The sequence below is a fragment of the Antennarius striatus genome, chromosome 8, assembly GCF_040054535.1.
Source record: "Antennarius striatus isolate MH-2024 chromosome 8, ASM4005453v1, whole genome shotgun sequence".
NCBI classification, from domain to species: domain Eukaryota; kingdom Metazoa; phylum Chordata; class Actinopteri; order Lophiiformes; family Antennariidae; genus Antennarius; species Antennarius striatus.
In genome coordinates this window covers 10,388,705-10,460,464 of record NC_090783.1, presented here as the reverse complement: position 1 = coordinate 10,460,464, position 71,760 = coordinate 10,388,705, and the positions used below count along the sequence as shown (strand labels likewise).

At 44.3% G+C, this 71,760-nt stretch overlaps 3 protein-coding genes across 11 annotated transcripts in view; all 3 read right to left on the bottom strand.

Annotated features, from left to right (window-relative positions):
- Positions 1-11,275: 11,275 nt before the first annotated feature.
- cp110 (centriolar coiled-coil protein 110) lies at positions 11,276-24,869 on the bottom strand. Of its 3 annotated transcripts, XM_068322625.1 has the most exons (10): positions 24,409-24,869; positions 24,017-24,142; positions 21,537-23,886; positions 21,308-21,435; positions 17,898-17,999; positions 17,350-17,466; positions 16,178-16,279; positions 15,895-16,011; positions 12,996-13,078; positions 11,276-12,325 (listed from the first exon to the last, which is right to left on the bottom strand). In XM_068322625.1, the coding sequence occupies exons 1-10, from the start codon at positions 24,535-24,537 to the stop codon at positions 12,166-12,168; spliced, it is 3,414 nt and encodes a 1,137-aa protein (XP_068178726.1). In that variant the 5' UTR covers positions 24,538-24,869; the 3' UTR covers positions 11,276-12,165. The 3 variants fall into 3 exon arrangements, 2 of the variants coding, with proteins under 2 accessions (XP_068178726.1, XP_068178727.1); XM_068322626.1 differs by lacking the exon at positions 12,996-13,078 and having other exon boundaries at positions 12,174-12,325; XR_011036987.1 differs by lacking the exons at positions 11,276-12,325; positions 12,996-13,078; positions 15,895-16,011 and having other exon boundaries at positions 16,248-16,279; positions 17,350-17,501.
- An 8,703-nt stretch (positions 24,870-33,572) lies between these two features.
- LOC137600444 (uncharacterized) lies at positions 33,573-39,112 on the bottom strand. Of its 5 annotated transcripts, none has more exons than XM_068322079.1 (5): positions 36,517-37,595; positions 35,996-36,417; positions 35,272-35,787; positions 34,721-34,864; positions 33,573-33,710 (listed from the first exon to the last, which is right to left on the bottom strand). In XM_068322079.1, the coding sequence occupies exons 1-3, from the start codon at positions 37,580-37,582 to the stop codon at positions 35,473-35,475; spliced, it is 1,803 nt and encodes a 600-aa protein (XP_068178180.1). In that variant the 5' UTR covers positions 37,583-37,595; the 3' UTR covers positions 33,573-33,710; positions 34,721-34,864; positions 35,272-35,472. The 5 variants fall into 5 exon arrangements, 4 of the variants coding, with proteins under 4 accessions (XP_068178180.1, XP_068178179.1, XP_068178181.1 ...); XR_011036937.1 differs by lacking the exons at positions 33,573-33,710; positions 34,721-34,864 and adding exons at positions 38,378-38,452; positions 38,553-38,800 and having other exon boundaries at positions 34,922-35,787; positions 36,517-36,735; XM_068322080.1 differs by lacking the exons at positions 33,573-33,710; positions 34,721-34,864 and adding exons at positions 38,378-38,452; positions 38,882-39,112 and having other exon boundaries at positions 34,922-35,787; positions 36,517-36,735.
- Positions 39,113-68,572: 29,460 nt separating this feature from the next.
- The window catches only part of mafgb (v-maf avian musculoaponeurotic fibrosarcoma oncogene homolog Gb), a 15,629-nt gene continuing 12,441 nt past the window's right edge, over positions 68,573-71,760 (bottom strand). For all 3 annotated transcript variants that reach the window (XM_068321504.1, XM_068321506.1, XM_068321505.1), the window contains exon 3: positions 68,573-71,760. This exon is cut by the window's right edge and continues 1,815 nt beyond it. The gene's annotated coding sequence lies outside the window, so the exon portion shown is untranslated.

The following is a 71,760-nucleotide window of genomic DNA, read 5'->3' as shown; positions in this document are numbered from 1 at the left end:
AGCAACAGCAGAATCATATGTATCACCTGTATCCGGCAGTGAGTGAAAGATCCTCTGTCCTTCTGTTCCAATGCAATGAAGTAGTACAGCTCTCTTTCTGGCAGCAGGCCATGCATTACCTGTTGCATTTATGACCAGCAGGTCAAACACCCGCAACCATGTCTTGAACGGCATCGTAGGCGCACCAGGGCACGGCAAAAACGGAGCAGGACAAGGCACATTAACAGCCATCTTCGCAAAAAATAGTCCTCAGTAGTGTAACAGCAGCAAGTGGGTTACCTCGTCGCCAATTTGTAAAGGTGGACGGTTAGAAAGAAGACACTGTAAACATGAATTCTATTCCAATTGACAATTCTTTGTTAGCATCGCTTCACATCATCACATGCCGTAACTCTCACTTTCTCTTTCTCTTCTTCACGTCATCCCATAGAACCCCTACAGGCAGACTTCCCACAGTGCATGCATTCATATGCTGTGTAGCCTAAACAGTATAACAGGACACAACACAATACACCAGGGGTCTGCCCAGAGAACTGGTTAGAAGCTGCCTGCATATGCCGCTTGAATCGGGCTATGCTAAAGCTAAGGCGTTGCTTCAAGAACACTTTGGTAGTTCGTTAAAAATCGCGACAGCTTATCTGGAGAAAGTTCTCTCATGGCCGGTATTAAAACCTGAGGATGCGAAAGCCTGCAGGCATACAGCTTCTTGTTGCAAGGGTGTTGCAATGAGATTTAAACCTAGTCATGATTTGGACGTCCCTGCAAACATGCAAACAGTCATTAACATGTACGTGTTCTTTGCAGAAGGAAATAATTTCCCTTTAGGATTATTTAAGTATTTTTCATTCATTCACGTCTTAAAACAGCTTTTGAGAAAAGACTGAAGAAAAAAAAATTCTGGCCCTCTCCTGGAGAGGAGGGCCAGCTTTAGTCAGGTTCTAATATTCACATTCACAATGTTGCTAATGCTAATACATGATCACAATGCTGCAGGGACTGTTTTGCTGGTAACTCTGTGCTCATTGCTCATGTAAGGGCTGTGGAGGTAAAAGGGTTGGTAATATTGTTTTAGCAACCACAGACCCCGATAATTAAGCTTTGCTGAGACCCTCGAGCTCATAGGGAAGGTTAGCTTCCTTTTTTTTTTCCAGCTGAAAACACATGGCTATAGACATTTCCACATTGTTACACACACTGTCCACTGTTTGTGAGGCGGGGTGTACGCTAAATCCCTTGGGGGGGGGCATTCTCAGCAGTTGGAGTGAACATATAGGATACATATAGGCTCACACACTGAGGTGAGTTGTTGGGAATCTCCATTTAACAATGGAAATGAACACAAAACGTATCTGCTTAGACAAACATTGATAACACAACACTTAGTTCTTGTCTATCACATAATTTTCTGAACACAAAAGTGGCACAATCCACGGAGAGAAGGGCCGTACACTGGGATGAGGACAACCCCAAGTCGAGGGAAGCACCCCGTGGTATCATCTGAGCCACTTGCACCAAAGCTCAGCCAGAGACAAAGGGCCATATAAAACTGAGAAACAATGACGAAAGTGATGTGGTTGTTGACAAGAGTAATGTGCAGCCTGATGTGGCAATCAACAGGCAATCTGGGGACACAGGTTCCAAGGAGCCTGACTCAGATTCTGAAGCTAAAGAGCGAGAGACATCTGCTGGAGTCACAGCTGCTCCAGGAAGCACCGCGCAGCCATGTTTAAGATAAGTATGATGCAAACACAAAATTCCCAATTCACACAGTGTTGAAACCCATGCTAGCAGTCTCATCTCATGTTCATGATGACACACAACCAGTAAATCAGGAGCAAGGGGACATGAGAAGTAAGAAAGATCTTCACACAATGTGGAAGTGGACAGGAAGTGATTATTTCCGAAGAGATTAGAGAAGGGGAAAAAATGTGAAATAACTGTTGAATTAAATAAATAAAAAAATAAATAAATGAACAACTTTTCATGCCACAAAGCTAGCTACAGTCAGCACAACAGCTTCTCCAACCACCATTAAAGTTATTGGAAAGGCCACAACACCTAGTTCAAACATTATTGATAATGTGAAAACGCTAAATCCAGATAGTACAATTAGTCCAACTAGTACTACTACTGTCAAAATAACGTCAGCCCGGTTTAATACAGAAATCACAACAATAGAGACCAGTGATTATGACAATTGGGATAGTGTGGAGGATCTAAAGGCTCACACTGGAGAGACAGGTCAGGAAGTGATGTTTAAGCCTCAACAGAGAAGTGGGGAGCCATTTTTGCTAAATCTGGGATAAGTATACTGATAATACTGATACTATTCTCTTTATTGACATGTTCCATCCTGCCCGTCCTGAGGAAATGGTGTGTGAGAGCAATGGACAAGAGGACTAAACGTCATTAAGGACACACAGGATAGATAGATAGATAGATAGATAGATAGATAGATAGATAGATAGATAGATAGATAGATAGATAGATAGATAGATAGATAGATAGATAGATAGATAGATAGATAGATAGATAGATAGATAGATAGATAGATAGATAGATAGATAGATAGATAGATAGATAGATAGATACTTTATTAAGCCCGGAGGAAATCATACATATCCACCGCGCAGGCATTACATACCGAATAAATACTGGATAAACGAAGACTATCACGAAGACAAACACCAAGAATTAAAATATAAACAGTATAAAATTTAAATCCATTCAACCACGTGCTGACCTCGCCACCTCCCCCCTGCTCCTCCTGAGAGAGTCATTGTACCCCCTGATGGCACGGGGCACGAAGGAGGACCTCAGCCTCTCTGTGGAGGCACTGTGTGACAGCAGTCTGCCACTGAAGGATGCTCCTCTGCTGGGAGAAGGTGGTGTGCAGGGGGTAGCTGGTATTGCACGGACTGATAGAACATGAGAAGGAGCTTAGGACAGATGTTGAAGGAGGCCAGCTTCCTCAGGAAGTACATCCTGCTCTGCCCCTTCTTGTACACACAGTTCGAGTTGAGTGACCAGTCCAGTCTGCTGTCTAGCTGCAGTCCCAGATACTTATAGTTTTCTACCACCTCCACCTCACTGCCCTCTATGATCACTGGTTGTGGAGTGGGAGGTGCCTGCCGGAAATCCAGCACCATCTCCTTAGTCTTGGAGACATTGAGCTGGAGCTGGTTCTGTTGGCACCATTCCACAAAGTCAGCCACCAATGCCCTGTACGCCCCCTCATCACCCTCCCGGATACATGCCACTATCGCAGTGTCATCAGAGTACTTCTGTATGTGGCATGTATCCAAGTTGTGCTTGAAGTCCGATGTGTAGAGGGTGAAGAGAATGGGGGAGAGAATGGTCACCTGTGGCGCCCCCGTGCTGCTGGTCACCATAGAAGACAAACAGTCCCCCATACGGATGTACTGGGGTCTGTCTGTTAGGTAGTCCGTGATCCAGCTCACAAGGTAGGGGTCCACAGCCATGGATGTCAGTTTGTCCTTCAGGAGCCGGGGCTGGATGGTGTTGAAAGCGCTTGAAAAGTCAAAGAGCACCCGGACGGCACAGCCCCCGGCATCCAGGTAGGAGAGCATGAGGTGGAGGAGGTTCAAGACAGCGTCCTCAACCCCAACCTTGGCCTGATAGGCGAACTGGACAGGGTCCATAGCACCCTGGTCGCATGAGCTCCAGGACCAGTCGGTCTAGGGTCTTCATTACTTGGGAGGTAAGAAAGACCGGTCGGAGGTCGTTGAGCTCAGCAGGGCATCCCTTCTTGGGTGCAGGGACGATGCAGGAGGTTTTGCAGGAGTGTTGAGGGATCTGAACCGATTGCAAATGTGCAAATGATAAGTATGTTAACGGCTGACGAACTGGTGCACAGAATTCTTCTGACGCAGAGGAGGGAGAATATGCCAAATGTGTTCACAATTTCCAACTATGAGGAAGAACTGATGAGCAATGGCTGATATCGATATACACTACAACCACATACGGATATATCACCAGGATATCACTATGACATTATTCTTACTCTTCTGTGTAACCATTGTTTAATCATCAATTTTATCATCAGCTAAATTGTTCTATTTTAATAATTTTATATTCACTTTTATGTCTTAACAATATTTAAAAAAACATATATGCATATTCTATATTTAATGTTGGGTTCTATGAAGGAAAGGGTAATCTCATTCATACTATTCAGAATTAGAGTGATGTCTGTGTTTCCAGTATATGATAGTATATGATATATGTTTCCAGTATATTTTCCAGTATATTCAGTGTGTGATGCATCTGGTCAATCTGTTAAGATTCATTGAGTAAGGCCACCCAACGGGAAGGGGGTTGATGGGGGACTTTTCCTGGTTAAAAATAGCCGCCAGGTTTTTCACCCCCATCAGTGGAATGGTAACCGATGACCAGTTATGTTAGTATATTCATGTTAAGTCCATATATCAGTATATGGAATGTGTTTTTTTTTCACTTATCACTGTCTAGAGTTCACACAACCATAGATTTAACCTTATAGCTACAGCGCCACCAATCCTAGTCACACTCATACAGACATATGTGCTGATTCCCATACATTATTTTGACGAGTAGTTTATAATATTCTCGTAAAGAGGAGGGATAATGTGGAAGCAAAATAATGCATGTTTGGGTCACACTTTCAAATCAGAGGAAACACATTTTCAAGTTTGGCAGTGAATTACCAATTGTACAAAAACAGGAAAGAGAGGATGCGGGTCATGATGACACAGGGTGGTTACTTAGATTTGGATGTTCGCCTGGAAATCTAATGTTTCCTGTTTTCCCAGGAAAAGACATGTAACCTCGTCACATACACAACAATAGGGACCAGCAGGTATAAAAGGATTATGAAACATGTATCCAGTTGCTGTATCCCGATTGATCTGTACTGATGATCTGAGAATCAATAAAAGAATTCCCTTTTTGGCTGTAAACCATCCTCTTTGTACTTTGGTTTTATTTTGGTATTTTGCTGGATAAAACACTGTTACCACATAACGACATTGATATGATAAATCAACCATCAACATCTGGAATGTCAAAAGATTAAGCAAAAGATATTTGTGCTTCAATCATTGCAAAGTTACAGGAGGGCAGTGGTGTATTATCTGTTATCCAAAAGCTGTTGAGTCGATCCCCTGGACGTTAAGAAGTTCTTGAAGACGTTTTGTCTCTCATCCAAGAGACTTCTTCAGTTCAGAGAGTGGCTGATAATGTCCCAGCTTATAAACCCTGTGGGGTGTGGTCAGTGCTTTTCACATTCCAACTTCTTTTCCTTTCGGCTTTTCCCTTCAGGGGTCGCCACAGCGAATCAATTTCCTCCATCTAGCTCTGTCCTTTGAATCCTCTTCTCTCACACCAACTACCTTCATGTCTTCCCTCATTACATCCATAAACCTCCTCTTTGGTCTTCCTCTAGGCCTCCTGCCTGGCAGTTCAAAACTCAGCATCCTTCTACCAATATATTCACTATCTCTCCTCTGGACATGTCCAAACCATCTCAGTCTGGCCTCTCTGACTTTATCTCCAAAACCTCTAACATGTGCTGTCCCTCTGATGTACTCATTCCTGATCCTATCCTTCCTGGTCACTCCCAGAGAGAACCTCAGCATCTTCATCTCTGCTACCTCCAGCTCTGTCTCCTGTCTTTTCTTCAGTGACGCTGTCTCTAGACCAAACAACATCGCTGGTCTCACCACAGTTTTGTACACCTTTCCCTTCATTTTAGCTGAAACTCTTCTATCACACATCACACCTGACACTTTCCTCCACCCGTTCCATCCTGCCTGGACACGCTTCTTCACCTCTTTTCCACACTCTCCATTGCTCTGGACTGTTGAGCCTAAGTACTTAAAATCCTCCACCTTCTTGATCTCTTCTCCCTCTAACCTCACTATTCCACTTGGGTCCCTCTCATTCACACACATGTACTCTGTCTTACTGCGGCTAACCTTCATTCCTCTCCTTTCCAGGACAAACCTCCACCTCTCTAGCTTCTCCTCCACCTGTTCCCTGCTCTGAGATTCCTGTCTAACCTCGTCTGTCAGCCTGTCCATCACCATGGCAAACAAGAAGGGGCTCAGAGCTGATCCCTGATGCAGTCCCACCTCCACCTTGAACTCCTCTGTCACACCTACAGCACACCTCACCACTGTCTTACAGTCTTACCATACTGCTGCTTACAAATGTTCACTTCTGCCCTTAGTCTAGCTTCCACTACTCTCTCCCATAACTTCATTGTATGGCTCATCAGCTTTATTCCTCTGTAGTTGCCACAACTCTGCACATCTCCCTTGTTCTTAAAAATGGGCACCAGCACACTTCTCCTCCATTCCTCAGGCATCTTCTCACTATCTAAGATCCTGTTCCCAGTCAGAAACTCTAACGCCACCTCTCCTAGACACTTCCATACCTCTACAGGTATATCATCAGGACAGACTGCCTTTCCACTCTTCATCCTCTTCAATGCCCTCCTCACTTCATCCTGACTAATCTTTGCTACATCCTGGTCCACAACAGTCACCTCTTCTAGTCTTTGTTCCCTCTCATTTTCCACGTTCATCAACTCTTCAAAGTACCCTTTCCATCTTCCCATCACACTACTGGCACCTGTCAACAGACTTCCATCCCTATCCTTAATCACCCTAACCTGCTGCACGTCCTTCCCATCTCTATCTCTCTGTCTTGCCAACCGGTATAGATCAGTCTCTCCCTCCTTACTGTCCAACCTAGCATACAAGTCATCATAAGCTTCTTGTTTGGCCTTTGCTACCTCTACCTTCACCTTACGCTGCATCTCCCTGTACTCCTGTCTACTCTCCTCAGTCCTCTCAGTGTCCCACTTCCTCTTGGCTAACCTCTTTCTCTGTATACACTCCTGTACCTCCTCATTCCACCACCAAGTCTCCTTATCTACTTTCCTTCCAGATGACACACCAAGTACTCTCCTACCTGTCTCCCTGATCACATTAGCTGTAGTTGTCCAGTCATCTGGAAGCACCTCCTGACCACCCAGAGCCTGTCTTAACTCCTTCCTAAAAGTCATGCAACACTCTTCCTTTTTCAGCTTCCACCATTTCGTCTTCTGCTCTGCCTTTGCCCTCTTCATCTTCCTCACCACCAGAGTCATCCTACACACCACCATCCTATGCTGTTTGGCTACACTCTCACCTACCACTACTTTGCAGTCACTGATCTCTTTCAGGTTACACCGTCTACATAAGATGTAGTCTACCTGTGTGCTCCTACCGCCACTCTTATAGGTCACTCTATGTTCCTGCCTCTTCTGGAAGAAAGTATTCACTACAGCCATTTCCATCCTTTTTGCAAAGTCAACTACCATCTGTCCTTCTGCGTTCCTGTCCTGGATACCAAACCTGCCCATCACCTCCTCATCACCTCTGTTTCCTGCACCAACATGTCCATTGAAGTCTGCTCCAATGACAACTCTCTCACTTCTAGGCATGCTCTGCATCACTTCATCAAGGTCCGACCAGAATTTCTCCTTCTCCTCCAGCTCACATCCTACCTGTGGAGCATACCCGCTAACAACATTGAACATCACACCTTCGATTTCTAGCTTCAGACTCATCACTCTATCTGCCACTCTTTTAACCTCCAGGATAATCCTAACAAACTCCTCCTTCAAGATAACTCCTACTTCATTTCTCTTCCTGTCTACACCATGATAGAACAACTTGAACCCTGCTCCTAAACTTCTAGCATAAATACCTTTCCACCTGGTCTCCTGGACACACAGTATGTCTACCTTCCTCCTCTGCATCATGTCAACCAACTCTCTACCTTTTCCTGTCATAGTTCCAACATTCAACGTCCCTACTCTCAGTCCTATACTCTTGGTGTTCCTCTTCTCTTTCTTCGTGCGAACGCACTTTCCTCCTCTCCTTCTTCGACCAACAGTAATCCAATTTCCACCGGCGCCCTGTAGGTCAACAGCGCCGATGGCGGTCGTTGTTAACCCGGGCCTCGACCGATCCGGTATGGAAGTCATAGGTTTGATTCGCATCTTTGATTTGGCAAAAGTTTTACGCCGGATGCCCTTCCTGACGCAACCCTCTGTATTTATCCGGGCTTGGGACCGGCACAATAAGACACTGGCTTGTGTCCTCTTGCGGCTACATTGGTGGATGACGCCGTCATTTTCCTGCTACACCGAGCACTGTCCCACCTGGAGAGGCCTGGGAGCAATGTGAGGATCATGTTTTTTGATTTCTCCAGTGCTTTCAATATGATACAACCGACACTGTAGAGGGAAAAACTGGAGATCACTGGGTTGGACCACCACCTCACGGACTGGATATTGGACTATTTGACCAATCGCCTGCAGTTCGTGAGGACCCGGGACTGTGTGTCGAACACAGTTGTCTGCAGCACAGGGGCACCACAGGGAACGGTTCTGGCTCCGTTCCTGTTCTCTCTCTACACTGCAGACTTCGCCTACAACTTCACGTGCAGAAGTTCTCTGATGACTCTACAATCGTTGGCCTCATCACTGATGGGGACGACAGAGAGTACAGAGAACTGACCCAGGACTTTGTGGACTGGTGCCAGCGGAACCGCCTCCAGATCAACGCGGGTAAAACCAAGGAGCTGGTGGTGGATTTCCGCAGGCGATCACACACGCTGAAACGTCAAGACTGGGCCAAGAAATATTCAAGACTGATTTTTCTAAGGTTTTATGGACTGATGAAATGAGAGTAAGTCTTGATGGGCCAGATGGATGAGCCCATGGCTGGATCGGTAAAGGGCAGAGAGCTCCAGTCCGACTCAGACGCCAGCAAGATGGAGGTGGGGCACTGGTAGGGGCTGATATCATCAAAGATGAGCTTATGGGACCTACTGCCAGTTTCTGGGAGACATCTTCTTCAAGCAGTGGTACAGGAAGAACTCCGCATCCTTCAAGAAAAACATGATTTTCATGCAGGACAATGCTCCATCACACGCAACCAAGTACTCCACAGCATGGCTGGCAAGAAAGGGTCTAAAAAAAGAAAAACTAATGACATGGTCTATTTGTTCACCTGATCTGAACCCCATAGAGAACCTGTGGTTCCTCATCAAATGTGAGATTTACAAGAAGGGAAAACAGTACACCTCTCTGAACAGTGTCTGGGAGGCTGTGGCCGCTGCTGTACGCAATGTTGATTGTGAGCAGATCACAGATTCCACCTGCACACACCGGTATCCTAAAATAGCTAAAACTAAAAAAGTCCCTCTCCAACTTCCAAAAATATTCAGCTTTGATATCAATGAGTCTTTTAGGTTCATCAAGAAAATGGTTGTTGTTCAAAAATAAAATTAATCCTCAAAAATACAACTTGCCTAATAATTCTGCACTCCCTGTATTATATAAGAACTAAAATCAAGAGCTGACATCTAGCTCTTTTGCATGGTTTCCTTGATACAGTAATAGCCAAAACTGCTTTTGTTCTTACATCAATAGCTGTGGTATTGTACTGCTTATAATTGCTTTAAGGTGTTCCCACTTTTATTTTCTGTCTGTTTTAGTCACAAGATACACACTAATTCATAAAAAGAAAAGGAAATTAACAAGGAATTAAAGAAAACAAATCTGATCTAATATTTTATGTTACTGGTAGTTCTCTTCCGATTGCTTAACAGTCTGGTGGAAAACAGTGATATTTAGCCTCCACTAAAGTATTAACACATTCTCATCCTTTTAACAGAGCACAGCTGAACAGTAGCAGAAGGGTCCCTGAACATCGACCACAGTGAGATAGATGCTCAGTAAACACCAACGGTTCAGTCAGTCATCTGCAGATTACCACCGCTGTATCCGCCACAGCGGGTCACGGGGAGCCGGAGCCTATCCCGGCGGCATAGGGCGTGAGGCGGAGGACACTCCAGGCACAGCACCAGTGCACCGCGGAGCCCCACACAAAGACGTACAACCATGCTGTAATGGAATTTTGTATTGTGTGTGTCCTGATTTGACTCTTATCATGTCATTACTGAGAACTTGCTTCAGAACCTCTCCATGCAACTGCTGGGCTAAGTCACATCTTAGTTTGTTTGGACAAAGAGGTCACAGCAGGTCACAGCCCATTAAACCAGATGCAGCAGACCCAGTACCTGTCTCAAAGGAGAACCGATGGAGAGGAGATGGAGACCTGTTTTCAGTCAAGGTGTAAGATGTTTTTATGGGTGCATGAAAGCCTCTAAATTGCATTCCAAGGTGTAATAAAGATTTCTTAGGTTTCTTAGTTTTGGTGTGATAGGTTTGGTGCATTCCAAAGGTGTAAGGTCTCCTGATAAAGATGGTTTACGAGTGCGTGAAAGCCTCCTACACTGCATTCTCGAGGGTGGTGATGTTTATTCCTCAGCGAGGGGTACCACCAAAGGGAGGGCTGCCTGAGAGCTGGAACTGGCCATTCCTGCTCGCATGCAGGCCTTTCTTCTTAAAAAGTATAAAAGGTGAGGAGTTTCATACTCCAAAAAGAGTCAGCTGCGGGTTACCTACGGACGTCCAGCCGATTGAAGCTACTCTGCCTGGGTTGTGGGCTCTCCTTCCCTGTGTCAAGTTAAGAGGCGAAGCATATTTGGAATGCCACCATATATTGTCTTAGCTCAACCAAATATTTGTTTGTTTATTGCTATGCTCTGTGGGGAATGAAACTACCAGTTTATTCTAGCATCATAGAATTGTTTGTTTGCATTGCTATGAGCTGCGGGGACTAAACAACACATTTAGTCTAGCATCATAGAGGTCTTTTGACTTATTGTTTTGTTTGTTTGTTTGTTTGTTTGTACTGTAGATTTTAAGTTCTGAGGAACTTATTTTCAGGCTCTGTTGCTCCCAGAGTAGAAAATAATAAACCACACACATTATTTTAATTTGCAGGTGAAGTGTTTGCTTTGTTCCCAGTACCTGACGTACAGTAACAACACGTCATCAATGATGAGGCGTTACCGATCCACACGTGAGAATGAAGCCGGTGGTGCTGCTGTGATGTGTCGGAATCACGACTTTTATCTCACAACATAGACCTTGTTTTTTTGCAGTGACACTAATCATCCAATGTAACTCACGCACACAAACACATATGTATATATTTATGTTAAATATACATGCGTGAACATGTTATCTATATATTACTTATTGCTTTATTGAACCCTGCAAGGACCAATGATCATAAAACAATTTCCTATAATATATGGCTACAATATAGCCAGCACGGATTAACACATTGAATTAGATTATATTTGGTTTTATTCAGAAAATATATGCAATACAAGAAACGTCAAAGCGCTGTTTTCTGGGCTCATCGACCGTTGTGTGGTTGTACCACAGACACCTTGCCAAAGAGGACGTCCACATTCTCAATGAATGGGGCGCTGAGTAATGAAAGTTTTCGGCACAATTGTCGCAACGGTTCGAAACCCTATGGGGCGCGATTCAGATATCACTAGATGTAGCCGACTAGCATCTATTTATTCAATACACAGCCCAAACCACCGATCGACTGGCAGGAAGTCGCGTGAAGCTGAGCGTGTAACAGCGCCCCCTGCTTCTGGGGGTAGGTAGTGGTGGTTTAACACAAATACTGTTAACTTATAAAAAACATTTATTAGTAATAACAGAGAAATATCTAACATACCTAAAGTCCCTTACAAGAAAAATAGTAAATAGTATTACATAGCTTTGGAGGGTGTCTGATCACAACAGAAAAAAACATACAAGGCAGCAATTAAGTACAGTACTGTACTACCTTATCTATGTAGTATCAGTAACACCAACATATGACAAATTTTTGTATACAAGTGAGATATACACAGTTCTACAATACTACCAAAAATTCAAAATTCTCAAATATAATTGTGGATTGTCTGTTTTTGAATGCAACGTTTATGTACATATGTAAGTACATATGTGAAAGAAGATAACTACAAGTTGAACCACACTACAAAACAAGTTAGAAATAAAAACTCTAGAAATAAATACACACAAAAAATATTGATTATATTTACTTGCACAAGTTGTAAACAGCTGGCAAAAGAATAAATTAGTTTTTTAATCTCTAAAAACATTTTTTTCAACAATATTCAGATAATCACTCGAGGCCTTATTAAGAGTTCCCACTGGGGCAAATAGGACAGTCATCGTGTTCTGGAGGAGCCAGTGCTCTTAGGGACCCTCTGAGGCTTTCCTTTGAACTGTCCACGTTTGGTTTCTGGAGACGGCTTGGCAGAGGGTACAGCATAGCATCCAGCCTTTGTTAGGACTCCTGTGACAGTTTCAGCTGCACGTTTCTGGATCCTGGAGAAGAGAACACAGCTTATAGTCAATGGTAGAGGAACTCTTATGTTCTTAGCCTGTGGTGCACTTCTCTTTGTCTTTCTATGCTTCTAGAATTTATTACTAATGTTAAATCACACTCTTTGTCTGCATGACACTACCACTTTCTTTATGCTTCTGTTTCACAGGTGGGGAACTCGGATGGAAGACAGGATATCCAAAAGCCTGGAAATCCCACCCCCAATTCAGCGACAGCTCATTATGGACATTAAACTCAAACTGGCGTTATCTGCCACTCTCTCTCTCTGTCTCTTTTACTTGACCTATTTCTGTACCCAGTGTAATTCTTTTTCCCAACCAACAGGTCAAGGTGGATGACCGCCCTCCAGAGCCTGGGTCCTGCCCAGAGAAAAACTCCCTCAATGAGGAAAAACTCAATGAGGCAGTTTTTCCCCGCCACCGTTGCTTATGCTTGCTCTGGAGGGCATTGTTGGCTTTCTATCTGTAAAGCACTTTGAAATGTCTTCAGATGTGATTAAGCGCTATGTAAATAAAAGTTGATTGATTGATGCTAAAATTTTCAAGTCATAAAAAAAGTTCAGCTGGCTGTGAATAACCTTAAAATAAAACAACAATACATTGACTACACAGATTCTTGAAGAACACACTATATAAGACCAGACAAACTCACATCTTTCCTCTCTTCCTCGCCAGCGACGTTTGTGTTGCAGCTGATAAACAACTTGTTCCTCTGGGTCGGTCTGTATGCCCACTCTAACCACACACACATTAATAAATAAAAAAATAAAAGTGCAGATTAGTGTTTGCACTCCTTACTTAATTAAACATATACATTAACTTTCTACATTACTTTCCCAACATAATTCTGCTGTTGTTATTTTGGGATTATTTGAATCCCAACAGTTTTCCAGTCTTCTTCTTTTCCTTTCGGCTTTTCCCTTCAGGGGTCGCCACAGCGAATCACTTGCCTCCATCTAACCTTGTCCTCTGCATCCTCTTCTCTCACACCAACTACCTTCATGTCCTCTTTCACTACATCCATAAACCTCCTCTTTGGTCTTCCTCTAGGCTTCCTGCCTGGCAGTTCAAAACTCAGCATCCTTCTACCAATATATTCACTATCTCTCCTCTGGACATGTCCAAACCATCTCAGTCTGGTCTCTCTGACTTTATCTCCAAAACCTCTAACATGTGCTGTCCCTCTGATGTACTCATTCCTGATCTTACCCTTCCTGGTCACTCCCAGAGAGAACCTCAGCATCTTCTATCTCTTCTATCACACATCACACCTGACTTTTCTCCACCCGTACCATCCTGCCTGTACACGCTTCTTCACCTCTTTTCCACACTCTTCATTGCTCTGGACTGTTGACCCTAAGTACTTAAAATCCTCCACCTTCTTGATCTCTTCTCCCTGTAACCTCACTCTTCCACTTGGGTCCCTCTCATTCACACACATGTACTCTGTCTTACTGCGGCTAACCTTCATTCCTCTTCTTTCCAGGACAAACCCCCACCTCTCTAGCTTCTCCTCCACCTGTTCCCTGCTCTCACTGCAGATCACAATGTCATCTGCAAACATCACAGTCCACAGAGATTCCTGTCCAACCTCATCTGGCAGCCTGTCCATCACCATAGCGAACAAGAAGGGGCTCAGAGCTGATCCCTGATGCAGTCCCACCTCCACCTTGAACTCCTCTGTCACACCTACAGCACACCTCACCACTGTCTTACAGTCCTCATACATGTCCTGTACCGCTCTAACATACTTCTCTGCCACTCCAGACTTCATACAATACCACAGTTCCTCGCTGGGCATCCTGTCATAAGCTTTCTCCAGATATACAAAAACACAATGTCAGTCTCTCCGTCCTTACTGTCCAACCTAGCATACAAGTCATCATAAGCCCCTTGTTTGGCCTTTGCTACCTCTACCTTCACCTTACATTGCATCTCCCTGTACTCCTGTCTACTCTCCTCAGTCCTCTCAGTGTCCCACTTCGTCTTAGCTAACCTCTTTCTCTGTATACACTCATTTACCTTCTCATTCCACCACCAAGTCTCCTTATCTACTTTCTTTCCAGATGACACACCAATTACTCTCCTACCTGTCTCCCTGATCACATTAGCTGTAGCAGTCCAGTCATCTGGAAGCACCTCCTGACCACCCAGAGCCTGTCTTAACTCCTTCCTAAAAGTCATGCAACACTCTTCCGTTTTCAGCTTCCACCATTTTGTCCTCTGCTCCGTCTTTGTCCTCTTAATGTTCCTCACCGCCAGAGTCATCCTACACACCACCATCCTATGCTGTTTGGCTACACTCTCCCCTACCACTAATGTGCAGTCACTGATCTCCTCAGATTACACCGTCTACACAAGATGTAGTCTCCCTGTGTGCTCCTACCTCCACTCTTATAGGTCACCCTATGTTCCTGCCTCTTCTGGAAGAAAGTATTCACTATAGCCATTTCCATTCTTTTTGCAAAGTCAAACACCAGGTTTGGTATCCTCTCCTAGATACCAAACCTGCCCATCACCTCCTCATCACCTCTGTTTCCTGCACCAACATGTCAATTGAAGTCTGCTCCAATGACAACTCTCTCACTTCTAGGCATGCTCTGCATTACTTCATCAAAGTCCAACCAGAATTTCTCCTTCTCCTCCAGCTCACATCCTACCTGTGGAGCATACCCACTAACTACATTGAACATCACACCTTCGATTTCTAGCTTCAGACTCATCACTCTATCCGACACTCTTTTTACCTCCAGGACATTCCCAACAAACTCCTCCTTCAAGATAACTCCTACTCCGTTTCTCTTCCCATCTACACCATGATAGAACAACTTCATCAAGTTTATCAAGTTTTATTTATATAGCGATTAATCATGGCAGCAGACATTTCAAAGCGCTTTAACAGACAGAGAAACCCAACTGAACCCTCCAGAGCAAGCATAAGCGACAGTGGCGGGGAAAAATTCCCTCGATGAGGAAGAAACTCCGGGCAGGACCCAGACTCTTTTGGGCGGCCATCCGCCTCGACCGAACTTGAACCCTGTTCCTAAACTTCTAGCCTTGCCATCTTTCCACCTGCTCTCCTGGACACACAGTATGTCTACCTTCCTCCTCTGCATCATGTCAACCAACTCTCTACCTTTTCCTGTCATAGTTCCAAAATTCAACGTCCCTACTCTCAGTCCTATACTCTTGGCGTTCCTCTTCTCTCTCTTCTTACGATCACACTTTCCTCCTCTCCTCCTTCGACCAACAGTAGTCCAATTTCCACCAGCGCCCTGTAGGTCACCAGCGCCCTGTAGGTCAACAGCGCCGATGGCGGTCGTTGTTAACCCGGGCCTCGACCGATCCGGTATGGAAGTCATAGGTTTGATTCGCATGTTTGATTTGGCAAAACTTTTACGCCGGATGCCCTTCCTGACGCAACCCTCTGTATTTATCCGGGCTTGGGACCGGCACAATAAGACACTGGCTTGGGTCCTCTTGCGGCTACATTCCCAACAGTCTTCAGTGTACATACTTTATTCCTTTCACAAAGCTTCCGACATGCTTACCTTTTTCATGCACTCCCTCTCCCGGAGCGCTTGTCTGTCCCTGCTGATCAGTTGCATCCTCCTTCTAGCTGTCAGGCTGAAGAATATGTCGCTGAGCTCATAGCGTGCAGCACGCAGCTGGAAAGCAACAATTAAAGAGCACATAGTAGCTTAAATTAATGCACGTAATCATAGGAACTAATGCGTTTAACTGCTAATCAAGGCAGTAATTGCTTAGTGAAAAGCATAGAAGAAAAGGGGAACGATGTGAACAGATGTTCGTAACACGTGTCTGCTTTCACACCTGTATAACAGCTCTCTTTTTCAACAACAGGTCCTGTCGGCTGCAAGACTCTCCTCTCTCTGGGCTCTGCTGCTGGAAGGTCTGCAGGAACTGCTGTGTGTCCTAGACGTCACACGCACACTCAGCTGTATTCCACATGCAATAGCAACACTTTCTGAAAATTAGACGCAATGCTCTAGAGTAGGGATTCCCAAAGTGTGGTGCGCACACCCCCTGTGGTGCGCGAGCTGCCACTAGGGGGTGGGCAAGTGTAATGGCAGCTGAGCACCCTGAACAAATAATTAAATAAATAATTTTAACACTTTTTAATGGAGGATTAATAGTTTCAATATTTAAATTCATTCGCGGAAACATGTGTAATTTTCAATTAAAAAACGTTCTGGGAAAATTAAAAAAAAAACAAAAAAACCAAAATGCACTTGGCTTTCTCCTAGCTACATGCTAGCTTGTTGTGATAGCAACAACAATAATATGCCGAAATGCATGACCGGTTAAAAACGGGCAGTCTGTCCGGTATTAAATCTTGGAGAAATGAAAGAGGACAGGATACATTGGCCACAACTGAGAGCTGTGCAGTCTACCAGGCTGAAGAAATCGAGCAGGAAAAAGAGAGTGATGATGACAAGACAGGGGAAACTTAAAATGAGGAGCACAGAACACAGTAAACTCACTCGGACACTTCATCGGGAGAAGGGGGTAAAGAACACAATGAGACTCGTACTCGAAAGAGAAAATATGATGTTGAACTTGGGCCTATGTTATTTTGATTCTTTGTGGCGGAGTAGCATATTTGTTACCATTTAATAACTTAGTTTCTTAAATAGGCCTATCTGTTACATAGTAATAACTGCTGTTCATCACTCATCTGTAGTCGGCTCGCTCGGCGACCATTTTGACTTAAAATATTATTATTGTCATTTTTATATTGTTACTATTATTCTCCCCACCGTTTCTAAAGTGAGAGATCATTAGGCCCATTATTGCACAATCTATTCTGTGTTAACAGGAGCCTATATTATTAAACTTGATACCTATATGGCTATAAAGACTACGCCTTTTCTTTCTTTTTTTTTCATGTTTCGGGCATTGGGGGAGGTAGAAGTGGGTGCGCGGCCTGATAAGTTTGGGAACCGCTGCTCTAGAGACAGGTGTGACACAGTTGTCACTCTCACCCTGATGGTGCGCACCAGCTGTGCCACTTTCTCCGTCTTCATCAGCCTGCGCGTTAGAAAGCCTTTCACGACTGCTGCCAGCAGGGGGCGACAGCGTTCTGTCCTCGGGTTGGAGCGCTACAAGAGGAGAGACCAAGAGAGGGTAGGACGGACTGGAGGGGAGGACAGAGGAGAATGCTAATTCCATCAATGACAACCAATTAATACCCCGCACAGATTCTCAAGGTCTTTTGGTTGACATCCCCTTCGTTCATCAAAACGAATGGACTCACAATTGATCATTATGAAAGGGAATAATAACCAGCTGATGTGCTCACTTGTTGATTTCAAAGCTGTTGCATGAAAGGAATTTGTTTTTTCCAACAACTTAAAGTCCAATTGAGCTGCAGTGTGAGAATACACAAATGAGCAGAAACATATGATAGCAAACTGGACTGAGACATCAGAGGAGAAATATCTGTTTCACCTGAGACCATTGGCTAATAGACGCTCTGTGGCGGGACAAGCTTTCTGTCACTGACTTGAGTGTACAAATGTGATGGCAATACCTGAGAAAGGGTGGGAAATGACAATGTGTCCCCAAGATGTGAGCCTGACACGCAGGAAGGAAAGGACGCGCTCTGGAGGACACGGTAACGTGCTGCCAGGGCCTAGAAAAAGACAGAAAGAAAGGGATCAGATAAAAAACAAATGCATGTGTGCATTGGGGAGCAGGCAAGGTTGAAAAATGTTGAAAAGGAAAGGATAGTAAATGAGGCAGGAGGAAGAAATTAATTGAGGGTAAAAAAGAAGAGAGGGGGGTGGGGAGGGGATGGAGCACAGAGGCAAGAGGTGTGAGACGAAGAGAGGGATGACGGGGATGATGAAACAGAAAAGATGGAGAAAATTAACGCAGCCGGAGAATAAAAACAATGTCGGAGGAGGAAAAAGAGAAAAATAAAGAGAGTAATGCATCAGGAGGAAAAAACTGAAAAGAGAAGGGACCATTAGCGGTGGCACCCGACGGGACGATCTGGCACTTAACCACAGACGCTCATGAATTAAACAAATTATCCTTTCCTTGTCTGTCAATTCCCTTGTTCCCTCCTCCTTCACCTGAGTCCAGCCACTTGATCTCTCATCAAATCATAAATGACGAAAGGACAGAGAGGAAAAGAAGTATTTTTTATCAAACGGCTTGTTTTAATTATATTGTTGTTAAGGATACATGAATTAAAGACTGTGATTAATAGTGCAAGGACACTGGCCAGGAACAAATACAGACTCAAGATGAAAAAACAAAAACTCGTTGCCAGAGAGCAGCAGGCGTCCTTGAAGACTTGCATGTCTGTATACACACACACACACGTGCCTGCCTCTTAGGGGTGTAATGAAACATTTATAGTAGAATCCCTGTGTGTGTGTGTGTTTTCTTTTTACTGGGGAGAGTCGAAGGTCTCTTGTAATGAGCAGATGTCTGTAGTCTGCCCACGACCCAGGTCTCCAAAAGCAGGTAAGGAACCTATGTATGTGTGTGTGTGTGTGTGTGTGTGTGCGCATGTTACAGAGGTAGCTTCTCAAAGGTGTGCCTGTAATAAAACGGTTAGGGGCAGTGTTATATCACAGCTTTGTGAATTGGCAGGAAACTTGTGAAACTTCTCATTTTTAAAAACATGGAAACATGAATTCTTAATTTCTCACAGGAAACGTTGGTCGTCGTCAAAGATCTCAGGGGAGTGACTCAGGCTCCAGGAGGATACTGCTCACCAGTAGGTAAAAGACTGAGGCAGGCTGTTCTGATTTTGATATTACTAGAAATACCTGGATTTTTAGCCATACTTTTTAAAAATGTTTATTCATTTTTATATTTTATCCTAGAACGTCAGATATTTAATGCAAAAGAAAAAAAAAGAACACAAAACAGGTCACCAAAAAAAAAAAAATTTAACTTGGATCCCTAAATCATATCATTCTACAAGCAAACCTTGGTTTTCGAACGCTTTAGAAATTGAACAAATCAATATTCGACCAAAAAATTCTAAATTTTTTGTCTTAGAAGTCAAACAAAATTTGGAAGTCAAACGCGAAATGATCGCCTTTTTGGAGCAACTGTGGCTCAGTGGTATCGTGGGTCGTCCAACTATTTAAGATCAGCAGTTCGATTCCCGCTCCTGCCGAGTCAGTTGTCGTTGTGTCCTTGGGTAAGACACTACCCTCCTTGCCTCCAGTGGGGCACTCGCTGGTGTGTGAATGAGTGTGATTGTTCCGCTAGTGGTCGGAGGGGCCGTAGGCGCAGATTGGCAGCCACACTTCTGTCAGTCTGCCCCAGGGCAGCTGTGGCTACACATGTAGTCTACCATCACCAAGTACACATGAGGAGTGAATGAATAATGGATCCAATGTAAAGCGTCTGAGTGTCCAGAAAAGCGCTATATGAGTTACGCTCCAGCTCCCCGTGACCCACTACAGCGGATGAAGCAGCAGAAGATGAATGAAAATCTAATCCATTATTATTATTATTATTATTTCTCGCCCCCAAGCGTGAGAAAAGGCAAGAAAAGTTGAGAGAAAACGTGACGGTAATGTGCTTTTTATTTTAGTTTACTGTATTCAATAATTTTTCACTTAATTTGCGTTCCACTGCCTATGGTACGAGTTACGGTACCGTAAACTTCTGTCCAAAAGACGACGGTAACTCGTACCTTAGGCTAACCTGATTACGTCGATGTTTTTTCTTTCTTTCTTTCTTTCTTTCTTTCTCGTGTTTGCGTCTTTCTTTTACATTTTTTTGATTTGTTTCATTACTATACAATTTGATATATAAATGACATTATGAAATAACATATGTTGAAAAAAGGTAGTTTTCCAGTGTCTTGGAACAGATTAAGGCCCTTTACATTATTTGTAATGAGAAAAATCCCTTTGGAATTCGAATAAATCAGTATTCGAACAGCCTCCCGGAACGAATTGTGGTCGGAAACGGAGGTTTGCCTGTATCTTCAGTCAATCAATCAATAAATAAGAGTAAGAAATAAAAACAGCAACATAACGGAACCAATTCAAATTCTTGTTCTTCTCTTTTCGGCTTTTCCCTTCAGGGGTCGCCACAGCAAATTCAAAACTTTATTATTTACTTTATCAATCTAATACCTCACCTGACCTCATAACCCAAAAATTATATTCGACCAACATCCAGCATCACAATCCAGCAATGCCTTGCCTTTAAATCTGTGTGTCAGATATTCAAGTGGTATTAACTCAAATAAAATTTTATACAATCCTGCAATAATAGGGAGTTATCCTCAATCCATTTAAACAATATATTCTTGCAGGAAGCAAATGTAAGAACACTGAACAGCCTTCTCTGGCACAAATTTTTCATATTAGGGCTGGGCATCCCATTCAGCCGTACTTTTTATGCACTTGTATTTTTTGACAAAACATGTTGTGGGACTAACTGCATATTCTTGCTACCTCATCTGGTCCATCTGTAAGACTCTTATAACTTTAAATTTAGCCTTTCAACATAGGGGTTACGTTATACCATATACAGGGGTTACGTTATAGCCTCAGTGGTAAAGCGGGCGGTAGAGCAGGTCGTCCTATGATTTAAGATCGGCGGTTCGATTCCCGCTCCCGCCCCCCCAAAAATACCCGGAGGTGAGCTAACAGTGGGAGGTGTCAGCTCATCTCCGGAGCACTGCCGAGGCACCCTTGAGCAAGGTGCCGTCCCCTTTACAAATTGCTCATTTGAGGCGCACCAAGAAGGAGCTGCCTGCCACTCTACCTCCCCTGCATGCCTACAGGCCCCTTTGTGTGTGTGTGTGATACAGGGGCCTGTACTCACAAATATGTATGCATGCGTTTGTAATCAGTAGCTAGAGTGTGCCTTCTTAATTTCCCTTCGGGGATCAAACCAGTATATAAATTTTTTTTTAAAAATTAATTATTTACCCGGTTACTGAGTTCTAGGTCTCACCTTAAGTAATTCTTCCTCTTGTCTCCTGTGCTGGTCTTGCAGGACTCTGATCTGATCCGCTTGGACTCTTTTGAGTTCTTCTTGCTTGTCTCTCTGATATCCACGGCCCTCCTGGCACCACATTGCTCCTAATGGCGGTAATGAGAAGTGTTGACAGTGTAAAGATGAAACGTTTTGCTCACACTCTCAGCTCCTTTGACATCTACATCCTGCTACTCCGTAGCCTCACCACTAGGTATGGTGGAGTTCGGCCCGGCAGCATCGTCTCCTCCTCGGCTGGCATCTGCTGTGTCCTCTATCCCTTGCATGAGCAGTCTCCGTTTGACTTTGGATTCGCCGCCCTGACCTTCTCCCTCACTCTCTGGGGTCAGATGTTTCTCTGGAACTCGATGACAACCCAAAGCCAAGTCAGGACTTGTCTCTTCGAGCGACCACAGGCCAGACGGTGTGTCCACGTCATAAGACTGGTTGAGTGTCTCCCAAACAGTCAAGTGATGACCTACCGCGGTCTCAGACCTCCTCTCCCACTGGTGGTTACTGGTATCTAAAGGCACTGAAGTCTGGCAAGGGGTTGTTTCTTCAGATGGAATATTTCTGATGCCCTCAGGAACTTGATGCCACTGCGCTACAGAGAGGATACGTTTAGCTAGGAGCTGCTGCTTCCTCCCACCATTGTGTTGTTCGTTACTCTCTGCAGATATCTCTTTACATGCAGCATTTCGTTTGGCTAACAGTTTGACTCCTCTGAGCTGATTGAAATCAACTGCTTCAGCTCCTTTAAACTGCGCTGTGAGAGGAACATTTTCAGTGATGCTTGATTGAGGTCCCGTTTCTTCATCCAAAATCTGGATGAAGATGTCTGATTGTCTTCCCTGACCGTCTCTGCTCCTTTGGTCTTCATCAACGTCACTGTCATTGGCTCTAACACTCATTTTATCTTCTGAATAAACTGAATCACCTTGGATATGTTTGACACTTTGAAAACTGGAGTCTGTGCTTAGCCTCCTTTGGCTGTGGATTCCCACACCTTCTGTCCGTGTGGACTCCAGATCACATATCAGTATTTTCAGACTGGACAGGTTGGACTCGATCTGATCTATGTGCTCTGAACTTGTGGCTGAAGCTTCTGTTGCATCAGTTTGTACGTCTTGGTTACTTCCTTTTCTTTTCCAGTCAACTGGACTCCTGCAGAAAAGAGGGACAAGGATAGCTTTATCTTTTCTTCCTCCTGTATGAAAAGCAGCCGAATAAGTTGGTAGGCAAAAGTCTTTGTGCAAGGTTTGTGTAAATCCGTTCCATTGCTGTGGGAAGTCGCTGATCCGTTTAAGCTCTGCTACGACCTCCTGTGAAATGTTCAGTTGATTATTTTTCAGTGTTGACTCTACACCAACATCAGTTCCATTGCCTGTCAAATGTGTGCTGTCAGATTTTAAGTCTGTCCTTCTCTCAATCATATTCCCATTTATCCAGGACTGCTTTGGTGATATTTGCACAAACGTCTCTCTGCTCTCCTTAGATCTCCTTTCCTCTGAAGTCACTGTGCCCTTGTTAGGACATTCATCATTCTCCTTATCAGATTGGCTCCTCTCCTCTGTCCTTGATCTTGCCTGTTCTTGGGTTGTCTCGTGGATTTTACTGTTTTTGGCTTGGTTCCGAAGCATCCGCTGACGCCGCCGATATTCCTGAGATTTCTTCAGTAAAGCCTGAAGAGACAATCGACAAGGTTCTGGCTCTATTTCATCTATTCTGTTGTCTGTTGATTCTGTTTCTGGTGGGTTGGGCTCAATGTGCCATTGTCTGGCTGGACAGTGGGGAGTGCTCTGCATCCACTGTGACTCTGGTTTGCTAAAAAAGCCACTGCTTTCTGATGGAGAGATATGAGTCTCAATTATGTCCAAACTGTGATCTTTGTCAAGGTTACAGACTGTATTAAGAGAAAAATTATCCCCACCCTTCGTGCTATCCACACGGCTGCTTTTACATTTCTCTCCTTGTGAATGGTCACACTTCATTGAAACTTCCTGGATCAAAGAGCAGGAAGTGTCTTCTGCGACTATAAAGTCAGTACAATAAGATAATTCCTGTCCACTCCTCTCCAGCTCCTCTCCATCTATGGGAGGGTAGATAATAATATCATGCGTCTTGGCAATTGTGTTTAAAGAATTGTGAAGAAATGTACTGATATTAGACACTCCCTCTGAAGAATCAAAACCATGGCTGGCCCCCTGTGCATTCTTTTCCTCAGAGACGCTGGTGGTGTTTTCAACCTTCTCATGGGTCATATAACCTGAGGATTCCAACTGGTGGTTTGCACTATTAAGGAGATTTGGCTGTGACCCCCGTTGCCTGTAATGACTGTCAGTAAGGCATTGTTCCAGGTCATTTGGCTGAGGTGTCACATCAGAGGTAATAAAGGCACTACATGTAGCTGATGTAAACGCAGGAGGAAAAAAAATATTTTCTTTCCTTTGAGGCAGTAGTGAGAGTAGTCTATCTTCTCTGGCATCATGGGAATTTAAAGATGTGGTGTATGTTTCTGATTCTTGAAGCAACTCCTCGAGCGTTAGGGTCTTCCTCAGCTGGTTTAACAAAACAGAAAGTTTCCTTAGTTGATCAGAAGCAAGTTAGGTCTTACAAACACAACAACAAATATGATGTCATAGGAGGACTGGTGTTTGTTTGTACCAGACTAAACTGGTCTGATATTACCTGAACACTCTGTAGGATAGTTCGCAGATAGGCCATCCTTCCATCAGCCATCATGGCTCTGTGGACAGCAGCTTTTTGAGCTGCATCTCTGTGTCGCTGCATCTCCTCCTTCTGCTCTTCTGAGAGCTGTTATCATCACAAACCAGACACGTGTGTTTAATAGCAGAGCTGGCATCAATTACTTTAGTTATTGATTGTCCTCTTCCTTCATTTATCAATTAAATGTTTGGCCTATAAAGTGTCCATCACGAATCCCAAGAACGGATGACAAGCGTTCAAAAAGCAGAATAATTCAGGAGAATCTTTACTACATTAGCAGTCTGTTTATTTCAGAAATAAAACCCCGATGAGGCTTGTTTTAACAGAAAAAAATTATTAAACTGAAAGTATACCTGGGGAGGAAGAATCGGCTGGCCATAGAAGCGGATGACAGACGGCCTGGGTGAGGGTCTGTCGTGTTTCTCCTCCGTTTTTCTCACACTTGAGAGACGATGCTGCACAAACTTGTCGTAGTCCTCCATCAAACTGCATCCAGATACGTGAGGTAAAGTTGGTTTCAGGGTAGCTGACGTGAACTTGATGAAGTTATTCGTTTGGTTTTGCTAGCTACTAACCTGAAGCCCCCGGACAACTAGCTAGCTAGCGTGTAGCCGGTGTAGTTAACTTAGCGGATAATACAAAACTTAAAAGTTGATAGACGATACTTGGAGACATTATAAAAATAGAGCAGCCTATAGTGTCGCAGTTGATAAACGAGCAGCATATAACATATGATTACCTACTCGATAAAAAAAAATGCATGGATTAATGTTTACATTTTACCGCCTCGACTCGCGGTGAGTTTATTTTTTCAGCGGAAGGCGAAGGGCTGATCGTCACGAGCCTACCTCTGATTGGCTATGGTGGCATCAATTCCTGAACGTCAGCCGATGTCTTGGCTGAATTTAACCAACCACATCAACAAAGGAAACAGGAAGTACCCAATTACACGTAGAGTGGGCGGGGCATTAGGTTACCCTCCCAGAAAAAATGTGGCTTCCGCAGCAAACAGCAACGGAAGACCGGCGAAATGGTTTCAAAAAATTATGCTAATTTCGTATGAGAGTATTTTTTGGTATTCTCATTTGTCTAATATTAGTTCATATTAGTGTTAATTTACGACACTTTGCAATGTTTTACATGATGTACGCAGCCACAGAATCACAATACACAGACGAACCACGTTAACCAAAATACTAATCATATTAATTCACAAATAAAAGCATCACACGAATGAAACAAATAAAATACCCTACATTTTCCAAATGTCTTATATCGACATTGCTTCACACAGATCGATTAGAATCAATGGGAGTGGATTAGAACTCGATACAGCGCAGATGACGTGCAGCTTATTTGTTCTAAATTTTTGTAATTATATTCCATGTTCTCTTCATCTCTTTTTTTTTTTTGTAACGTTTTCGACTTTTTTGTCTTGATGGGCATCTGTTTTTTAAGACGTGTAGGAAGTTATATTCATTTCAGAATAAGATTAGGACAATGGACTTGAAAGATTCATCCATTCATCTTCAGTACCGCTTCTTTAGCTGCCACGGGTTGCTGGAAACGTTCCCAGTGGACTTGGAGCGTGAGGCAGGGTAACTCTGGGTGCAACAACAGTGCACCACGGAGCCACATGAAAGACACACAAACACGCACCCACTCACTCACACCTGCGGACAATTTGAGTCGAGCCAATTCACCTGAAGCGCATGTTTTTGGAGGTGGGAGAAACCGTCTTGTTCCGAGCCTTGCCCCCCACCCCCCACCCCACCGTGAGGCATAGTTTGCCTACACAAACTCCAGCCATTACTTTTTGATGGCATGAATAAAAATGTATCCGCTCTGTTTCGCTGGTTTGTTGTTCACCGTTGCTATGGAGACAGAGTCCGCCAACAGTCGAGATGTCTATCTACAATAGGTTCTCAGTCATCCAGGTCATGGTTATCCAAAAGCTGTTGAGTCAATCCACTGGACGTTAAGAAAGTTCTTGAAGACGTTTCGTCTCTCATCCAAGAGACTTCTTCAGTTCGAGCGCTTCAGTTCGTGACTTCTTCAGTCGAGCGCTGCTCGTAATAGACTCGGAGATACTCTGAAATACTGGACGCAACTCATCAAGTTGAGTCTTCTTGATTGTCTCAAGAATACAATCCTTACTGTTTGGACGGCTCTGAGATGACTGGAAAAGTCGTTTGCTGTCCCAGCTGGTCGTTCTTTGGAATGGCTCATGCCATGTCAGTAGGGTTTACATGAACAACATGGATGGAGATATTACTTTGATCTGTGGGCTTTGAAAACCACTTGTAGATCGAGAGTTACGAAAACATCAAAATTATGGCTTGTACATATCTATTAATTACACAAGAGAGAAATTGTTTCAAAACTTGTTTATTGGTCACATACAAAATAAAGTGATACTAGAAAAAAGTCTAGCTAAAATGATGATTTGAAAACAAGTCTAGCATGTAAAACATTTGTATTAGAAGATTAGAAAAGCTGATGATTAAAAAGTGTGTTTTACAAGCTCTTATACGAGCAACAAACACTCCAGCTGGCCAATAATATCACACAGTACTCCTCACACGCAATACACTCCTCCTTTGAGTGGCTCTCCTCACGACACCGTCATCGTTGCCCCGACTGTAGGACACAGGGTAGAAAAGTTACCTTTGTTCCCAACTCTGTCAACCTCCTAAACTCCTCCTGAGTCTTCACACCTGTACATACCTATTTATACTTTACACACCAGTTTGTGTTCATACTGTTTATACTCCACACACTTACAGTGCCTTGCAAAAGTATTGGTCCCCCACAAGAACTTTTTGACATTTTGCCACATTTCAGGTTTCAAACTTAAAGATAACAAACAAACTATTTTTCATGTATCAACAACATGTGAGACACAATCGTGAAGTGGAACCAAGTCTATTCAACATTTTATATTGTGTTTACAAATAAAAAAACTGAAAAGTAGGATGTACAGAAGTATTGGCCCCCTGTTCTCTCAGCTAACTGACTCCAGAAGTTCCCTGATGACTTCTGAATGATCCAATGTTGACCTAAATGACAACAATGACAAACAGAGTGCACCTGTGTGTCATTTGGTCTCACATTTGCACATCTACTTTTCAGTTTTTTTTTGTGTGTGTACACACACACACACACACACACACACACACACACACACACACACACACAGTATTTTCTGCACTATGAAGCGCACTGGATTAGAAGGCGCACCTTTAATGAATTGTTAATTTTATAATTTGTTCCATTTATAAGGTGCACCGGATTATAAAGCGCATATAATATTTTTTTAAAAACATAGATTAAAAAAACTAGTGGCTGTCCACTAGATGAAGCATTCATGGCTGTGAGTACAGTGGTGCCTCTACTTACGAAATTAATTGGTTCCGGGGTGGGGGGGCCAGGAAAGAGAATTGGACCGTCTGAACAGACTCATCCGCAGAGCGGGCTCAGTGGTCGGGTTGAGCCTGGACTCTGTGGATATGCTTCTGGAGAGCAGGACCATGTCTAAAATTAAGGCCATCATGAACAACACCTTCTCTGCTGGGAGAAGGTGGTGTACCTTCTCCCAGCAGAGAAGCACCTTCAGCGGCAGACTGCTGTCACACAGCGCCTCCACAGAGAGGCTGAGGTCCTCCTTCGTGCCCCGTGCCATCAGGGGGTACAATGACTCTCTCAGGAGGAGCGGGGGGGAGGTGGCGAGGTCAGCACGGGGTTGAATATGGATTTAATTTAATTTAATTTAGATTTAATTTTATACTGTTGTATATATATATATAATTTATTTATTTTTTATACTGTTTTATATTTTAATTCAATTTTATACTGTTTAGATTTTATTTTATACTGTTTATATTTTAATACTGTAATATTTTTAAATTTTATACTGTTTATATTTTAGTTATAGTTTAGTATATAAGTCCTGTTAGTGCTGCATGTGTCTGTTAGTGTAGTGTATATCTTGTGGTATGTCCTGTGATGTCAATGTTTCCTTTTCTCCTGGTGTTTATCCAGTATTATTTGTTATGTAATGCCTGAGCAGTGGATATATGCAATTTCCTCCGGGATTAATAAAGTATCTATCTATCTATCTATCTAACAATGCATCAAAACATGTAACAATTACATGTTACGACTAGATTATTGCACAATAAATGAGAGTTGTGCATAACGTAAAAAACAAAGAATAGAGTAAAGAATAATAATGACGGTCATTTATCTTTTAACAGATGTCCTTGTAGTGGGTTGAGAATCAGTTAAGTTTTGAATAGGAAATAAGCACCCCCTTTATTTTTTTGAGACGTTGTTGAGAGTTATGTTAGACTGGGAAGTGACTGGGATGCACTTGCAACGCCAAGTCAGTGGGTGGCGCTCGCGCGCTCCTGGGCATCTTCGCAAGCTTTATTGGCGCGAGTCATTAATAAAATGACTTGTTACTTGTGAGGACGTTAATCCTTGTGCTCCGCTGTTGATCCACAGGTACCGTAGAAACTCTGGGTTGTGGCTGCACAGGTGTGGATGAGTGGGAGATGTCTGTTCTGTGTTCAGGATGACTGTGGTGCAAGGTTATAATCGTTAATGAAAACTAACGAAATAACGAAAACTATATGTGTAAAAATATTTTCGTTAACTGAAATAAAAATAAAAATGAGGCTTTGCAAAAAAACGACAACTAACTGAAACTGTATTGTGTGTTTACAAAACTAACTAAAACAAACTGAAATGATTGAGAAAATTTGCTTAGTTTTCGTCTTTGTCAGTGTATCAATCTGTCGGGCGGCATGGCGGCGAAAGTAGGGAGAAAGCGCCAGAGTCCTATTTGGGAATATTTTGAATATGACTGTATCTCAGACAAGAGTAAGTGCCTTGTAGTGGAACATGATAAAATATGTGGAACCTTTCTGGGGGGGGGAAATTCCACGAATCTTGAAGTCCATTTGAAAAGCGCACACAAGAAGGCTAACCTAGCTTACCTTGAGCAAGTAAGGGAGAACGCCCAGCCTCCTTCCCCCGAAACAGAAGCTAACCCCAGGCCAGGCAGCACGATGCAGCCCGACACAACTAGTGTTAGGAGTCAGATAGCTTAACTTAATGAGGTACTGGGTTTTGAGTTTTTCATGTTTTTGTTTTAGAAAGATACTACTTGCATCTCACTTAAGAAACACAACACAAATTGCACTTAATTTTTTTAATCTCTGACAAATATCCCTTACTACCAAAAAAGACTAAAACTAAGACTAAAACTAATAAAAACTAAACTAAAACTAAGCATTTTCAAAAAATAAAAACTAAACTGAACTAGCAAACTAGCATTAAAAACTAATTAAAACTAAACTGAAATTGAAAACAAAGAGTTACAACCAAATAAAAATAAAAACTAATGAAAAATCCCAAACTATTATAACCTTGCTGTGGTGGATGGAGAGCGGTTACTGGTGGAGTTGGTTGTGTGTTTCTGACGAGTGTGTGAATACTGTTAGTATGCTAGTGGTGTGCCTCATGCAGTGAGTGTGACTTTGTTGCGTTGGAGTGTTTGTTTGTATGAGTGTGATATTTTGGTTATCCTTAATTTATGTTCCAGTTAAATTATTTTGATAAATATTCATTTATTTGCTTTTATTGTACCATTGTTTATTTGTTGTTTTGCAGATTATTGGTTGTTTCTTTTATTGGTGAACATTTAAATATTTTTTTTATGTTGTATCGATTAATAAAATGACTTGCTACTTGTGAGGACGTTAATCCTTGTGCTCCGCTGTTGATCCACAGTACACAACCACCGATTCGCAGTGCATTTGGCCTGTGCATCGTATGAGCCAGTCCAGATTCCCCTAGGTCTGGCGCCGGTTACATCCTCATTGTTTTTTGCCCTCTTTGATTCATGTGCTCCTGTCTCACGATGCTGAACAACAGAGTGAATTCCAATCCTCCTTTTGAACTTCTCCAACCACCCACGCTATGCCTTAAACTCCTTAAACTTCCTTTTGTTTTAATAATGTGTCGATTGTAGATTTTTGGCCATATTCTTTGGCGAGATCAACCAAACGCATCCCTTTCTCATGCTTTTCTATGATCTCCTTCTTTGTTTGAATGGACAAAACAACTTTTCTTTTCCTCTTTTCTCCGTCACTTTCTTGGGGTCCATAGCGAATACGTACTGACAAAGTTATTATATTTGCGCAAAACTATCAGACTACTTCACGGGTCCAGTGCCGAATGCCGAGACACTCCATAAGCACCATTCTAGCTCCACACAGAGATGGAGTGGCATCCCTCTTAACCAATGGGATGCCAGGAAGATACGTAATAGGTAATAGCCAATGGCAGAGCAGCTATGAGAATGTTGCATTCAGGAACCTGTGGGAGATTTGAGTATCAGCCGATACTGTGTTTTTACATTACGTAAGTCGAAATTTCTTTTGTAAGTAGGGGCAATATTTTCCTGCTGAGAAATTTCGTAAGTAGAAAATTTTGTAAGTAGAGACTGTTGAAGTGGAGCCAAATAATATGGTCCTAAAGACCCTTGGTCCTCCAGCTTCGTGTTCGTTTTCTCTTGGTTGTGGACAATTTCTGAACAGAGTTAAATAAACAAAACACTCAGTGAAATGTCGACGCTTCAAAGTTTATTTTTCAATTGCAAAGAGAATATTCTCGGCACTTTGTCTCATGGGAGATTACTTCCTGCAGAGTGCGAGGATGCACTTGCAGCACATGGATTTTATGCACATCAGAAGGCGGGGTTCACCTGGTATCACAACAGCTGCAAGATAGCAGGCAAGACAGTGGGTTACATTCAGGTGATGTCATGATGCGCCAATTATCTGAGAAGAAAGAGGAAGACGGCCTTGCAGACGGCCTGGCAAGAGGTGATAAGCAGACAGGTCATGAAAACTATCGTAGCTATACGCCAATTATCTAAGAAGATATACGCCAATTATCAGAGAAGAAAGAGGAAGACGGCCTTGCAAGAGTTTCTGCTCGACTAGCTGTGCAAGCAATTTAGCATAAGTCAGCAGTTCTAACTGTCACGTGATGTGACCTAAGATGAACTTTAAGCTCAGTAACTTTCCACAGCAAAATAACATAAAAAGATATAATTCCAACATAACATAAAAAGATATAATTCCAACATAACATAAAAAGATATAATTCCAACATAACATAAAAAGATATAATTCCAACAATCCCCCTTTTGGACTCGAAAGAGTCCAACACCTAATCAAAAGTACCAGCAGGGTCATCAGCGTCTTGGAGAAGAGACATGCTGTAGGGAGGGGGAGGACCGGATTTACCTTCTATGGTGGTGGTGATCAGACGGACCATCAAGGAACGAATACAGGGAACGCAGCAACAACCACAAGTGACTATAATGGCAACAAAGACGGCTATAGACATGAACAAAGAAATAAACAACGTTTTCCATTTACCAAACATGTTAGTAAACCAGTCATCCAAAGGATTATCAATACCAGAGTGCTCATGCATAGTATCGGAGAGAGCACGCAAACCTTCCAATGCTCTGGTTACAGAGCCATCAGGAGCTGTGTTATTAGGGATAAAGGTACAACACATATCCCCAAACATAGAACAGACACCACCTTTTTCAGCTAGGAGCATGTCCAGGGCCATACGATTCTGAACAGCCATAAGGGAAGTAGGGGCCATCTGTTCAGACAAACCTGCAATTGCATCACGGGTCAGATTAGTCAGCCGCAGAACATTGTAATGAATATAATTAATACGATCAACATTCTTATTGGGCGTAACCGGGAAAAGGGCCGCAATCAAAGGAAAGTTTTCAAACCCCGCAGCAACTTGATCAGCCAATTTGTACTCATTTGGAACACCACGGGGAACACCAATTGCAACCATGTAGGTGGGATTATCTATAGATAAATCAAAAGTGGTAGGGGCCGAACGAGGAGTCCGAGATAAGACATGGCGTCGTCGACGGGCAGTTAAACTAATAGGAAGGTCAGAGGAGGACTTCAAGCGTTTCAGCTGGTCACCTAAGAGAAGCAAAGGAGCACGAAGACGAACCATGGCACACACACCTCGATATTTGCTGGTGAGGCGAGCATGAAGGCCACCCTTGCCACAGTAATAGTACAAGCCTAATCTGGCCCAAAAGCCTAACTCGGCCCCTGGTCTGGTAATGTTACACCACTTGGAATCAAGAGAACCTAGATCAACGGAGCCTGCGGTAAGATTAAAACACACATAGGAACCATTGGCAGGGTCTGGAGTAAAAGGGCCTGTAACAGTAAGATTGTCAGCGGGAGGAAAAATACTTCCCAAAGTGGTGCAGCCTTCATCTCGTCCGTGGGTCAGGCTAAGCATGCAACCATAGCCGTGAGCGTCACTTGGAATCAAAGGAGCAGGCGTGGTGGTCAATTGGGGTCGAGCAGAAGCACAAGCAACACAACTACCATTAATCTGTTCTCGCGCAGTATTAGCAATCCAAGAAAGCCAAATATTACTCTCAACAAAACCTGTAGCTTTAGCAATGAGATCCTCAGCTTTAAGTTGAGTATAATCAATAGCAATAGGAGTTCCAATGAGTTGATGTGGTGGGGGAGGGACCTGAGATGGAGAACTGTGGTTAAAGACAATGGTGGGAGCAGGCACAGGTGCAACCCGAGACTTAACGAGGTTAATACGGATGATACCCCATGTGTCCTTTCCGGTCTGGTCAACACCTAAAATTAAATGTAGAAAATCTGTAGAGCAAAACCTGCTGCCGGGAGAGAACCTTCCGCAGGGTTCCATAACACTAGCATGACATTGAGATGTTGGGAAAAATAGGGGTTTAATGGACAGAGTTAAAGGATTACTTGTGGGGGAGTAATCCCTTTGCAGAGAAAAGAAGGAGCCCAATCCAGAAGTGGGGGGCTGGAACCCATGTTCTGTGGAATACCAAACAGAGGACCAAGAAGCACACCACGGGTCATTAAGGGAGTTGTCACTGTGACCGCAGATGTAAACATCATAGTGTCGCCATGGTGCGCCAGGACCCCTGCAGTTAATTACTTTGCAGAGATCAAAGGTATAAGAAGCTGTAGCCCCCTCAGTGTAGCTAAGCGTTAACCCACCATACTGTTGTAAACATTTGTCAGGAGAGGATGCAGCAGTGACAGCCAAAAGACTAAAAACAAGGAAATACAGCATGTTTTTTTTTTTTTTTTTAGACTGAAGATAACGGTTGTTGCTTGTAGAGAGGGAGGTCTTGCACCTTTTCCTCTGGGTTGACCCCTCTGGATACTGGCTCGTCCGGACGCTGGTTGAGAGCGATGCTCGGGAACGCTGCACCGTGACCGCTGGGGTCTCTTCAAAAGCTTAGGTCAGTTACTGAACGTAATTGCCTGCTCTCGGGTTGCTTTGTGACTTTACGCCACGTTGAACAACCACTCACTCGATGTCCTCAGTTGGAGCCGTTGCTCGATGTCCTCAGTTGGGGCGGATGCCCTAGTGGTCGTCACCACTATTAGCAGCTTTTGGAGAGGGGAGAGCGACTCCCGTTGGGGTCTTTGCAGGCCTGGTGGACGTCAGATGAAACCACGTGTCCCCTCTTCCTAGAAGCCGAACTGCGGTTCCGGTTCTCTCAATGACTTGATGGGGACCTGTCCACCTAGGTTCAGACCATTTTCGTTTGATTACTCTCAGCCACACCCATTCACACACATTCACACTTTTTGGTGGTTTCTCCTGTGGTTCTGTGAGATGGGAAAAATTGACTGTTAGTTCGCGGAGGCCTTTTGGGCCTTGGAATCCGGGAACTGGTTCCAATGGAGCTGTGGGAGCTGGAAAAGGTCTGTTAGTGTGTGCCTCAAATGGGGTCCAACCTGTGGATGAATTCAATGACATTCTGACATTCAACAGAGCCACAGGGAGGGCCTGTAGCCAATTCATCTTTGACGAGGCCATGGATTTTGACAATTTTTCTTTGATGTTGCGATTCATTCGTTCGACCTTTCCCTGTGACTGAGGGTGATACACAGCGCCAAAAGTGTGTCTCAATCCCAACATACTTTCCACCTGTTGTAGATGTTTGTTTTTGAAATGAGTTCCATTGTCTGACCTGATTTTTCTCGGAAAACCATGAGTTGGAATGTAATGGTTAACCAAATGTTTCACTACAGAAGCTGCTGTCTCTGCTCTGCATGGATAAGCCTCAGGCCATCCTGAAAAAGAGTCAACAATCACTAACAGGTATCGATACCCATTAACCGATTGGATCATGTCGGTAAAATCCATTGAAATTACCTGACCAGGTGCTGTCACTTCCTGGTCCTGCACCCCTGGAGGTGGTTTAGTTGTTGGCAGGCAATTATGCCTATTGCAAACACTGCAGTCCTGCAGTTCACTTTTCACAATTGTTCTCATGAACGGATGCCACCAGCCACAGAGACGTCTCAGTGTTTCGTCCGTGCCTACGTGGCATGGTCCATGGGCTTCTTGAATCAAAACTTTCAATTGTTTTTGAGGCGGCACAGGTTTACCTTCTTTGTTCCAGATTCCTTCATCATTCTTTTCACCCCCTTTTGCCTTCCACAAACTCCTTTCTTCTGGGCTAGCTTTCACCTGCCACTCTCGGATCACATCATTCGTTATTTTGCAATCAATTTCTTTGTCACTCACCGAGAGTTGGAGTGCTGGCTGATAACCTGCCACCTTTTTAGCAGCTGCATCTGCTGCGGCGTTTCCATTTGCAATCAGGTCATTTTTTCTGGAATGACCTGGACACTTGATAACAGCAACAGCTTTTGGCAACATCAGCATTTCCTGGAGATGCATTACCTCTTTCAGGTGTTTAATTGGACTTCCTGTTGCTTTCTGATAATTGTTCCGTTGCCATTCACTTAATGCAGTATGTACAACCAAATGAGCATAAGCAGAATCAGTGTAGATATTTACAGTTTGGTCTTTTGCGAGTCCTAGAGCTTCTGCGACTGCTAGGATTTCAGCTCTCTGTGCTGACTGTGGTCCGTCCAGTCTGACTTCCTTAACTGTCTCAAAATCGTCGTTTTGATGTTGAACTATGGCAAAACCTGATTGCAGGCCATCCATGCCTTTAAAACAACATCCGTCGGTGAACAACGTCATGTCGGGGTTAGTCAATGGCTGTTCGTACAAGTCATCTCTGAGTTTTGTGTCGTCTTGGACTTTTTCTGTACAAAAGTGTGGGGTACCTTCAATCAGACCATCAGCCATATTGATCCCTTCATGGATGAAGATGATGTGTGGTTGAGTGATGACCGATTCAATCTTGCGTTGGCGTCCTCCAGTCATGGTGAAGAATTGGCTTGTGATGTATTGGACAGTGCTGTGTCCAGTTCTGATGGTCAGTGGATGATGAAGTACCACGTGGGCAGTTTTCTGGACCAACCTAGCTAGTGCTGAGGCAAAAGATGAACAGGGCGTTTGGCGTTTTTCATAATTGTCCAATGGTGTTGAGACATACATACAGACGTTTCGTTCTCCTCTATCCCCCTTTTGAAAAAGCACAGCAGAAACACTGCTTGCTTTTTCAGCCACATCGAGGAAAAACATCTTATTGTAGTCAGGAATGGAAAGAGATGTAGCAGAGGCCAAACATGCCTTAAGGTGAGAAAAGGCAGCATCAGCGTCCGGAGTCCAGGCCAAAGCGGCTGAAAGGTTCCGCATGCCGACTTCCTTGACCATAGCACGGAGAGGATGCGTGCACTCTGAGAAGTCAACAACATGATGGCGAGAGTAGTTACACAACCCCAGAAAAGCTAGCATTTGCTTCATGGTAGATGGACGAGCAGAGTGTAAAATGTCTTCTCTGTGCGAGGAGGAGAGGCCTGTGCCCATCCGGGATACACAGCGACCAAGGAAAGAGACTTGAGTTCTGGCAACTTGAATTTTGGATTTAGAAACTTTAAGGCCTACTTCATGGAGACGAAGGAGCAGAGAGTGAGTCGTGTCCAGACAGGATTGCTCTGATGGAGCCGCAACCAGGAGGTCATCGACGTACTGGACGAGGAGCACACCGGGCGGAAGAGACAAAGGTTTCAGAAGCTCACGAAGATGGACGTTGAAGAGACCAGGAGAAAGGAGGAACCCCATGGGCAGACAGTTGTAGGAGTATCTCCTTCCATCCCAGGTGAAGGCCAGATAAGGTTTCATGGATGGATGAAGAGGAATACTGAAAAAAGCATTAGCCAAGTCGATGACAGTGAAGTGAGTGTGAGAGGGCGACAACAGTGAGAGTGCAGCATGAGGGTTCGGGACCGGAAGGGTGGGAGTGGTGACTGCAGCATTTATAGCTCTCAAATCATGGACCATCCTCCATTTGCCTGTACCTTTCTTTTCTACAGGGAGAATGGGTGTATTAAAAGGAGAGCTTTCAATTAGAGCAAGCACACCAGCTTCAAGCAACCCGTTTATGGTCTCAGTTACACCGGCCTTACCCTTCGCAGGAACCGGATATTGAGGAACCCAAATGGGACCCGGTTTCATTTGAAACGTGACTGGCGTGACGTCACAACGACCGACATCCGTAGGACCCTGGGTCCAGAGGGAGTCGGGAAGAGAGTCAATCAGCGCAGGTGCCAAATCGCTGTCGGATGTTTCTCTGCCATGGTGCCTGTCCAGGACGCTGTGTTCTAGGACGGAAGGGATCACAAATTCTGGAGACAAAATGCGATATGAGTCAAGAGATGCAGAATAGTGCAAACCAGAGTAGAATGTCGGCTTCCAATCATCAGCATCGATGCAAGCTTTCACGAAGGGACCCAGATCTTTCTGTGTGTGTTTTGGGGAGACAGCCAAGGAGACATGAGGATAGCAAGGCGGCATCGAAGGATCTGGAGGATCATCCATACGATACCACTTCTGCTGTTCGGGCGTCAAGGATACGGCCCAAGCCACACCCTGAGGTCCTACGTAGAGATCTTGGAGAGAGAGATCCCACGGGAGTCCTTCCACCTCCTGGAAGGCTCCCAGGAAAATTGTGTCTTCCATCCTGTCATAATACAGAGTACAATGCAAAGCGTCAGAGACCAGATCATAGGGGCGTAGGTGACGGACCCAGGGCGACCACTTTGTCCAGAAAGTCTCAACAGGAGTCCACTGTCCAGCATCAGTGTCCATCACAACCCAAAAGATGTCAGCATACATGCACACCACAGCAACTTTGGCATGTACCGGAAACATGGTGTTGACGGGGTTGGTGGCAGACAGGCACAGTCGGGATGATCCATCCGGAAACATCAGTTGCAGGCCGTCGGCAGAACACTTTATCAAAGGACACAACTTGCACATTAAATCACGCCCTAAAAGATTGGCAGGGCTGGAGGGAGCCAGGATAAAGGAGTGAGTTAATAACTGGTTGTGTGCAGAAACCAAAATGGAGGAAGTCTTTGGCAGGGCAATTTCTTCACCCTTGAACCCAACTAAAGGAATTACGTCATTGGTGACATAGGCGCCAGGAGGAAGCCGTTGGATGGTGGAATAACGGGCACCAGTATCAACCATAAAAGGAGTTGACACTCCTACCGTAATGGTGATCATAGGCTCCTGCATGCCTATGTCCGTGGGTTCAGGGCATCTTCATTGTGAGAACTGTTCACCAGGGGGCAGACGCTGGCGATTCGGGACGGGCGAACCTTGGTTGGAGTCCACTGGGCGGCGCTGTTGGTACTGCTGCCGATCTAGAGACTGCCACCGTCCCATGTCTCTGCCACGTCCACGAGGGCGTTGGAATCCACGACCACGCCCCCTAGGTGGGGGCCTCTCGGGGCAATCTTTGACCCAATGACCTTCTCTGCCACAGCGGAAACATACGTAACGTTGAGTGTCAGCCCCACCCCAAGATCGTGGCCCCGACTGATACATCATTCTATCTGCATCATCAGGTGGAAGAGCAGAGGCAGGAGAGGAAACAGAGTCCTCTTTCTTCTTGATGTCCTGGATCTGCATGACGGTCAATTGAGAAACAGCAGTTTGATGTTTTTCTACCTTAGTATCTTTTTCTTTGGCATGTCTCCTCAGAAAGTGTCTCAGGCAGGAACACCACCGGTCATCCGTCATTTCAGCCAGATCTGGTATGTTTTCCATGGCGGTAACCACTGTTTTGGGAATCCCCTTCAAAATGGAAGCTCGAAAGACTGAGTCATGGAAAGGCGAGGTATTATGTAGAAAACCTGTTTTAATGTGATATTCAGTTTTGGCCCGATCAACGTAAGTAGTCGCGTCCTCTCCAACTTTTGGAGTGAACACCATGTCATGGACAGCACACAGAGGCAAAGGGAAATGTGCGTTAAGACCTACGTCAATGCGGTCCAAATTTTCGTGGTCTAGAGGTTCATCTTTAGCCATACGACCCACCCCTGTTTCCTCTAGAACCTGTGGTAAGATAGACAAAGGACATACTTTAGTTAAAATCATTTGCATGTCACCACCACACAAGTCGTGGCCCATAGCCTGACGCTGCACGGATGCAAACCAATTGCGTCCCCCCGATGAAATAGGTGGCAATGTCTGAAGCATGGCATTGAGATCTGCTGCAGGGAAAGGGCGGTAGACGGCAACACGCCGTCCGGAGTTGGGGTCCACTGTATCCATCAATGGAGCTTGTACAGCGGCTCTGGATCGAGTCACAGGTCCCTCTGAGGTGGGCTGACAGGGAGGCGGGGTTGGAGGCCGGGGAGGGAGAGAAGGGAGGGGAAGAGCGGAGACGGGAGGTTCCACTCGGGAAGAGAGGCGACAGAGCTGTTCCTGAAGTGCAGCCACCTGTTTCTGTAAAGTGGAATGTTGTTCGTTGTCAAATGATACCTCATGATGTTTGAGTGACGTCTTGAAGTGTTCCTCTGCTTCTTGTTCTGCTTGTAGGACCCTCTGACGGAGTTCGTCTCTGACGCTGCGGGAGGCATTCCCTCTGCGCAGCAGCTCCGTCTTGAACTCACTCAGGGCAAGCCTCAGGTCCGGATAAGTTTTACTGGTCCTGAGGATTTCTTCAAACTCATCTTTAAGCTGTTTGTTAGCTCGTTCACAGGGCGCGGCCATGATTCTGACATGTTCCGGTACCACTTTACCTTCAGTCGCGGGTGTGGGCGCGGATGGGGCGGTCTGATCCATGTGCAGTTTCCCGCTGGTGATGTTCCAGACTGGTGCCTGGAAGTATAGTGACGGCGGGTCTGGTTTGGTCTGAGTCAGAGTCAGAGTCTGTTGTAATTCTGCATAAGGATTACTGGCAAACGGGTTAGTTTTGGAAAAAACAGATGCAAAATTCTCCCCCAGATAAGGAGGCGGGTCAGGATTATTCCAAGCACACTTTTCTTTGACCTCTTGTCTACTTACTCTGACTGATCCTCCCATTGACAGCAATCGTACATGTGACTTAACTTTTTCCACCTTTACATATGACTCTCGTGCCCGCCTTCCTGGAATACTGATTCTATTTGTTGCAGAGACAGTTGTGGCCAGTACATTTAACTTTTTAATGCATGCTTTCTCAACCTCTTTCATCAGTAAGACGAATGATTTTTTGGATGTTAGCGGTGGTAACCATCCTTTTTTACAGCAATCTTCAAACCAATCTTTCATTTCAGACTCCGTCTTACTGCGGATCTTTGTGGGCAGTCCCTCGGATGCCACTAAAATAGCAATTTTTGCTTGATTTTCTAATGGTGCACCATCTGGGTCGTCTGGAATTAAGTTCCAGTTGAACCAGTCTGTTTCCCGATCGAATTCACCTTCCATTGTAAATTCTATTAGGCCTTTTCCCAATTTAGTTAAGAAAATTCGGCGTCGTTTCCTCCGAGAACCTCAACACGGAACTCAGTATCACTCGACCCACGATCCCGGATCGTTTCACTAATATTCCCAGACGGGCGTCCCAGACGCAAAATCTCTAGCGCGCAGGATGTCCCAGACAATCCTCTCAGTCTACTCAGTTATGGAAGAATTTACCAGACGTTTTTAGCCAATAGTTTGCTTTAACCTCTACAGCCTAATGTCATCAGCTGGGGCAACCCCACAAACTCTTTGAGCGACCGCAGTATTAAAACAACTAGGTTTGAACGTCTGTAAACCTAGTTGAGTGTTCTTACTGTAAGAATAATTTAGGTGTAAGAACCACCAGACGCTGACACAAAGTATAATTAAAAGACCGATCAATCCAAACAGCGTCCGGTTTGACATTCACAAAAAGACGTCTATTAAATCAAATCACTGGTGTTCGAGTCAATGATTCTAGAACGTTTTCCAAATAGGGAAAGACAGATTTTAACCTTATACTGACAGGCAGAGACAAGGCCCTAAGAGGCAAAGTTCCTCTTACCTTACAAGTCGGGGTACCCTTTGGAGTTGTCTCTGTCCGGCAGGAGTCCAGCCAAGATCACGTCGGGGTCACCAAATGTTGAAGTGGAGCCAAATAATATGGTCCTAAAGACCCTTGGTCCTCCAGCTTCGTGTTCGTTTTCTCTTGGTTGTGGACAATTTCTGAACAGAGTTAAATAAACAAAACACTCAGTGAAATGTCGACGCTTCAAAGTTTATTTTTCAATTGCAAAGAGAATATTCTCGGCACTTTGTCTCATGGGAGATTACTTCCTGCAGAGTGCGAGGATGCACTTGCAGCACATGGATTTTATGCACATCAGAAGGCGGGGTTCACCTGGTATCACAACAGCTGCAAGATAGCAGGCAAGACAGTGGGTTACATTCAGGTGATGTCATGATGCGCCAATTATCTGAGAAGAAAGAGGAAGACGGCCTTGCAGACGGCCTGGCAAGAGGTGATAAGCAGACAGGTCATGAAAACTATCGTAGCTATACGCCAATTATCTAAGAAGATATACGCCAATTATCAGAGAAGAAAGAGGAAGACGGCCTTGCAAGAGTTTCTGCTCGACTAGCTGTGCAAGCAATTTAGCATAAGTCAGCAGTTCTAACTGTCACGTGATGTGACCTAAGATGAACTTTAAGCTCAGTAACTTTCCACAGCAAAATAACATAAAAAGATATAATTCCAACATAACATAAAAAGATATAATTCCAACATAACATAAAAAGATATAATTCCAACATAACATAAAAAGATATAATTCCAACAAGACATTCGTAAGTAGAGGTATCAATATACCTTAAATCAGCTGTGAATGGCCATATCGTTATTTAAATGAGGCCATTGTGAGCCTCATCAACGAAACCTGATCATTTGATCACTTTGCCATTTTAGGCCTCGTCCACACGATGATGGAACTTTTTGAAAACGCAACTTTTTTGTTGCGTTTACGTGTTCCGGATATCTGCGTGGACGCGTGGACGGAACGCAACCTTTTGACAACGCTGGCCAGATGGATTTTTTTTAAAATGCTGGGTCTGCGTTGTCGTGTGAACGGTGTATCCGCAACCTTTTTATCCGGGGGACGTGTCCCTGGGACCAAAACCGCTGTGACGTCATGCGTGTGACCCAAATCTACATGTACAACTGGAGGAAAAACCAGCTATTTTCTGATGTGTAATGGCACCACCTCCACACTTAAATAGCAGTGGCTCAGCGGTAGAGCAAACATCTTGAAGACAGGATCGCCCAGCCATCGGGGGTTCGAATCCCACCCCCGCCAGAACATCCATCGGAGTGTGAGCTGACGGTGGGAGGTATCGGCTCACCTCCCAGCCACTGCCGAGGCACCCTTGAGCGAGGCACCCTTGAGCAAGGCGCCGTCCCCCCTACAAGATGCTCATTGGGGCGCGACCCTCGTGCGCGACCCGTCACTCTGCCTCCCTTGTACCTTTGCATGTTCTCTCTGTCTACTAATTGCATGCCTACAGGCCTCTAGTGTGTGCTGTGTTCAGGGGCCTGTAACCCCGTGTGTAATTAACACATACTGTATATGTATATGTGAGTGTGAAGTGTAAAAAGAATTTCCCCAAGAGGGACAAATAAAGTACTGATTATTATTGTTACTATTATTATTATTAAATATTTGTTCGTCTGTTTATTTATGTGTCATAAAGTTTATATATGTATTTATTTATTCATTCATTCGCGTTCCTAGCCAAAGACGCCGACGCCAGTTCTGGGTCAGACCGGGGGGGCGCTGCCTGCTGGTGGGAGAACTCAGTGATGGAGGTTCTCCTTCAGGAGAACCTCCACGTCCCGGGAGAATCTCCACGTCCCCAGGAGATTCCGCAAGTCCCGGTCCTCTCTCCTGTCGCTCTTGGAGTTGTTCTGCTCATACATGTGTTGATAAACGCACTGATGCATTTACATGTGGAGGGAGATTTTTTGAAAACGCTATCGTGTGGACGTGAATCGTTTTTGATGCGTTTTCAAAAAGTTGCGTTTTCAAAAAATTCCGGCATCATGTGGGCGGGGCATCAGAGAGAAGTCAACAGGCATGGGTTTTTTTCTTAGCTGCTGAGATTTACTTATGAAAGTACTACAAAATTGTATAAAAACAGTCAAATTACAAAGTGGCGTATTTGCCACTCTGTCTGGCAAAATAGGCCATATTAAAAAACCTGACAAAAACTGGTTAAATTCCTTATGAGTGGACCACTCGGTTTGAACAGGGCAGATTATTTCCTGATCTGAAGTTCGAAGCAGATATTTAAGCTCCGACCTTCGTCTTCGTCTATTAATTAAATATTGTTTCAATCGATCGGTAGTCCAGTAGAAGTTGAGGTGCAGCTATTTGCTGCTGCACTGTGTGTCCTAAACAATTTTAAACCATTTTTTAATGTCAGGCTGCTAATTTACTGGGAAATGCGACGATGTTTTACTCCTAGAACTGACTTTAACGTCGATGTCTCACAGCCGTGAATCTCACAGCACGTCGCTGCAGACAGAATACACAAGCCTAAACTGTGCCGCTCCGCCCCCCACAGGTATCAACTACATTTGCAAATCAATTGCAGCACACCTGACACCTTTGTCTAGCAGTGACTCTCGAAATTTCAGAAAAGGCTGGAAGTTCAGTTTTGAGGATCTTTCCTTCACCTTTTAGTCCAGTTTCTCCGTGTGTTTCCACAGACTAATAGAATGGACCGTCACTAGATTCCAGATTACAGGACGATGGCATTTTTTAGACCGATTAAGTCTAAAGTTGGTTATTTCCGGCGCCACAGTGGGTGGGAAATACTGAGATAAGTCAGTCAGTCAAACTTTATTAATAGAATTGTTGAAAATTCCCTATGTTTTGCTACGTTAGACAGCAGGTCTGACAGCAGAGATTTAGGCAACGCCCCTTGACTACCGTTGTTAGGGAGTGTCTTATGAGAGTGTTCTCTGGTGGCGTAGTACGGCCTGACTGCCGGTTTTTTTTCAGCGATCTTGTTTTTAACCAATATTAATATCAATCCATATATAAAGCGCTACGGATTATAAAGCGCACCACGGGATTATGGGAAAATCATAGACTTTTAGGTGTGCCTTATAGTACGGAAAATACTGTTTATATGTATATATTTATACGGTATATATATACTGTATATGTATGTGTGTGTGTGTGTGTGTGTGCATGTGCATGCATGTGCGCGTGTGTGCGTGTGTGTGTGTAAAAAAAATCAAATAAATAAATATATTAATCATTCCCGTAAGGAAACTTTTGTTTAACTCCAAATGCTTGCACACGTACAGTACACACACATACACACACACACACACACACACACACACACACACACACACACACACACACACACACACACACACGCACACTCTCCAGTTCGACATGCACACATATACTAGTATATACAGGCCCCTAAACACACAACACACTAGGGGCCTGTAGGCATGCAGTTAGTCTGTATACATAAAGGGAGGCAGAGTGAAGGGTCGCGTGAGGGATCATGCCCCGAATGAGCAGCTTGTGGGGGGGGGGGGTCGCCTTGCTCAAGGACGCCCCGGCAGTGACTTGGAGGTCAGCTGACACCTCCCACTGTCAGCTCACACTCCGGAGAATGTCTTGGCAGAAGTGGGAATGGAAGCAACGATAGCCGACTTCTACTCTACTGCTGAGCCACTGCCACCCCATCATTTGGACATGATGAAAGGGAAAATACAGTAAACACCTATAGTGAGGGGATGGGGGTTGGGGTATGGACAATGATTGTGCTTTTGTAACGTTGAGGTAAAGCCAGTGATTATGCTTGGGTCATATCATAGGTTTTTATTTAAAAACAACATTTGTTTCCACTGTGGCAGGTCTTAGATGATTTCTTTTTTTTTGGACAATATTTCCCCTGCTTTAGAAAACACCCGCCTTATATTGCTGTCAAAACTTGTGGCACTAACCGAACCACTACCTGAATCAGGCCATGTCCACACGTAACCGCATAAGTGCGTTGATCAACGTGTTTATAAGCATAACAACTCCAAGAACGGGACCGGAACACAGTTCCTCCTGAAGGACGACATCCATAACAGAGTTCTCCCACCACTAGGCAGAGCATCCTGGTCTGAACTGGCGTCGGCGAGGAACGTGAATGAATGAATAAATAAATAAAGAAACAGACGAACAGATATCCAACCGTCAAGCATGTTTATCAACACATATTCGACGTGGAGCTGTTATATGTCAGAAAATACCCGGTTTTAACTCCATCCATTCTGTGTGTACATGTAGAAACGTGTCACACATAGTAACAGCGGTTTTGTCGCAGGGAGGCGCCCCCCGGATTGAAAAAGTTTCGGTTACAGCGTCCATACGACAACGCATACCCGGCATTTTCAAAAAACTTCACTTTGGCCAGTGTTTTCGTCCCGGATATCTGCATTGTCGTGTGGACGAAAGGCGTAACAGCAACAAAAAGCCTCGCTGCCCGATGCGTTAAGCCATATTGTTCACGATTCCTTCTGGTTAATGCACCATGATTGGTTGGGCGCTTGATTGACCGGTATTGGGTGGAGATAAAACGTGAGAGTGTGAGGTTTTCAAGTGAGCTTATTCGAATATATAGGTGGGGAGATATACAACGCATTCTCACACATTCACGCATTTACGCTCGCAACGTCACCTCATCACGGATTTTTGGTAGGCAGTCATGTGATACCGTATGCACATTCTATTGGCTGACGGCATCCGGAAGTGCACTCGGTTCCGTCAGTCTTGGACTTATGTGAGACACAAAATTGATTTAAACAGTTGATAAGAGTGTGGGAATAGGTAATATAGATAGAAGGTGGTTCAATACTAATAAGGGGAATGTCATTCATTCATTCATTGTCATGTACCGCCACTGTATCCGCTGTAGCAGGTCACAGGGAGCTGGAGCCTATCCCAGCTGGCACAGGGCGTGAGGCGGGGGACACTCCGGGCACAGCGCCAGCGCACCGCAGAGCCACATACAAAGACATACAAACACACACACTATTACAGGCAATTTGGGACCGGCCAATCAACCTGAAGCACATGCTTTTGGAGGTGGGAGGGAGAACCCGGAGAAAACCCACGCGGACACAGGGAGAGCATGCAAACTCCAGAGCAGGACTCGAACCCGGACCTGCCATATTGTGAGGCGACAGCGCAAACCACTGCGCCACCGTGCCGCCCTATGGGAATGTCATAAACAATTAAATTAGCCTGGTATGCACAGCCATTGGGCCACCAGGGGGCCCCATGAGAACTGGCTCTGTAGCTGTAATAAAATGGGTATAATCTGAGCCGATTAGTGCAAGGGGCATGCATGGTCAACAGGTTGCAATGGAGAATCTCTAGAGGTGGTTATACTGTTCTTGTAGCTGTTTCACAGGATATGTGTTCTGACAGGCCAAGATTATCTGCAGTGAATGCATTACTGATTACATGTTGTTACGACCCAGCTAGAGGACTGGATAGATAACATAATAACAGATTCAAAAAGGGGGAACATAAAACATTTATTTGAAATTCTTGCAAATAAGTACAAAGGTTTAACTAGGGTTCTTGGTCAATGGGCGCATTTCAAAGATCAAAACTTCATAAACAAAAATACTCAAATTAAACATGAAACTACTAACCAGCTTTTAACCAAGGGTTGGACACAAATTCAATATACACGCAAGGTAGCAATAGGTCGGAGACAAAGGCGTGCTGCCACAGTCAGACAGGCGCCCTGACTAGCTGGCTTGCAGAGCTTTTTAAAGTGTCCATGCCAGGTGACGTGGCAGGGCTTGGGCCAGGCAGGAAGACAGCACACCAATCAGGAGATGGTCTGGTGACGAGGTGCAATCAGGAGTCCCAGAGCCACCACACCTGGCACTGACGGAGGGCGGAGCATCTGGGAGCAGAGCAGGGCAGGGCCAGCAGCTCAGAGGCAGGGCCGCAGAGGGAGACACAATACACAGAGATGAGCTACGGCCGTAACACCCCCCCCCCTTAAAAATGGAACCCCACTGGGTTACATATCAAATTAGCCCTCTAAACTCAAAGCATACTTACTATAAAAAAAATGTTCAGATCTCCCAAAATACAAACACCATACTTACTGTCTGGACAGAGCATCAGCCAACACATTCTCAGACCCCTTTTTATGTTTAATGTTCAGGTTGTAGTCCTGAACGACCAGTGCCCACCGCATGAGACGCTGGTTGTGATTATACATGCGGGATAGAAAGGTGAGAGGGTTATGATCTGTAAAAACTATAACTGGCAAAGAACTGGACCCGAGGTAAACTTCGAAGTGCTGTAGTGCCAACAACAAAGCTAGGGTTTCTTGCTCAATGGTGGAGTAGTTGACCTGGTTGAATTTTTCGTGAAAAGTACGAGATTGGGTGATCTACTCCATCCCCATCCTCCTGCAGCAGAACAGGACCGGCTCCCACCCCACTGGCATCAACCTCTAATTTAAAGGGTCGAGAGAGGTCAGGCGCAACGAGCACAGGAGAGTGGCACAGAAGTGATTTTACACTTTCTAAAGCAGTCTGACACTCTGGGGACCACACAAATTCAACTTTTGGACCAAGGAGGTTGGTTAGTGGTCGCACCACGGTAGAAAAATTTCGACAGAAGCCGCGGTAGTAACCAGCCATGCCCAGAAAGCGGCGCAGGGCTCTCCTGGTGGATGGCACAATGAACTCTGAGATGGCACAAATCTTAGCCTCTACAGGTCGCACCTGTCCCTGGCCTACCTGTCTCCCCAAGTAGGTGACAGTAGCCTTACCAAAGTCACATTTGGCTAAATTTATGGTGAAGGATGCGTTGGCGAGACGTGCGAACACCTGTTCCAAGGAGGTGTACACAATAAGATCGTCCAAATATGCACTACAATGTGATAAACTGGCCAGCACAGAGTTAATGAGACGCTGAAAGGTAGCCGGTGCGTTACACATACCGAAGGCCATGACGGTGTATTCCAAGAAATAGTCGGGGGTTACAAAAGCAGAAATCAAAGATGCGCGCTCGGTTAGCGGCACCTGCCAGTAGCCTTTGAGCAAATCTAATTTGCTCACAAACTTTGCTGAACCCACATTATCCACACAATCTTCCATCCTCGGTAACAGATAGGAGTCAGGGACAGTAACGGCGTTTACTTATTGGTAGTCCGTAATAAAACGATGTGAACCGTCAGGCTTAGTGTCCAGAAGACACGGAGAACTCCAGGGACTGGAGCTGTGGACGGCTAAACCATTTTCTAATAAATACTCAGCCTCTCTTTTCATTATTGCACGCTTAGCGGTGTTTACACGATAAGGGTGTTGTTTGATTGGCCAAGCATCACCAACGTCAATGTCATGCAGTGTGACAGTAGTCCAGGATGGAACGTCACTAAACAGACAAGAGTATCGTTTTGTTAACTCCGTTATGTCAACCTGTTGCTCAGGTGACAGGTGGGATAAGTGATCCGCCAATACCATTAACATTTCCGAATTGGACAGACGGGGGCTTTGATGGGTGGAGGCGCGCACAGCTACATCATCAGACTGGTCGGGTGACTCCGCCACTATAAGCGCGCAGCTGCGGGGAGTCACAGGTGGCAGCGCAGGCTTGGACAGTTTCTCGGTATTTTCAGGACTCTCTCCGGAGTAATACTGCTTCAGCATATTAATGTGACATACACGGGTTTTGCGTTTTCTCTCGGGTGTACAAATGACATAGTCCGTCTCACTGAGGCACTCACGGACTTTATACGGGCCACAAAACTTAGCCGAGAGCGCAGGGCCCGGGATGGGCAGTAACGCCAAAACTTTGTCACCGGGGTGAAACTGTCGTGGAACAGCAGAATGATCAAACTGACGCTTCATTTCAGTTTGAGAGGAGGATAAAGAGTCTTTTGCAAACGAGCGAGCATGGTGCAATCGCTCACGAAATTTACAAACGTAATCTAACACGTTACTCTGAGGAGAAGCGGCGGATGACAGAAATGTCTCCTGAAGAAATTTCAATGGCCCGCGGAGCGTGTGTCCAAAAACGAGCTCAGCGGGGCTGAATCTGAGGGATTCTTGTACAGCTTCACGAGCCGCAAACACAACAAAGGGGACTCCTTCATCCCAACAGTTTGCAGTCTATAAAAACAATAATTACGAAGCATCGACTTTAACGTCTGGTGCCAGCGTTCTAATGCGCCCTGAGATTAGGGGTGGTACGGGCTGGAGACTATATGCTGCACCTTTAGAGTGGTCAGCACCTGCTTGAAAAGGTTGGATTTAAAGTTGGTGCCCTGGTCTGTCTGAATAAGACGAGGAAGGCCGAATGTGGAAAAGAACCGTGTTAAGGCTTTGACTACGGATCTGGCTGTGATATTACGCAGCGGGATGGCCTCGGGGAAACGAGTGGCGGCACACATAACGGTCAGTAAAAACTGGTTTCCACTTTTTTGTTCTGGGTAAAGGTCCGACACAATCTACTATTATTCGTTTGAATGGTTCTCCTATGACGGGTATGGGGTGCAACGAAGCGGGAGGAATGGGTTGGTTTGGTTTTCCTGAAATTTGGCAAATGTGACAGGAGCGGCAGTATTTGGCAACATCAGATTTCAAACCAGGCCAAAAGAAATGTTTCATAATTTGTCGGTATGTTTTAGTCACACCCAAATGTCCATACCACTGACCGTCTTGTGCCACAGATAGCACATGTGAATGGTACACTGAAGGAACATCTGAAATATATCACTCCATTCTGCGTCGGAGGGGGAAGGGGACCATTTACGCATTAAAATTTCACCATCGAGTAAATAAGCCACCTTTTTACCCTTTGCTTTGTCAGCACTCACCACACCTGAGAAGCATTTCTGTAGCGTCGGGTCCGCCTTTTCCGCAGCACACAGGCGGTCATGAGACACCGGAAGAGACGAGCTGTCAGGAGAGGTAGGAGTGGCCTTTACGCACGGAGGCTCCGGGGCACATTCTGCCTCCGTCTCTGGCTCAGCCTCTCCTGAGAAGGCCGGCATCAGAAAACTGTCGGATAGAAACACATTATCACCTTTTCGAGCTTGTGCTCGAGTTAAAACACAAGATGGAGAGGCATCAGAAGAAGACCGAGGTTTATCTGTCTGTGCGCACTGAGGGATATCCAACACTTCTAACGTGGTGGTAACTTTACCACCAGCTATATCGTTACCCATTAAAAATGATATACCTTTAATAGGCAGCGCAGGACAGATAGCAACTGGGAAGAATCCTGTTCCTAGTTTTGAATGCATGTGGAGACAGGACAGGACGCGGAACATAACCCATCTCAATACCACGTAAAAAAGCACTGTAACCACAAGTAGACGTCTCAGAAAACAGCAACACATTAGCAAGGATAACAGATTGTGAACAAGCAGTGTCACGCAAAATACGCACTGGGCACTGGTCATCGGGTTCACCTGACAGAGAAACTAAACCGTCTGAAACAAACGGGTTAAAACAGGGATCGGGCGGCTCACCAGCGGAGTCTGTGCTGACGCTTGACTCGGCTCCAATTATACCGACACCTTTTGGCTGTGATGAGCTCAAAGACTTGTTCTTCAGGGCCAAGCAGTTGGCGATGAGATGTCCAGACCTATGGCAGTAAAAACACTCCCTGTTCTCTTTCTTAGGGCTACCAGAGGGGAGAGAGTTTTGCCGAGCAGGAGGCGAACGAGGCTTTTCCTCGGCACCAGAGGAAAAAACAGTTTTGTGCGTTAATACAAACTCATCCGCCAACACAGCGGCAGAGGACAAGCTAGACACTTATTGTTCATTTATATACACACCACAATGCGTTCTGGAAGACACTTTTTAAAATCCTCCATCAAAATTAGCTCTTTCAAAGAGCCAAAGTCGTTAGCCTTACTAGCAGTACACCATTTATCAAAAAGAGTATTTTTCTCCCTGGCAAACTCTACATGAGTCTGGGATGAGCCCTTTTTATGATTTCTGAATTTTTGTCTGTAGGCCTCATGTACCAGTTCATTTGCGCGAAGGATAGCAGCTTTAACAGAGTCATAAATTAAACTATCCTCAACCGGAAGAGCTGCGACAGCTTCCTGAGCTTGCCCCTAAATTTTGCATTGTAGTAAACGGGCCCACACATCAGGTGGCCACTGTAAAGCTTTAGCTATACGCTCGAATGCACCAAAATAGGAGTCTACTTCAGTCTCTCGAAATGTAGGAACCAAAACAATGTTCTTACCAATGTCAAAGGCCTCTGGCAGGGGAGTGGTAGAAGAGTGGGTTCTGGTCTCAGAACCAGCAGACACACTGGGCTTCTGAGTCAACCTCAGAGCCTCAATCTCCAGCTCACGCTTTCTCCATGTCCATTCTCTGTACCTCAAGTTGATACTGCAGCTCAGCCTGTCGAGTTTCCGCCTTCACCTGGGCTTCCATTTTCAGGCGAGCGATGCGCAGCTTCAAACGGGCTGCGTCCTTGGACCCGGAACTGCTGAGGGAAGGGGAATGGGAGCCCTCGTCTGAGGCTCCATCATCATCATCCCCACCCTTTGAAGAGTCACCCTTAGGTGGTAGACTACCAGCCTCTCCAACCTTGGGGACCTCTTCAACCTTGGCTGACACTGTCGGCATTGAAGCCTCAATCAGTCCCACTTCCACCAACTTACCCGTAACCAGAGCCCTGAGCTCCCTTTTCAAAATTGGTTTCGGCACCGAGAGACTGAAATGACTGGCTATTTTTAATAAATCATCTTTTCTACAAATATTTATTACCATTAGCGAGGGGGAAGCTAAGAAAGTGTCTAAATCACACTGTGACATGACAGCTGCACACAATCAACAATCTCAATTAAACACACGAGTGAGAGGTCAATTACCCAACAAGTGCAAGAGGTCAATTACCCAACAAGTTGCGAGGTCAATAAACCAACTAGTGCGAGAGGTCCCGTGTTCGATTCCCGGACGAGCCCCCACTTATGGTACGACCAAGGTAGAGGACTGGATAGATAACATAATAACAGATTCAAAAAGGGGGAACATAAAACATTAATTCGAAATTCTCGCAAATAAATACAAAGGTTTAACCAAGGTTCTCGGCCAATGGGCGCATTTCAAAGATCAAAAATTCATAAACAAAAAAATACTCAAATTAAATATGAAACTACTAACCAACTTTTAACCAAGGGTCGGACACAAATTCAATATACACGCAAGGTAGCAATAGGTCGGAGACAAAGGCGTGCTGCCACAGTCAGACAGGCGCCCTGACTAGCTGGCTTGCAGAGCTTTTTAAAGTGTCCCTGCCAGGTGATGTGGCAGGGCTTGGGCCAGGCAGGAAGACAGCACACCAATCATGGTCTGGTGACGAGGTGCAGTCAGGAGTCCCAGAGTCACCACACCTGGCACTGACGGAGGGCGGAGCATCTGGGAGCAGAGCAGGGCAGGGCCAGCAGCTCAGAGGCAGGGCCGCAGAGGGACACACAATACACAGAGATGAGCTATGGCCGTAACACATGTCTATGGGTTGGCTGGTTAATAGGAAAAATTTCAAAGGATACATATGCTCCATTTAATTGCACTATTTCTTGCCTTACTGTGCGTAGTGAGATGGTCTCGGGATGAGTTGTGAGATCCAACAACTGAACAGCTTAAAGAAGGAGAAAGGACCTGCCAGCAACATCATCAAGGACTACATGTGTCTTTAAGGTCTTCTCCCCATTGTGGAGACACACATTGACAACTTTCAACATGACTTTATGGGAACGATTGGGTTTGTCCATGTAAAGGAGCTCTGAGGGAGGGGACGTCAACATCACTATGTCTGATTCGGTTACATTGACGTCATAGAGAATAGTTAGGTGAATCTCCTTACAGATGTTACATTGCCTCATGGTGCATTTATCCATTTTGTGCGTCGTACCCACATTTAATGCATCTCTCCATTTCTTTGATCCATTTCTAGATGTCATTTTTAGAGAGTGTTTTGAATCCTGGATATAAACCAAGAAAATGAGCTTTAATATAACAGTAAGGACAGTAAGGCTTGGGCTTAACTTGTAACTTCTCTTGGTTGATATAGGTTTCCTTTGGTGAGGCATCCACTCCTGATGCTGACAAGTAGACAGAGGAGACAGGTCTAGAAGGCCAGTATTCATTTGCCGGTCGTGGTCTTTGCTGTCTATGGAGTTCAACAGCCCATTCTGCGATTTGTTTAGCTCTAGTCTTTGACTGCTGCCAGGTTGAAAGGTCAAGGAGCGAGTAAGTTTGGTTTTCTTGTCCAGAAATACTGCCACGGTTAATGCAATTCTCAACAAATTCATCTCTGTACTGCATGGGAAGTTTGCTAAGTAGTCTATCAACACGAGAGCCACATTTTAATTCAGAGGCATCAGGGCCTTCTAGGAAGAGCAACATTCCCACCAAAGCATTGATGGAAAGGGAGAAATCATCTCTACATTATTCATGCGGATAAAGGGGGAATCAATATTGTTCCAATTTCACTCTGGACAAGGAGCCTTGGATGACCATATTTCTCCTCAAGCAATGCAAGAGCTGTAGAATAGGGTTTGGCATCGTGCATGCTGGATCTGGCAAGTTTGTTAGCACCTGGGTGCTTTAGATGGTCCAAAGGACTATGGTATTTATACTGTTCACTGAGATATGTATGATTCCCAAGGAGGTTATCAAGAGCCATTTTCAGTAGTGCAACTCAATCTCTCGACGACTCTTGAATACAGGGAGTGAAGGTCTTGGATACCCACATACAGAGGTTATTAGTGGATCCATACTATTAAGGGGTTGAATAGATGAATAAAGTGATTGTGGCTGTTGAGTGGGCTGTCTAGGACCAGGCATGAACATGCCTCCTATCCCAGGCATGGGGATAGGAGCTTGGACAGTAACTTCAGGTGCAGTTACGTGGTGATCAAGAAGGGAAACTTGTGATACAGTTACAGTGGCATGGACTGGGCAGGCACACTGCGCATGGAGAATATTGCAGCATCTGCAGTTGCTTCAATGGGCAAATTGGGCATCTGGACATGGGCTAAATTTGGCTCCATTTGGTCGGTGCACAGGCAAAGTTTGGGGAGCTATTGGGAGGCCAGGTTGTGGGATTAGAGGCTGTAAAGTTGGGAGAATTTGACTGTCAGCATGCATAAGTCTTGAAGGAGCAGGGGTAAATATTCTGGACTGGGGCAGATCATACAAGGAAGAGATGGCAATATTAGGTGAAGGGGGAGAGCAGCAGCTGCATCAAATTCATCATCAGACAGGTTTCGTTGAAGGAAACTCGACACAAGCTGGGCTGATTCAAGCTCTAATTCTTTCTGGCGAATGCGTCTATTCATTTCTACCTGTCTGACAATTCTCTTCCTTTCCTTGTGTGTCTCTTCCTGCTTTTGCAGAACAGCTTTGGCCCTCTCATCAATCAGTCTGTATTGCTTGTCCAGTTCTTTTTCCTCCTGTTGTTGTCTTTTCAGCTCCTCCAGCTCACCTTTCTTCTTCTTTGCATCAAGTATGATGACTTAGGGCTCACTCGAACAGGTAGTAGTGTGACTGCTACCAGAATGCTTACTTATGTGAGATCTAGGGAGACTAAAGGTTGGTTTAGTATGAGTGCTCTTGGTATAAGAACTGCGGGAGGCTTGGGACCGTGTATAGCCTTTGCTGTGGCATAGAAACACAGCCTTTTCAGTCAAGCCCCTGGGTCACAAACATGTGGGTTCGGGATGACTTTATAATGTACTGATGGCAATAAGATTTGCTCCACTTTTTGAGAGGTTAGTAGTAGGGGCTCAGATGACAGGCCAGCTAGGCTCTGTTTGAGTGGGTACACATGGCTTAGGTGACGTTTGAGACCGTTGTGGGGTAGCTTCATCGTCTGCATAAAGCCGGGTTGAGTCTATTTCACCTTCGGGTTCATCCACGCACTTAGTAGAGACAGCTTAACGATCAGTGGGCTCAGGTTCAGGGGGCTCATCAGTAGTCCCAATATTGGCTGGTTGTTTGTCGGCCATTTTAGGTCACTGCGTGGTGCGTGGTTCAGCTGTCCGGCTCAAAGGACTAATTTTGTTGGGAATTAAGGTTCTAGCTGGCAGCCACATTGACCACGCAGGAAGCAAAGGTAGTGTTCCAGTCCTTTATTAGTGACAATCTTAATGAATGCCAGTGACGTATGCTAGTGGTTCTGTGAAGCAAGCAAACAATTAACATACTATGTCCAATAAACAATAGGTTCAAACATGAAATTACTAAAATGCATAATTACAAACCTGAAATGAGTTAAATGCATGATAAAATTAACATAAGTCAAACTTCAACTTAAATGCACAATAAATTGTAATCAATAAAGACAAATTTAAGTTACAATGAAATATAGTGATGTGACGCTGAGGATCGAGGCTCCGAAGCGTGTGCCGAGTAGGGGAGGGGCATTCCCGCAAAAAGTGCGTCGAGGCTGCTTCATCTAAGGGAGGAGCTGAAAAGGATGACATCCGAAGCATCGCCAGGCAGTGAGGCTTCGGGCGTGACGTTCTGTATCAATGTATCCATCACGGGAACCCCTCTACGCGGCTGATACCACTTGACTGATTCAGCTCGTGACACATGCATTAACACCAATGTAAAGCAATCACACTCCATTCAGAACGAGGTTGTTTGGTGGAGAGTTGTGGTTAGCTAGTGTGGAAACAGTTTGGAATTTGGATAGTCAGACATATTTTGGAGAGAGGTATAGATGGTGTGGAGAGAGTTGGTTTAGGAGAGAATCAGGAAATGGAACCTGCCACAGTCGAGAAAATGTTTTTAAATTTTTTAAATAAAATTTTACATATACTTATATATACTATATGTAAATATAAATATATACGTGTGTGTATATATACAGTATATAAATATATAAGTGTGTGCAGGAGGGCGTGGTTTCGAACCCCAGACATGGCGGACACTATTCAGTGAGGGTCCTTAGGCAAGACCATTAATGCTATACCAGCCTACCTCAATCATGAGTGAACACAATAATGACAGAGTCATACTGGCTCGGACGTCGCCCGGGTTAACAAGGTCCGCGTCAGTTGCTAGGGAACCAGGGCAATCTGATGAGAAATGGGTTACTGGAACAAGACACACATGGACAAGGGCGGAGAATACGGAGTTGTTGGAATGCTACTACAAGAGTAATCCCAGAGAGAGGGGATATATGGGGCGGATGTGAGACCAATGGATGCTTCGAAACCCACAATCAAGGCTAACAAAGAAACAGCTGTTAGCCCAGTGTTCAAACATCCGTAACCGAAAACTGCTGTCACAACTATAGATCGATGAAATACTACAACAATGCGACAGCAAGGGGGAGCCAGGTCAGCGGGGGGGGGACATCACCCCCCCACAATCCGAGATTGGGTACCAAGCCCCAAGAGACATAGACAGCCTCAATACAAGAGCTGCTGACCTGAGAAGGAAGATCGTGACCCAAATGGAAACCTGCAGCCTCCGACAAATACCGAAGCTAAGTTGTCAAGTACCTTCAGAAGATCTGCTAGAAGATGTGAATGCTGCAATAAGAACCATCCCCACAGGGAACATAACTGAGACCAACAAGCTGATCCACAGTACAGCAACAGTAATCCTCGAGATGCTGGGATATAAGATCAACACAGGACATAACAAACAATACCCTCCGGTTAGAGGCCACGATAAAGGCGACACGGAGAGAAGTCAGCCAGCTAGCTGAGCTACAGAAGGGGAACATGGTGAATAAAGGGGTACCCAGGAAATACAGCAAGCTCTCCATACCTGAAGCACTCAAAACTGCCAAACAGAGACTAACGGCTCTGGCTACCCGACTGAAGAGATACACCAAGGAGATAGAGACCAGGAGAATAAACACGACCTTCTCCACTCAACCAGCAGGGAAATAGCATCCGGTCAGACCCACCAAGAGCTGAGGTGGAGAAATACTGGAAGGGCATATGGGAAAGAGAAGCATCACACAACACCGATGCCTAGTGGACCTGAGGACTGACCACAGCTGCCTCCCAGAACAAGAACCAGTAACCATCTCAATGGCAGACATCCAAGAAAGAGTGTCAAAGATGAAGATTTGGTCAGCACCGGGCCCGGATATGATCCATACATACTGGCTAAAGAAGCTGACAGCACTCCATGAGCGTCTAGCAGCACAGATGAACCAGCTGCTAAGGGATGGGACGCACCCAGAATGGTTGACTGAAGGCAGGACAGTCCTGATCATGAAAGACCCACAGAAGGAATCTACCCCATCCAACTACCAGCCAATAAGCTGTCTCATTACAACAGTAGGCACATGGATCAATATATGAGCGGGGAACAGAAAGGAGTTGGTAGTAACACCAGGGGAGCCAAGCACCAGCTACTGGTGGACAGAGCAGTACACAGAGACTGTAAGAATAGGCAGACCAACTTGTGCACCACCTGGATAGATAGAGAGATAGATAGATAGATAGATAGATATACTTTATTTATCCCAAACTGGGAAATTTAGGTGTCACAGTAGCAGCAGAATTGTTACAGAAAATATACAGAAAATGTGCATTAAAGAAAAATAAGACAGTTAAAGGTAATAATAATAATAATAATAATAATAATATTAACAGAAAAGATATATTAACAATATTAACACTAATAATCGTAATACAGTAATACTAATAACAATACTAACAGCAGTACCCAAGCATGGTAGGCCTTTCATCATAGGTAAATAAATAAGTGTGGCACTCAGTGGTCATACACAGGACATAGTGAAGCCATACCAAAACATCAGACTGGTGGTGGGACTCTGTCTGATATTTCAGAGCTGTTGTACAGCGCAATGGCTTGTGGCAGGAATGACCTCCTGTACCTTTCTGTTCGACAGCGGAGCTGTAGTAGTCTCTTGGAGAACGAGCTCCGCTGTGTGTCCAGTCGGACAAACTGTGGCCTATCTGTCAGGTAGTCACTGATCCAGGAAATAGTGGAGGTGTCGACACCCATCCCCCGCAGCTTCTCACCCAGCAGCCTTGGCTGAATGGTGTTAAAAGCACTGGAGAAATCGAAGAAGGTGAGTCTCACAGTGCTTCCCCCACCATCCAGATGCAAATCGACTCTCTGCAGGAGGTAGATGACGGCATCATCAACTCCCAATTGGGGCCTATATTACCAGTACCAGATTACCAGAAAGCCTACGATTCAATGCCACAAATGTGGATACTGGAATGTCTGGAACTGTATAAGATCAACAGGACACTAAGAGCCTTCATCAAGAACTCAATGGGAAAGTGGAAGACAACCCTGGAGACTAACTCCAAGCCAATTGCCCAAGTTAACATCAAGTGCAGCATATACCAAGGGGATGCACTATCACCACTGCTGTTCTGCATAGGCCTGAACCCCCTCTGTCACATCATCACAAAGGGTGGCTACAGATACCAATTCCGAAGTGGGACAACAATCAGCCATCTCCTCTACATGGATGACATCAAGCTGTATGCCAGGAATGAGCGACAAATTGACTCACTGATCCACACCACCAGGATCTACAGCGACGACATAGGGATGTCATTCGGATTAGACAAATGTGGCCGGATGGTATCAAGAAGAGGCAAGATGATCAGAACTGAAGGGGTTGACCTCCCAGGGGACAGGATAGAAGACATCAAGGACAGCTACATATACCTTGCATTCCCATAGGATAATGGAAATCATGAGGAGGCCGCAAGGAAGTCGTCCACAGCCAAATACCTCCAGAGAGTAAGGCAAGTCCTGAGAAGTCTGCTGAATGGCAAGAACAAGATCCAAGCCATCAACATGTATGCACTGCCTGTCATCAGATACCACGCTGGGATCATAAGCTGGCCAAAGGAGGAGATAGAAGCCACAGACATCAAGACGAGAAAGCTCCTCACCATGCATGGAGGGTTTCACCCCAAGTCCAGCATCCTGAGGCTGTACACTAAGCAGAAAGAGGGAGGCTGAGGACTAGTGAGCATCAGGGCCACTGTCCAGGATGAGACATCAAAAATCCAAGAGTACATCAGGAAGATGGTGAATGCTCAGTGAATGCCTTAGACAGCAGAAACCTGAGGAGGAAAAGGAGGAGGAGGAGACAACATGGAGGGACAAGCCCCTACATGGCATGTACCACCGTCAGATAGAGGAAGTGGCTGATATCAAGAAGACCTACCAATAACTGAATAAAGCTGGACTGACAGACAGCACAGAGGCACTGATCATGGCAGCACAAGAACAGGCCCTAAGTACAAGAGCAATAGAGGCCAATATCTACCACAGTAGATCTGACCGAAGGTGCAGGCTACGTAAAGAAGCCCCAGAGTCAGTCCAGCATGTGGTAGCAGGGTGTAAGATGCTCGCTAACTCAGCATACATGGAAAGGCACAACCAAGTAGCTGTGATAGTGTACAGCAACATCTGTACCCAGTATGGACTAGAAGTACCCAAATCCCAGTGGGACATACCACCAAAGATGGTTGAGAACGACAAGGCTAAGATCCTGTGGGACTTCAGCTTCCAGACTGACAAACAGCTGCTGGCTAACAAACCGGACATAGTGGTGATGGACAAAAAGCAGAAGAGCGCTGTGGTGATAGATGTGGCGATTCCAGCTGACGCCAACATCAGGAAGAAATGCTTCGGAATTGGTATCCGTAGCCACACTTTGTGATGTATCTGTAGCCACTCTTTGTGGCTATATATATATATATATATATATATATATATATATATACACACACACACACACACACACACACACGCACACACACACACAAGAAAATAAACATACATGATCTACCAGCAAAGTTGCCGGTAGATCATCTTTGTGAGGGTCTGCTGTGTGTATTGGGGGTTCTTGAAACAGTCTTGCAATCCTCTGAGGAGAATGAGGAGCATGTTTCATTTTACATGAAGAATAAAACAAATGAACATAAAAAGTTATATTAAAAATGCAGTATATGGTTATAATGGGACTCAATGGTCAAAAGTTTGACAAGACGCCAACTGGTAAAATGCAAATATCCTAAACACTTCCAATTACAGGTATTCAGAAATTTTGAAAATAAAAATGAAAAAAATACTGATCAATTCATATATCTAGTCTTTTAACTGACTGATATATTGTGAGACAAACAGATAAAAATCGAACAGAAACAGTGCGTTATTGTAATTAGGAGCCATGAATGAATTTACAGGTATTTTGTATTATGAGATGATATGATGATGGTTTGAATATTGTATTTGTTGTTGTTTGTGATGTTGTTTTTTGTGATCTCATTGAAGGAATAAGTGAGTCAAATGGATGCATTTTAGAAATGAGCAGAAAGTAGCTTCTGCATATATGGAAAGGGCTCTGTCTTGGCCTTCCATCCACAAAGAGGACGTAAAGGCTCTCCAAGACTACAGTCTTTTCCTCAGAATTTGCTCGAATGCCATGGAAGGGGTGGAATACAGGAATGAGCTAGATCTACCTGCCAACATGCTCGCCATTATAAAGAAGTTGCCTTACAAATTCAGAGACAAGTGGAGAACTGTAGCCTGTGAGTTGTAAGAGAGGCGCAATCAGAGACCTACATTCAGTGACATCACCAATTTTATTGAGAGACAAGTAAAAATCTTAACTGACCCAGTGTTTGGAAATATCCAGGATGTTCCCTCAGCAACATTAAATAAAGGTGTGAACGAACTCAAGCAGCAGCCACGCACTGGGATGAAAGGAACAAGCTTTGCCACCACTGTAGCTCCAGTAGGAAAAATAAAACACAGCCCAGAACCAAAGAGAAGGAACAACTTCAAGCTTCAAGGAGGATGTGTCTTTGTTGTGAAGGCGGACACACATTGGATTTGTGTCCTCAGTTGGAGAGAAGAACCCACAAAGAGAAGATAGGCTTCTTACGAGAAAAAGGTGTCTGCTTTGGCTGTTTGTGTAAAGGACACACCAGCAAAGATAGCAGAAAACGTATTTCTTGTGCAAAGTGTGGTCTCCTACATCCAACTATTCTTCATATCCCTCCAAAGGAAAAAGCAAAGGACTCTGAACAAGAAAAAGAGAAATCAGAGATAACAGTGGACAGCACCCTAGTGTCAAGTGGTCTGACTGGGGCTGGTGATCATGATTGTAAACTTCCCATAGTTTCTGTACAAATTGAGTCAAAAAAGGGCAGCAAAACTGTTACCACATATGCCTTTTTAGATCAAGGAAGTACAGCTGTATTCTGCACAGAGGCGCTGATGCACAAGCTTGCCCTCAGAGGAGAGAAGACACGTATTCTTTTGTGGACAATGGCCCAAGAAAAGGTGGTGAGCAGCCAAATCGTGTCGGGATTGAAGGTTTCTGGCTTAAAGTATGATCATTTCTGTGAACTGCCCAAGACTTTCACACAGGAGCGTATGCCTGTCCACAGTGGGAACATTCCAAGACAGAGGGATCTTCAGGGATGGCCTCATTTAAAACAAGTTTGTTTGCCTGAAATAGATGCGGAGATTGAACTGTTGATTGGAACAAATGTTCCTAAGGCCTTGGAACCATTGCAAATCATTCACAGTGTAAATGGAGGACCCTATGCTATCAGGACGATGCTGGGATGGACTTTGAATGGACCTCTGAAGGTAGAAAGTGAGGAAGCAATGGATTGTGAGCAGCCAGAGTTGTCAGTGAGCAGAGTGTCATTTGTGAATTTGGATGAACTTTGGCAGCAACAGTTCAAGATGGATTTCCCTGAATGCAGTGTAGATGAGCAACCTGGAATGTCAAGAGAGGATCAAAGGTTTATGGACTTGGTTACAAACTCAGCAAAGCAAGTGAATGGCCATTACCAGATTGGCTTACCATTAAGGAATGAGGAACTCAACATGCCAAATAACAGGATAATTGTGTAGTAACGTGCCAAGTACATCAAGAATGAGACTTCCAGGTTCAAAGTCTTTGTTGCCAACCGAGTTTCAGAAATTCTCAAGGTCTCACGTTCTTCTCAATGGAGGTATGTCGACACTGCAAGCAACCCAGCCGATGTAGCCTCTAGAGGTTTGAAAGTGGATGTGTTACCGGTCCCAAATACTGAGGGACGTAATAACAAATGAATGGTGGTTCTGTACGCCTCGCAACCTGAAAACACAGGAAAACAGTCACAGGAATGAGAGAGACGAACCACCCTTGTTGCATCTCCAGTATGTTCTCTTTTTATTTCACAATTATTCACAACATTATGATAAACATTCATGTCCCTAATCTCTCCCTAATACAATAAAGTTCATGTCTCAATGTCCATTATGTGGCTCTCATACTGTATGTCCATGCTTCAACTCCAGGACACAGTGTATTCCGCTCCATCTCACATCAGTCAGTTTAAGATTTTCCACATAAAACTCAAAATAAACCAAAAATAAATAAACATGAACCAGAGGGATTCAGATGGTATATTACTTTTGTCCCAAAAGCATATTTTCGGCATCTATGCTATTACCATGGCTAGTATGATATGTAGTGCTCTAAAATCAATTTCACATTTACTGTACCAAAATCCACTGAAAGCTACTTACAGTAGTATAAGACTGGTGTAATCTAAAACAGTAAACTCATTGCATAGGGAATGTTAATGGACTAATATACAGTAAAACTAACAACTTTAAAACTGACGAAAATGCAGTTTCACCCTTCATACTGTAACTATTTATTCCTGAAAGGCACATGAAACTAACAGTGCTTTTTATAAACAGAAAATAGCCATTCAAAAATATATGCATCTGCTTGTTCAAGTAATTTCCTTTAATGCACCATAGTAAACAAAGATCCTATAGTATTAGTTTAATCGTATCCCAACAGAAACACTCTATTTACAATGTTTGTCAGGTGTGCAGGGCCAAAAGAAGGAAAACAACTAAAATTTTGCTACACAATGTGCACATATGCAAATGAACTCTGCCTAATATTTAACAGGTAGGCGCCATTTTCTGAAACTCCCGCCAAGCGGCTTTGCTTGCTAGGCGGAGTTTTCTAGCTAACATCAAACTTACTTTTATACGTTGAGAAACGCCACCAAAGCATGTCAATAATGCTAAAAATAATTATCTCTTAGAGGGTAGTCATTTTGTGGTTGTCACAGTAGACTAACCTGAAAACACAGGAAAACAGTTACAGGAACGAGAGAGACGAACCACCCTTGTTGCATCTCCAGTATGTTCTGAGGAGAGGGGCCGAGGTCCGTCACCTAGAGTCACCTGGGTGCAACGCGACCTGCACTTAGGTTCCGCCCTCCTGTTTCCCTGCTACATGAGTTACTTTGTCTCAAAATAAAGACGAAATTAATATCTGGGAGGACAGACGTTAATATAAAAATGTTTCATCAATTAGAATTGGCGAAAATAAAGTGCTGACAAATCAGTAAAATAACATGTAAAAATTAATCCCCAACAATAAAAACAAATATGACCATATATTTTGAGTGTACCACAGATGCATTCCTCAAGAATCTAACATGGGTTTTGGGTCTGCCTCTTCTCTGTCAACCTGAGTGTATATGGCCTGTTAATCCTGAGGACGTTCATCAGCTTCCACCAGATGACCCTGAGATCAAGAAAGCTGCTGTTGTGAATGCTGTACAGGCCAGAGAAGAGAGTGATGCTGTGACTCGCATGATTACTTACTTTTCATCTTGGACTGGTCTGAAAAGATCCGTGGCTTGGATGTTGAGATTCAAGGACTGGCTCTTGGCTTGTTGCAAGAAGAGGAAACAATTGAACACCGAACTTTCACAGTCTAATTTGGATGTGATACAACAAAGATGTTCTTTAGAGGAAGTTATGCATACCTATCAAGAGGAAGATAGTTCCAAGTTGTCTGTCAGTGGAGGAACTGGAGAAGGCCGAACTGGAGATCATCAGGTTCTGCCAGAGGAAGAAGTTTCCAGAAGAATTCTCCAGGCTGCAAAATGGCAAAAGTGTTAAGGGCTATAGCCACATTTACAAACTTTGCCCACGTGTTGAAGATGGTGTTCTGAGAGTTGGCGGTCGGTTGAGTAGATCATCTATGCCCGCGGAGGCTAAACATCCCCTAATAATGGCTAAAGACTTCCATATCTCAGACATGCTTCTGAGGCATATTCACCATGAGGTGGGACATGACGGCCGTAACCACATGCTAGCCAAACTGCGGGAGAGGTACTGGATTACTGGGACTGGTACATCTATAAGGAGCGTTTTATCCAAGTGTGTCATCAGTCGTAGACTGAACACTCAGCCTTTGTTCCAGCAGATGGCAGATCTACCTGTTGAAAGAGTTACTCCAGATGAGCCACCATTTACTCATGTTGGAGTGGACTATTTTGGACCGTTTGAGGTGAAGAGCAGAAGGAGTGTTGTGAAGAGATATGGTGTTATCTTTACCTGTCTGGCTATACGTGCAACTCACATTGAAGTGGCAACTTCACTGGACACCGACTCCTTCATAAATGCACTCAGATGTTTTATAGCAAGACGAGGTCAGGTTCAGGAACTGCGCACAGACATTGGGACAAATTTCATTGGAGCAGAGCGTGAGTTGAGAACAGCTATTGAACAGTGGAACCAGTCTCAGATCAATAATGCACTTCTTCATAAAGGAATTAAATGGACCTTTAACCCCCCTGCTGGTTCGCATCAGGATCTTGGGAGCGGCTAATCCGTTCAGTGAGAAAAGTCCTAAATTCTACTTTGAATGTGCAAAATCTGGATGAAGAGGGACTTCACACAGTTCTTTGTGAGGTGGAATCCATTATCCATAACTGCCAGCCGATTACCAAAACATCTACAGATCCAAACGACTTGGAAGAATTGACACCCAACCACCTTTTGCTGTTAAAAACCTTACCATCTTTACCACCAGGAGACTGCCAGGAGGAGGATATGTATGCTCGCAGGCGATGGAAGCAGGTGCAACACATGTCGGATTTATTCTGGAAAAGGTGGGTTAAAGAATACTTACCACAACTACAGGAGCATCAGAGATGGACCAGAGTGAAGTGCAATATTGTCCTTGGAGATATAGTGCTCATTATGGACAACACTGCTCCTCGAAATTCCTGGGTCATGGGAAAAGTCCTTCAAACCTTTCCAGACAGACAAGGATTTGTGCGTCAGGTGCGGATTAAAACAAAGAGCAGTTGTCTGGATCGTCCAATAACAAAGATCTGTCTACTACAGGAGGCTGAAGCTGGATGAGGAGCAGCTGCTGAATATTGGAACACTTTGACACCCAGTTTGACTTTGATTTTGACTGAGTTGCCAAAGACTGATGGCTAAAAAATTCTTTTGACAGACTGATTGTTGCCTTTACTTACTATTGACACAGGAAGAAAGAAGACAGAAGACAAGATATGTGTTATGGACTTTAATGATATTAAGCTTTTAACTGTTTCATGTCTACTATAATATGAATGTGGGTAATTATTATGTGTTATCCTAATAATTAGGGGCTGGAGTGTAGGAGCCATGAATGAATTTACAGGTATTTTGTATTATGAGATATGATGATGGTTTGAATATTGTATTTGTTGTTGTTTGTGATGTCGTTTTTTGTGATCTCATTGAAGGAATAAGTGGGTCAAATGGATGTGGGCGTGAACGTCAATATAGGTTAAATAGGGTATCTTCTCACCTGTATGGATGAGAGAGAGAGGGTGAGCGGGGTTGACGTATTTTTTGTTGATCGCCGCAACACGCAAAACATGCAACACATCACGCAACATTTTTTATTGATACGACTTTGTGAGTCACTTATATGAGTTTGTGAACAGTTTTTATGAGTTGATTATTCTTTTTTCGTTAATAAAGGATTAAATGTATTTTTATGTATTGTGGTGATTTTTGCCTGGAAGCGCGTCTGACAAAGGAAAGCCCCTTCGTCAGCCACTCAGCGTCTTATTGGTTTGGAAGTCGCTACATTGTATATTTCAAAGACAAGTGAAATTCATATATAATGTAATACATTTATAATGTAGCCGCAAGAGGACAAATGTAGCCACAAGAGGATATAAGCCAGTGTCTTATTGTGCCGGTCCCAAGCCCGGATAAATACAGAGGGTTGCTTCAGGAAGGGCATCCAGTGTAAAAGTTTTGCCAAATCAAACATGCGAATCAAACCTATGACTTCCATACCGGATTGGTCGAGGCCCGGGTTAACAACGACCGCCATCGGCGCTGCTGACCTCCAGGGTGCCGGTGGAAATTGTCGAAGTTGGTCGAAGAAAGAGAGGAGGAAAGTGTGATTGCAAGAGGAGAGAGAAGAGGAACGCCAAGAGTATAGGACTGACAGTAGGGACGTTGAATGTTGGAACTATGACAGGAAAAGGTAGAGAGTTGGTTGACATGATGCAGAGGAGGAAGGTAGACATACTGTGTGTCCAGGAGACCAGGTGGAAAGGTATTTATGCTAGAAGTTTAGGAGCAGGGTTCAAGTTGTTCTATCATGGTGTAGACAGGAAGAGAAATGAAGTAGGAGTTATCTTGAAGGAGGAGTTTGTTAGGATTATCCTGGAGGTTAAAAGAGTGGCAGATAGAGTGATGAGTCTGAAGCTAGAAATCGAAGGTGTGATGTTCAATGTTGTTAGTGGGTATGCTCCACAGGTAGGATGTGAGCTAGAGGAGAAGGAGAAATTCTAGTTGGACTTTGATGAAGTGATGCAGAGCATACCTAGAAGTGAGAGAGTTGTCATTGGTGCAGACTTCAATGGACATGTTGGTGCAGGAAACAGAGGTGATGAGGAGGTGATGGGCAGGTTTGGTATCCAGGAGAGGAACGTAGAAGGACAGATGGTAGTTGACTTTGCAAAAAGGTTGGAAATAGCTATACTGAACACTTTCTTCCAGAAGAGGCAGGGACATAGGGTGACCTATAAGAGGGGTGTTAGGAGCACACAGGTAGACTATATCTTGTGTAGACGTTGTAACCTGAAGGAGATCAGTGACTGCACATTAGTGGTAGGGGAGAGTGTAGCCAAACAGCATAGGATGGTGGTGTGCAGGATGACTCTGGTGGTGAGGAAGATGAAGACGGCAAAGGCGGAGACGAGGGCAAAGGCAAAGAAGAAGTGGGACACTGAGAGGATCGAGGAGAGTAGACACGAGTACAGGGAGATGCAGCGTAAGGTGAAGGTAGAGATAGCAAAGGCCAGACAAGGACCTTATGATGACTTGTATGCTAGATTGGACAGTAAGGAGGGAGAAACTGATCTATACCGGTTGGCAAGACAGAGAGACAGAGATGGGAAGGACGTGCAAAAGGTTAGGGTGATTAAAGATAGGGATGGAAGTCTATTGACAGGTGCCAGTAGTGTGATGGGAAGATGGAAAGAGTGCTTTGAAGAGTTGATGAACGTGGAAAATGAGAGAGAACAAAGACTAGAAGAGGCAACTGTTGTGGACCAGGATGTAGCAAAGATTAGTCAGAATGAAGTGAGGAGGACATTGAAAATGATGAAGAGAGGAAAGGCAGTCGGTCCTGATGATGTACCTGTAGAGGTTTGGATGTGTCTAGGAGAGGTGGCAGTAGAGTTTCTGACTGGGTTGTTCAACAGGATCTTAGATAGTGAGAAGATACCTGAGGAATGGAGGAGAAGTGTGCTGGTGCCCATTTTTAAGAACAAGGGAGATGTGCAGAGTTGTGGCAACTACAGAGGAATAAAGCTGATGAGCCATACAATGAAGTTGTGGGAAAGAGTAGTGGAAGCTATAGACTAAGGGTAGAAGTGAACATTTGTGAACAGCAGTATGGTTTCATGCCAAAAAAGAGTACTACAGATGCAGTATTCGCTTTGAGGATGTTGATAGAGAAGTACAGAGAAGGCCAAACGGAGCTGCATTGTGTTTTTGTGGATCTGGAGAAAGCTTATGACTGTGGTATTGTATGAGGAAGTCTGGAGTGGCAGAGAAGTATTGTGATCTGATGTGAGAGCAGGAAACAGGTGGAGGAGAAGCTACAGAGTGGAGGTGTGTCCTGGAAAGGAGAGGAATGAAGGTTAAAGAAAAAGAAAAAGACAGGAGACAGAGCTGGAGGTAGCAGAGATGAAGATGCTGAGGTTCTCTCTGGGAGTGACCAGGATAGATAGGATCATGAATGAGTACATCAGAGGGACAGCACATGTTAGAGGTTTTGGAGATAAAGTCAGAGAGGCCAGACTGAGATGGTTTGGACATGTCCAGAGGAGAGATAGTGAATATATTGGTAGAAGGATGCTGAGTTTTGAACTGCCAGGCAGGAGGCCTAGAGGAAGACCAAAGAGGAGGTTTACAGATGTAGTGAAAGAGGACATGAAGGTAGTTGGTGTGAGAGAAGAGGATGCAGAGGACAGAGTTAGATGGAGGTAATTGATTCACTGTGGCGACCCCTGAAGGGAAAAGCCGAAAGGACAAGGAGAAGATTAAGCGATTATAATTCCCTTCGTGTGGTGCAGTGACTTTTTTCGATATTTGAGGTGCGTTTGTGTTTTCTACTAAACCATTACTGAAACTAAATAAGTCAGTAGAAAGATACAGCATATATAAAGAACAGAACCATATTAAAGCAGGATTTTCAAAAACGTAGTGTTACTCTAAATCTAGCTCCCCGGACAGAGCAGCCAGTTTGTGGCTCATCTTCATCATCTTCAGCTCTTCCACGGACTACTTCCTCCTCTCCTTGATGGTGTTCTCCAGGACATGGGGATCATGGGGAACATGTTCCAGGTCCCGGAGCAGTTCCATGTTCTCCTCTTCCTTCTGCTTCAGCTGGGCCTCCCGCTCCTCAAACCTCCTCAGCAGGTCCCGCTTCTGGACCTCACTGATGTATGACCAGTCAGAAGCTTCCGCGATGAGCTACCACAACACATCTGTGCACTGCAGGTATAATCTGCAAACCCCAGCCTGCAGCCTCTTCAGCGTGTCGGCGTGGTCCTGCTGCAGGGACAGCTGGTTCTCCTGGATCACGTTTGCGGAGGCCAAGGCAGATCAGGATCACTGAGCAACAGAGTGTAACGTGGTAGGTAGCTAAAAACAACAAAAATGTCCATTTTTATCCCGAGGGGTTCACAAGGGTCAAGAAGACAATCACAGGAGGTAAATCCAGCTACATGGTTGGTGACATGGTTAGTGATATCACAAGAGAGATAAAAAAATTAGACCATTCGAAAACATGTTTATTGGTCATATACAAAATAAAGTAAGCTGTTTATCAACAAACATACAGTATATACAACAATAAATTAAGATTCATCAGATGATGAAACACTTAATTCCATGATTACAAATAGCTCGTCATCATCACTTAACGCATCTACAAATTGCAAAAACAAGTGAAATAAATTAGTTAAAGATAAATACAAAGACTGTCACATTTTAAGTATTTCCCATAGAAAGTACTGTCATAGAATATTTTATTATACCCCATAGAGAAATATTACAAAACACAACTTCCAATACAAGGGCTTTTCTGAATAGGCTTTGCCATATTCACACAAGTCAGTGCATTTCTCTAGCTTTAAACTGACCATAACCCACTTTGAGACACAGAAATATGTCCCAGACCCTAACAGCAAACTGGCCGAACTCTCCTTTGCAGATATGTGTGGTTTGATGGAGGAAAATGCAATAAAAAACAAAAATCTACTGTAGCTGTAGTGCTTTTTTCCAGTTACAGACTGTGATTTACTTTGCATTATCCCAGATATCCCCCCACATCTCTGTTATCATTACACCCAGCTCTTTTTCCCAGATCACCCCCAGCGCCCTAACCCCATCATCTGAGCAGTCCCTCAGACAGTTATAGAAGGCAACCTCGCAACCCACGACAGCGGAAGAAGCGGGTACTAACAATGTATATATACTGTATAATCTAGCTAGAATTATGATTTGAAAACAAGACAAATATGTAACTGATGAGAACAGTCCAGTGTGTGTGTGTGCTGGGGGGGACAAAGCAAACATGATTATTGATCAAAACACCAAACAAACGATCAAAGGAATCCTTGGCTCATTAACTCTAATTGATCGGCTTTGGAGGTGGGTGAAAGGGCTCTCGGAGTCCAGTGGCGTGACAGACAAGCAAAACAACTGAACGAATACACACCAATGGATCAAGCAGCATGATAAGGAGTTAATGATTTGCATCTTCAAGACTTAAGGGACATTCTGAAGCGGGGCCTCACAGCCCGCCGCTGACGGTTGCCAGGGGAGCGAGACCTTTTATCAGGTGTGTCCCCACCACTCCTTTCTACCTCTGTAAAATATTTATACAAGTGGCTTCACAGCAATTGCTTGGGTTTGTGATGGAATTTCATGAGTACATGACTCCTCTAGAGGCAGAAGAAAATAAGGTCAGTGTGTCATACAAGCGATTTAATTCCATCATAAAAAGTCACCAATTGTTTGAGAATCACTGACCACGCCTACTCCGATAATTTAGCTAGAAAGTGAAATTTTTTACCACATTCATATAGAAAGCAGACAAATACTGTTTTGTTTCGTTTTTCAAGAGTTGGATGGCAGCCACACTGTGTTTAGCATTTTGGGTTCTGCTAAATTTCAAAAGTACTTATCCGTTTAATTTATTTATTTACTTAAAAACCACCACTTCATATGGAACCTGCAGTTACAAAACTTGACACAAGTACAGTAGCATCACTGCTCCCATGTGGCAGGAGGTCTGATTTTTCCCTACATACGTTATATAATTAGAGTTGTCTATAAGACAGCAGCCACCATGTTAATGCATTTATGTATCACAGTATGCATCAATTTAAACAGGAGGAGCAACAAAGTACAGCTTGGTGCCACAGATAGCAGATAAAGTTTGACAAGCGCTGAGAAGATTGATGCTTTGCCTCAACTTGATAAAATCTAAACATCAGCAGAAGCTGTATATTTCTTATTTTTCTGTATCGCTCCCACCACACAGGACCTGCCAGCACAAGCAACAAGCAATTATAAAGAAGAGACTGATGGAGAATGTATAAAAAACTAATGCATGAGAAAATGGAATAATGATGGTTAAAAAAAACAGGATATGTACTTAAAATATAGAACACATGCAGCCCGGGTGAGATAACTACTAATATTTAGTAGCTGAAAGTCATGTTTTCCTGTGGTAACATGTTCGTATTTCTTATTCACACTTGACCGAGCACGCAAGCTGCTATCAAAATAAAGACAATGAAGAAATAATGTTTTAAAACCCCAACCCCATCCGATGCCTTTTCTCTTTTTCCATATTTAAATTTCACTTTCGATTAATGTAGGGTAGAGATGAAGTCATGCCTCAATTTTCTTATTAACTGCACGGCAGTCGGCGAGCTACAGTAACTCCTTCACAGTGGAAACGTGGCGGTTTGGGTAAAAGGCTGCATGTATCTCCTATTTTTATGTCATTCAATGACTCTGCTTAAATCAGGGTCCCACTTGTGGAATAAAAAGCATTTGAGGCAACTGTACTTTATCAGGTAAACCCACCTTTTTGACAGATAAAACTATTAAATAGCAGAATACATTTTTGTCACTTCATAAAGCACCAAATACAGAAAAAAATTTGCATCACTTCCCTGACACTGAACAGTTCAAAAACAAACAGGAACAACATTATATACACATAACTATATAAAGTGTATACAGCCAAAACAAATACCTTAATCACACACTACAAAAATAACTTATTGAAGGAGTCGGAGTGATGCAGCCGTGAAGGTACACTGTTGAGCTTCACATCCTTTACCTCATCAAACCCTTCCTCATCCCACCAAAGCCCCACAGTCCTGCTCTTAAATATGGAGAAAAGGGTCTGCTAAAGAAAGTAAAATGCACAAATTAGACGTGCAGAAGAGAATCAGGTGAATCCAACACGCCAGAGCCGAGCGATGAGGCCGGGAGGATGAAGACTTTACGGTTAGAGAAAGAGTGCATTTACCCACAGTGTCATCGCCCACTTCGGTGTGAAATCTAACGAGGAGCAAAGTCGTATCCATGAAATAGTGAACATTATAGTTACCTCGTAACACACCTACACAACACACCACACACTAGTTCACGGTTACACACGCGTCTAGTCACTAGAGAGAAACAAAGCTATTCAGTAGTTAAGCCACTTTTGGTACAATTGCAAAATAGAGATACTGTATATCAAACAGATTGTTACACCTTTTTTTTTTACAGGTAGTTACAAACAATGCAAAGATAATCGTCTTTATAAAATTCGAGACTCCATAATACATAGACAAAGATTCTTTCAGGATATTACACCACGTAAGACGACTTTTATGCTAAGATCCAACGAGATGACGTCCCATTTGTGTGACTTGAAATGAAGAGAAGTATCTGATTGGCTGACGGCAAAATAACAAAAAGGACC

Excerpts from the sequence above, each read along its gene's own strand:
- cp110 (XM_068322625.1), bottom strand. The coding sequence starts at position 24,537 with ATGGAGGACTACGACAAGTTTGTGCAGCATCGTCTCTCAAGTGTGAGA. Across the intron at positions 13,079-15,894 it reads AGAGGGAGTGCATGAAAAAG|AGTGGGCATACAGACCGACC; the intron begins GTAAGCATGTCG and ends GTGTGTGGTTAG. Across the intron at positions 12,326-12,995 it reads GCGAGGAAGAGAGGAAAGAT|GATCCAGAAACGTGCAGCTG; the intron begins GTGAGTTTGTCT and ends TCTCTTCTCCAG.
- LOC137600444 (XM_068322079.1), bottom strand. The coding sequence starts at position 37,582 with ATGGTTGATACTGGTGCCCGTTATTCCACCATCCAACGGCTTCCTCCT. Across the intron at positions 36,418-36,516 it reads ATATCCGGTTCCTGCGAAGG|AAAAGAAAGGTACAGGCAAA; the intron begins GTAAGGCCGGTG and ends TTCTCCCTGTAG. Across the intron at positions 35,788-35,995 it reads TGCTCCTTCGTCTCCATGAA|AGTGCACGCATCCTCTCCGT; the intron begins GTAGGCCTTAAA and ends TTGACTTCTCAG.